This window comes from Falco biarmicus, chromosome 10 (genome assembly GCF_023638135.1).
Source record: "Falco biarmicus isolate bFalBia1 chromosome 10, bFalBia1.pri, whole genome shotgun sequence".
Taxonomy (NCBI): Eukaryota; Metazoa; Chordata; class Aves; order Falconiformes; family Falconidae; genus Falco; species Falco biarmicus.
The window spans coordinates 36499883-36570482 of NC_079297.1; the positions used below are offsets into that span (position 1 = coordinate 36499883).

Here is a 70600-nt window from a genome sequence, read left to right on the forward strand (position 1 = left end):
CCCCTGGCTCCTGCCCTTCGTGCTAAGCCACCTCCGGACGTGACTTGAAGCCACCTCCCTCACTCACATCCCCCCAACCCCAAGCAGTTGCATCAGTGGGAATGAGGTTTAGGCAATCCTCGGTGTCATGTAATCAAGTTTTACAGTCCGTTGGCAGCACAATAAAATCTTTACTACTGTAGATGTCTAGCATTTTCGAACCCTGTCCTGAAAAAATCACAAGCCCACTACAGGGGAACCAGTTAACAATTACAAGTTTGTGCAAGTTTTACTGACAGCACAGGTCAGGTCTGGAGGCGAGTGAGTTCTCGGAGAGCACCGAGGGACCCCAAAATGCCACCCACATCCCCGCCACTGCTCTTCAGCCTCAGAGCCACCGCTGGGGCTGCTCTGCCTGCCCCGACTGAGCATTGCCCCAGAAGCGGAGCAGCGAGCGGTGACCGGTGCCTCCTTTTCCCCACAGGGTGAATTTGGTGCCTTGTGAAACAAACAGCCCCGGAGGAGACGGCGCCTGCCAATGCACCCCTGTGCTGTGCCAGCAGCCTGCCAAAACACAGCCCTGAGGCACCCGTGGGGGTCTGCACCCCCAAGAGCAGCTTTTGGGGGTGGCCCAGCCCTGGGAGGTGCCCCAGTATGGTCACTGGTAGCTGGGGATGTGTAGCTGGGACAATGCATTCAAGCACATGGGCCATTTGAGCTACAGAGTTGTAGCTTTTCGCTCAGGATGGGGAAATGGGGACCCCCGTGGGGCACAGTGGTTGCCACCCCAGGTTTTGCCCCACTCCCCATGTGGGGTGCAGCAGTAGCTGGCGGCATGGCATGAAAAGGGGAAGCCAGCATCCTCAGTGCTCCTTGTTTCCATGTGGTTTCCAGCAGCTGTGCTCCCGTTGGTGTGTCCAAGCACCCGTGGAGCAGCAGCGTGCCACTGCCCCACCAGCGGGCAGGGTGAAGGTGAGCCTGGCACCAAGGATGGTGCTTCGCCATGAGAATGCTTGCAACCAAATCCTGCAATGCTGGCAGAGATGCGTGGCAGGTGGGACAGCCGCCAAGGGCTCAGCGAGGAGAGGGGGCTGCTGTAGCGAAGGGTGAGGCTCTGTGGCTTATCTGGAGCCACACAATGAGAGATGCCCCTGCTTCAAAAGGGGCATTGTGCAAGCAGAGAAGGGGCCACTCACTGGGATACGAGTAATCTCTGGTGCTTCTATAAACTAATCCAGGCAGCCGCCCGGGTGCAGGGCATGTGAGCCATTCCCATCACACTGCTGGCCACCAGGCCCAGGGGAGTCACCTGCAGATTTCACAATTTTCCAGGCTTTTCCAAGCCCAGGACATTATCTTGCCACTTTGAGCACAGTGTTGATTCATAAAATGGAGGGTGTAACCCAAAGCCCAGTGTAACCAGCCAGGTCTGGTCCATAGGTTTCCGCCACCACTGTGTTAGCTGCTAACAGCGGGGAAGGTCGGGAGGATGTCCACACCTCTGGAGATGCAGCTCACTGCTAGAAGATGTTCCAGTGAGCAACTCTGAAGAGCCACTGGCTTTCATCAGAGTACAAGGGAGTTTCCCAGGAGTGCTGTAGCTCTGAGAATGGCCGCCTGCGACCCAAACCCTCTGGCCACCCCTCCTCAGCACATTGTGTCTCTTGATAGGGAAATGCTGACCCTTGGCCAGCCCAGCTCACCAGGGACTGTGGAACCAGCGAAGTGGTTTGGCTGCACCTTACTCAGGCCCCCCTGGCCTCTGCAGGCTCAAGCCTCTACACAAGTACAGCTACCCAAGCAAAATAGACCAAATTTAATGATCTCCAGAGTAAAACTCCCAAAAATCTTTCCCATCCGCCTTGGGAAAAGCATAGCGAGGTTATAAATATAGATGGAAAAAAACAGGTATGCTCCTTTTAACCCCATTAAAATATTACCGGCCACATATTTTTGAGAAGGTAGAGGAGAAAATAGCACCTAAGAGCTGCTAATAGTTCCTAAACACAGCTATTAGCAGATGTAGCCGAACAAATTAGTTTGTTTATCAATGAGCAGAAGATTAAATCTGTGGCTATTAATGGCCCAAAAGTAATCCTTGGCGTAGATAGAGAAACATTAGAAGAGGTGACGACACTCTGCTAGAGGGCAAGCAATGAACAACAAAAGTAACAAATAACTTCCAGAGTGGAGAAGCGCTGGAAAAGCAGCCTGATCAGCACCAATCCAAAAATACACACTGATGCCACATCTGTCCTTCTTCGTGTTGTGGAAGTCCATGAGAACAACCGAAGAGTATCTTGACCTGATCCTCAGCAAACAACCATGAGAGGGGCCATGGAGTCCATCAGGGAGTTTTCTCCGGTGTGCACAACTGTAGGCACTAAAGTTTCATGGTGCCACCACCATGGCTTCCACAGCAGGTGGCATCACAGGCTCCACTTGGAAAGCAAAGGCATGGATGACCTGGAGAAGCCTTCGGTAAAATAGAGAAGAAAACGACCTGGTCCTTGGCGGTGGAAAGCACGGGCAGGCCACCAGAGAGCAGCAGACATAGCAGAAAGTGATGGGTGTAGTAACCAGCCAAGGCAGCAAGGGAGTAGGGAGAGAAACGCCAAAAAATGAATGCATGTTTTTTGCTGGCTCAGACTGGATTTGTCCCCTACTGCAAAGTGGTCTCATGGATTGAAAATAAATGATCATGTCGTCACATGCTCCTGTGCTTTCTGCCACCGCTTATCTCCACAGCTGTGGGCGCACCACGGACATCTACCGTGGTTTCCCTGACGATAAAATTGGGGGCTGCAAGCGATGCTATACAAGGTCATTGAGGACAACTCATCCTTGCACTGCACTTTCTGCTGAGTTTAAATATGAAGCTTTGAGACCCCGTCTTCAAGAATAAACTTTACTTTTAAAGCCCCCGTTTTGCTGTTAGAGTGGTCTTGGAGATTTCGGCTAACGCTGCCCTGATGCCCCACTTTTCTCCAGGACATGTGGCTTGCCACCTGCAGGTGCCACTCGTTCCTTCACCTTCACCGCATGCTCCGGGCTTGAGCACTCCAGCTACCTCCAGACCTGAGACAGGAGCTGTGATTTCTTCCTCCTTTCCCCTCACGCCCACAGCGTCAGCACTGCGGGAACTGGTGTTTCACCGAGTGGCCCAGCTCTGTGCCGAAGGGCCTTTCCTAACGTGGCACGTGGCAGCAATCAAACCCAACCCACCATTGCTCTTGCAAGCAGCAGCTGCTCCCAGACATCCATCTCCCTGGCACGATCGCCGGCTGCCCCTCGCTCCCGGGATAGTCTGCCAGGGCTGGGGGCTGCCACGGACCTGCAGAGGGGTCCTCTGAGCCCTCCCTGCTCGCGGTCTGCCAGCCCCCGCTGCAGAGCGCTCTGATCTCCCCTGCCAGGGCACGTGGCCTCCCGGGTCTGATATCATTAATTATCACTGGGTAAGTGGATTGTTTTGAGCGCTTAGAACTGCTTTAGGGATTTGGATGCACACTGGTAACCGCTCCGTAGGCTTGCCTATGGGTTGCTAGACAAGGAGGTGTAAATCCTACAGATAAGGCTTGTTAGTGTTAGGGGGCTGGGGAGGGGGAGGCAGGGGGGGTTTGGTGCCAGGCACAGGGATCTCTGGGGGCTGGGAGGGGTGAGCCCGCTGCTGCAGCCCCCTCCTCTTGCCAGGGAGCCCCTGGCCGGGGGCAGGCGCTGGGGTGCTGCGGGCAGTCGGGGTCAGGCTGATTTACAGCAGCAGAGGAACCGGGGCTGTTAATTCAAAGTTGCCGCTTATCGGTGTTTAGAAAGCAAGCTCCGATCTGTTGGTTAGCGATTTGGCCTTTGCTGTAAATAGAGGGGCCCCGTGCTTTGCTCTGACATTTTTGTCCTTATTATCTTGTCTCAGCCTCCAAGGGAGGTGGGAGAGTTATTTAAGGCTGACCTCAGTGGAAGGAAAATGAACAACTCCCTTACCCCACCCTGTTTTTCTCTCGGCAGTCCCGGGTAACAACTGTTGCATTGAACTGTCTGTGTGAGATACTTAATCCTTCACCATCCCTAAAAATATTTTGTAGATCAATGCACCCTGCTGTGCCCAGAGAAAATAATTGCTAAGAGACCAAGTAGAACTAATGTCAGGAGTGCAAAAATGGATTTTGCATCATTATCCCTCCAGGAAAATGAGTGAGGATGGGCCTTGACGCCATCAGGCACTGATGCTTACCACCCAGCCTGTCTGGTCTTGCATCGCTGGGACAGTAAATCGAGTCTAATTCAAACCCGTGTTTCAGATAAGTTTCAAAACCAGTTACTCCACCCCAAGCTAAACCTCTGAACATCACATACAGAAAGATGTGGTAATGGCTGCTGGGGCTGGAGGGAGTATTTTGGATTTGGGTTAATTAAGATTGGGACCCATACCCTCTGCAGTACCAGGGGAGAGTATTCGGGGATGCACAAGGAGCCTGGGTAGGTCCCGTCCCTGTTGGGGCATACACGGTTTTGGGAGGCTTGTGGTACAGAAGTCAACATGTGCACGGGCTCCAGCTGCTCCTGCATGATAAACGCTGCGTATGAGATGGCTGAAGTGAATTCATAAACAGAGACATGAAGAGAGCCTCGTTCATTTGAAGCACAGCGCTTGCAAGTCTGAAAAGTGTTTAATCTCCAAACGCTCGCTTCATTCACCTGCCACCGCCAACCCTACCAGCTGCAGAGTGCTGCACGGCTAGGGTAGCGCATCTGGGGTGCAGTCACACAGGCTTTTAAATCCCCTGCCTAATCTTTGCAAACCTCTCTATTGAGTTCAAAAAACAAAACACAACAACAACCACCGCCTCCTGGTCAGTTTTCAAGACAGTTCAGCTACTTTCCACTCTCAGCCATGCCAGAAAATTTTCAAAAAATCGTCTTTTCCCTAGAAAACCCAGTGTTTTCCCAAACACTGGAATGAACAAGTGTAGAAAAACTGAAAACAAATTCCTTGCAGTGGAAAGTGCAGTACCTTTTCTGGTCCCTGGGGAAAAAAACAAGTCTGTTTTGAGCTGGATTAGCAGTACAAATGACAGCTCAGGTCAGCCGCAGCCTTACCCGAATCAATTCCCCTCTCTGGGGGGGTGGCGCATGTGTGTGCACATACCTGCAGCTATAGAATTTGTAAATAATTGAGTTCTTCCGATCCGTACCATCACAGCACAAGAAGAAAGATTTGGTCCTGAGGGGGCTGACAGAGGTTCAAGCCCCAGATCTGCCACTTAGATGCTTCTTCCCAAAGCTGTTTAGGCATGTAATTACTTTTCAGGCTCTGGTCTGAGCCTCTCTGATTCTCTGTCTCCTTTTATCTGTCAGCCTTTTACAGGGACAAGAGTACTCCTCTACCTCCCAAGCGTGTAATGAAGATGAATTCATTACAGCTGTAACACTTTAACGAGCACTGTGAAGATACAGAGTATCGTTACAAGTCCTAAATTAGGAAACTCCCTCTCAGAGAGTGCTGGGGTGCCTGGATGCGTGGTCCAGACCAGTGCTGACAATACGTGAATCCACCTGCATCCATGATTCTGGAAGGGTTTTAACCAGAGTAAAAGCCTGGCTTTCACGTAAAAGCCAAGCGTGCAGCAGGGACTGGAATTAGTATCCTTAAACATAAGGATAACTCTGGAGTAGGAAACACATAGGTTGCCTTGGTCATCTTTCCTGATCTCTGGGGGTGCATTCCAGTTCCTGGGCATCCTGTATCCCATCCACCACTCCCACGTGGATGCAGCAGATGCCTTAGGTCATCTGAAATAGTCCCTACCCTTAAGCAAACAGAATCCACCCCTGATTACTCTTACAAGGGTGTTCAACACATTTAGGTTTGAGGTTGCATAGCCCGGTTACACACAAGCCAGACAGCATTACCAGGCACAGTGCACACGCTGGTGTTCCCACGTGGCCAGCACTACTGGAACTGAACAGAAATAGTGAGAAACACTGGGAGAGAAAGCAGGTAGCACAGGCAAGCCCCCTGGCGTGTTAATATTTAGAAGAGACCTCCGAACTACTGTTCCATGCATAATTGTGCAATTGGCAATATCCTGGCAAAGAAAGGCTTGGATCAGCTCATCTGCAAACAAGGGACCATTTTCCACTTCCAAGTTAACATTTTGCGTGAGCGCAAGTTGTGGCTCTCCTGCCACATCGGGCCCTCGGCTGGATTCTGTGTACTGCCTGCAGGCAAGGCGGCCGGCTTGAATCTGGGTAGTGGAAGGATGCAAGAGCCAGACTCAGGATGCTAGACCAGAAATAGATTGTTTTTATTCTTAATAACATGTCAGCAGCAGCATGATTCCAAAATGAAAAATAATTCTGTTTCGTATTTCTTTATGCAGCAAGACAGACAGACAGATCCACCCACAGCAGCAGCAGCGACAACAGCGAGGGGCTGCTCAGCGAGGCACGGGACACGCAGATACCGGGGGTGCAGTGGGGCCTGGCTCCGAGGAAGGCTCTTCTCCTTTCTTCCTCCCTCACCAGCCCGTGCTCTGTCTACGGGAGCGTTTAACCTGGGCTGACCCATCACCTTGGCTTTCTCCAGGTCACTTTTCATAGAGCTTGCAACTACCTTTGGTGAGGTCTGAAGAAATGGCAGGAGGTTCCCATGACCCACCCAAAGGACATGAGCTCGTGCTTAGCTCTAAGCAGCCACATAATCCTACAGATCTGCTCCATTGTCAGGAAAAGGGAATTTATAACATCTTTTGGTGGAGGGTGTGACCGGGTAGATCCTCAAAGTCTTTTCCTCTGAGCGATCTCATTCAAGGCTACTCCACAAATCTGACCAGCCTTGTGCACAATACTTAAGGGATACTTAAGACAAAATCGAAAGCATGGGAAAAATCTAGGACGACTCAGGAAAAAGCCTAAAAACAGGAATAGTGGAGGGCTACAGGAAATCCCAACAATATCAGAGATTACAGCGGGGGCTGCGGGCGCCTCTCCAGCCCACAGGAAGTCGATGGGTGATAGAGACCAAATGTTCTCCGATACGGGAGAGCGGATGAAGGGAGACTTGAGGATACACTGTCTCTATTAGCGGGACTGGTATGGGAAGCAGCAATAATCCGTGCCAACCGAGCCAAGGCAACACCAGAATATCTGCTGCTTCAATGGGAAAATTGTGTTTTAAACGACTCTATCAAGTGGCTTCAAATAAGTTTGTCTTTAGAAAAGGAATACCATCTAGTGGCCCAAAAAGGCAATAAGGAGGTGCAACAGCAATTAGAGAAACAGATGAATTTAGGAAAATGAGAAGGAAAAACTGCAGAAATAAGGAGAGGAATTAACATATATAGTGCAGTGATTCACCCTGGAGCAAGGGAGAGCTCAAAAGGGACCTGATCATAGTAAATGCAAAGCTAAAATTAGACACTTGCAAAAGCAGATTGGGATGCAAAAATTAAAAATAACTGCTGTAGCTGCTGGAAGTGGTGGAGAGAACTGGATCGGGAGCCATCAGAGGAAGATGATTTCAAGGATGATACAGGCAAATGGGAAAAGAAAGAGAAGTTGAGAATAGCAGCATAATGCACAAAGACTACAAGTGCCGTCCCGGGGCAGACAGGTACAGCGGACCAAGCCACTGTAAGCTGTTAAAATTTTTTAAAAAGTGACCCCAAGGCAGGTAGCTGCAGATATGAAGCACTGAAAGAAAGCACAACAGTAGAGTGGAGCAGAGGACTTAGAGAAGCCGCTTCAAATTTTGAATTAAAGGGGGATTAAGCAGTAAGTTGATTAGAGCTGTGCTCCACCAGCTTTTATTCCTTGCACATTGGGCACCTCCTTGATGAACATTTAATCATGCCGTCACAGGCATTTAATCAAATTGCCCAGCAGAATGGTAAGGCAATGGTGCAACTGGCAGCATTAGCATCAGTCTGTACACTTGGGGAAGATGGAGAGTCTTTAATGAACTAATGAGCTGCTTGAATGTCAGCAGGACACGAATGACACCGTGCACCACCCACACACTCCCAGCAGAGCACAGGTATCTCCATTGCCCCTGGCAGCCACGGGGCTGAGGCAGGCTCCTCGGACAGCAGATGAATTAGGAGAGCTAGCAGCACAGATGCACCCCCACGACTCACAGCAAACTCCCACATGGCAAAATGCAGGGGAAGAAGCAATTTACAGGGCTGCTTTCACATTAAGAGAAAAACAATATACTTTTACGTGCATCCCACAGGGCCGAGCACCTGTCCTGCTGCACATGCTTGCATTAGGAAAGTGCTTGAATGATGGTATCTGGGGGACAAAGAAAAGAAATTGTCTTATGCGGATGATATTTGAGGGACTGCAGCTGCAGAAGAAGGGGTACAAAAGAGAAGTATCTGGGTTTTAAAATTAATAGACCAAGTGGAATTTAAAGGCAATTTGAATACGGCACAATTAACGCAACCCCAGGTTAACTGCTCAGGAATTGGAATTGGTGAAACGAGAAGATGGATAGATGCTAGAAAGGTTAAGCTTTCTGTGAAATAAAGACTCCCACTAATCAGTCCCAACTCTGCAGAGTGCTGGGAGGATTTCTTTTCTTATGGCAGTGTGTCCATAACTGTGCTAGTATCTTATGGCAGCGTATCCATCTTTGCTAGTACTTGCAAAGTGTTATGGAAATGACAGAAAAAGAATTAGGAAGAGAGATGGAGCAAAGAGCAAGACTGTGCTTTATCTAACGTGAAAGAAGCTGCTTGAAAAGCTCCTGCACTAAAATTGCCAGTCAAAGGAAAATTATTCGTTATAAGAATTTCAACACGAGCTGATTCTGTGGGAGCAGTACTGTTACAGAAAAATAATGAAGGAAAATGGGTACCAGCAGCATATGAGCCCTTGCCCCTCCAAGGGCTGGACCAAAATTTCCCTGGCCATGAGAAAGCCTGGTTAGAGGTAGTCTGGGCTGTGGTGGTCTTCAAGGCTTTCCCCTTTAATGGTCCAGTTATACCCCAGTCTACCATACTCTCAAGCACAAAGGGAAGAAATGGATATTAATGTGGAAAGGAAAGGAAACCGGTAATAAACCAAAGGAATTGTGCACTCATGGGGGTGCTAAATTTGAACAAGAAGGAAAAATAAACCAAGATACTGCTGTTAGTGGAATGAGGGGACAAATAGAGGGGAAACTAGAGAAAGGATCATGCCAAGGAGCTTACAGGCTGTCAGTAAAAGAAAACCCTTCTACACAAAATATCTCTATAGATAGCTGCTATGCTGATAATGGAATGGAATACTGGATGCATGATAGAAGGAAAGGCAATGGCAAGCACATAACAGGACACCCATGAAGAAAACAGGAGGCTTATTTTACAAGCTTAGAGGGAGAGTGGAAATAAAATATAAGTAAAGGATGGTAAAGTACATGGGAAGACTGAAAGCAATACTGAGAAACAATTGAGTGAGCAAGTAGATAAACTGACTCTGTTTACTGCAGCCCCACCAGGAATCAGCTAAAAGAGAAGATGGGATGGATACTGTGGCTGGCTGAATGAGAGCAAGTTATCTTAGGTTGTCATAGTAAGTTATGTAAAGGAGTACAGGGTACTCTGAAAAGAGCACACAGAATTTATGTTTAACCCCAAATGAAGCAAGAAATAGATGACATAAATGAAAACTGCACGAGGTGTACAATAATGCAGAAGTGGACTGGTAAAAGAAAGCTGCCAACTCTACTGCCTTGGCTAAACCAAGGACCTTGGCAAATACTGCAAAGGGATCATCCAGATAAACTGTCACAGTCTAAAGAAGGGTATCAGTATCTCTTTGTCACTGTGAATATCTTTCCAGGATGGGCTGAGGCTCTTTCACCTAAACAGAATATAGCTGCTGGAACTGTAAAAATGCTTTTAAAGAAAATTGTGCATAGATACGGAACAGCAGCTGAGATAGGATGAGATGAGGAGCAGGGGGGTTATAAGTGAAGTAACTCGAACCTTAATAAGTAACCTAAGGATTAAGCAAGGGCTGCATGTACCCGGCTGCCTGCAGTCCTCCAAACTGGTAGAAAGAAATGAGTCAGTCTATTAAAAATAGACTGAAGAAAATTGTAGGACAATACCCAAAATGATGGGCTGAAAAGTTAACCTCAATATTAGTAGCTTTAAGAAGCAGTGACAGATTAGGGACTGGTTTATAACCCTACCATATTTTGTTTGGATAAGCCTGTTCCTTGGCCCTCTGTCCAGGACCGTAAAATATTATGGCAGGATAAAGAAGAAAACAAGGCTCAGGTCAAAGAAGCAACATGAGAAAAATAGGTAAAATTACAAAGGAAGAATCCAATTCATATATGGTTTATGAAATAAGGGGCTACGTAATGTATTTGAAATCAGATAAGAAGGAACGAGTCTTAGAGACAAAATGGAAGGGGACCTATTATGTTACTAATAGGATAAATCCTCTGAGCTATTAAATAGATGAGGGCAATGGTAATTAAAAATGGGTTCATGTTTCTCAGATGTCCCCCTAAGGGGCCAAAAAAATTCTGGAATCTGTCATGAATTTGCCAAGAACAGAGACATAGTAAATGGTGCAAAGAGGAACCTCCGGCGCCCGTTCAGCCGGAGCCTCCCGCACTCACCCGTGCCCCTGCACAACTGCAGTGCTCGGAAGCAAGAGGTGCAGCCCGCATGGTGGTTACCTCCCACGTGGCTGCAGTAGATCTGTTTATATGCTTGCCTACTAACGGGGCTGGTTTATGCTTCAGGTTTCGCTTATTTTCTATTTTTGTGGGGCAACAGATTTTACTACGTCTCCTTGAAGAAGCAACAGCTGACAGAGTCACGGAGCAGTGATGCAGACTCTGAGGCAAGGCGGAGGAGCTGAGGGCTCCTGCAGTTGCAAGGATTTTTAACTTGGCTTTTCAGTCCATAATAATGGCTTTGGTTCTTTTTATAAATTGCATTAATTTTAGACACTTAGCAAGGCAGATAATGACTATGAAGTGCTTTGGAGAGCTAGAGGAGACAGCCTTCGGACCTTTACGGGTTTTGAGGCTGGACCAGAAAGCGAACACCTCCACAAGACTCTCTGCTCAGTTCTGATCAGGAGCCTGGCATCACTGCAGGGTTTGCAGCATCCTTCGGCACTCGCAGGCAGCAATCCAGGAGCTGGAGACTACCAAAGGAGAGGGGGAACAGCAACCCACAGGCCAATAATGTGGCCCCGCTATTGCTAACAAGGTCATAAGCTGTGCATTAACTCTACAGGCTTCATTGTAACATCTTGCCTGTTTGGAGCTTTATTTTCTTTATTTTAGTCTGTTTTACTGGAGTCACCAATATGATTTTCATGGCTAGATAGCTATCCTATGACCTAACCTGCCCGAGTCTTGCATAGCTTGCTCCAGCTACTTAATCTAATAGTAATAACTTAAGACTCCAAATTAAAAATTGTTACAGCTCTTAAGAGAGCCTTGAGAGTTGCAGCTCGAGATCTGGATCCACCCAGGTTGGGAAATCATAGCTGAAGCTTTGAAAAAAGTGCTTTAAAATTACAGTAACTGAATGAACTCAGTAGTTCTATTCATTTATGGGACAATCCAAGGAGGAGGAACAACTTGAGGAGAAGCGGCAAGCCCTAGCATTGAACTGCTGATATCAGGGATGGCCTTTTAAGCAGTTGAGGAGGAATTTAGGGGGGGGGGGGGGTCAAATAAGAAAGGAAAGAGAAAGGAAGGACTGAAGCAGGTGGGAAACTAAGTGCTGTCAGTAGCTAAGTAGTTAAAATTTGAACGAGCTGGGGGTTCACGGTATGTATGTCAAGGTCTGAAATGGGATAAAGCAAAATGGATTGTAAACTATTATGACTGAGCCACAGTAGAAGTAACACTGGAGAATGATGGTATATAAGTATTGGAAGATATTTACACCCAATAGCCAAAAATTAACTGCTAAGACTTGCGTTTCTTTGAAGAGGAAATTATAAAACTCATATATAGGGGATAAGGATGGTAAAAGTCTATACAGAAATGTTATAACTGATCATGCAAACAACTATACGTAATTCTCCCCTTCGCTGTCCCCCACAGTTGTTTAGCTGCCTCCACGCATCCCAAGCCCAGGTCTGATACTGCACAGCTGCATAACCTTGGGCCAAAGTTCTGAGCAAACCGCTAAGTTATGAGACAGCCTGCAAGAAGATAAGAAGGGCAAAAGCAGGGGGAGGAAAACTGAGAACTTTGGGTCAGATCAAGCCATTAATATCTGCAGTGAAAGCTGGATGAAACTGGGTTTGAGCATCCTAACCATATGTTACCTTCCTCAGAAATGGCCAGCAATAGCATTAATCACACACCTGAGCTACATCGGGTGACAGTGATATTGGGATATCTAAGAACAAGATGATGCTGTACCTGTGTAGTAGACTGAGAAAGTGAAAGCATGTGAAATCCTCCCAAGGACTGGCAAACTTGGGACACCAGTGGCCCCACCCAGTCTGCAATAACCAATACACTCAATAAAACCAAGAGACCACCAAGGGTGCCCAGGATCACCAGCACACAGGAACATCAATAGCTGTAACTGCAGTTTGCTGTGAAGGGTGACAGCTGGGCTCTTGAGCTGCTGTGGGAGCTTTTTTAAAAGAGGGCCTGAAGGGGGTGCCCAGGCTCATGGTCTGGGGTGGCCAGGGCTTGCTCCCTGGTCCTTGTGCTGGGGAGGGTGCAGGTAGATCAGGGCTGTTCTATGCCTGGCTTAGGCCAATTTAGATGTTCAGGGGTTGTCACCAATGGTTATCGCAGCCTGGCAGGGTGGTGCAGCTCAGGGGTTTGTGCCTAAGCATCCCCTTGCACGAGAAGGTGAAATTTCAGACCTCTTTGGGTTGGTTCAGGCAGCAAAGCTTCTAGGGCAGCTCTGCATTTCTCAAATGTATGAGGCTGCAAAAGCCGGGAGATGGTGGGGACTGAGGGTCCTTCATCAAGTTGCCATAGGAGTTGCTTTGGGGCTAAAAAAGCAGACTAATTTATTCTCTCAAACTGCAAAAAATAGATTCTCTCTCTCTCTTTTTTTTTTTTTTTTTTTTTTAATAAAGAAGCCTTTCTCCTGTTTCTTGCACCCAGGAGCCTAGCACACAGCTCTTGACTTCAACTTTGTAGCTTGGCCACGCTTTTGGTCTGCGTTAAGCCTCTTTCAGCAGTCAATAGAAAAGCTACCCAAAAAGCCAGCAGGCTTTGGGTCCATCCCTCCGCCCCCCTCTGAGCTGGCCCTACGTACGGAAGTGAAAAGCTGTTGGGGTCACATGGTGACAGGCAGCGGTGCAAACGTTTGGAGAAGACAGGTAGGCGTTATCAGCTGGGAACTAGGCAAGGGCAGAGCAGGCAGTTTTGGGGCTGCAAGGGAAGAGGGGAAGGAAAGAGCCCAGTTCTTGTATTAACTGATAACATTGAGCGCATTAATCAGCGAGTGAAGCTCATCCCTTACGCTTTCCAGGGAGTGAGAGATGGTCTGAGGGCTGTCCAGGAGCTCGATGCTGTGGGTGTAGGGCTCATATTTAACCGAGAAGGGCCGCTTGATGTGTGCCGCATAGCTCCTGCAAGGAAAGGGTGTAGAGGGCTTGGTACAAGAGATGGGGCCTGAGCCTCCCTCGTACCCATCACCATTTACCCACATCACAACAGGTTAATACGTCCTTTAGGCAGAGTCTCTAAGCTGGCACAAAAGTTCTGGTTTCACACCTTTCCAGCTCTGCAGGGCCATGGCAGTAGTTGAGGCCCCTCCTGTTCAACAAGAAACACCATGAGTCTGGCTGCAGGTTTCTGTGGGCTGAACACGTGAGCTTGCACCAAACCGGAGGGTACGCTGAACTGGTCACTTCCATGCCAGGCAACCTCTGCTTCAATACCTTTTTTTTTTTTTTCCCCCTCCAAAAATGCCAAGGAGATTTAGAAGCTAATTACAGGGAAAGCCCATGGTACTATAGTATTATATTCTCAAATCCTTTCTGACATTCATTTATTGACTAATCTCTGCTTGGGGAGGGGGGAATTAGCTGCGAGCCGTCTTAAGGGTAGATTTGACAGACAGTGGCTCAGGCCTGGCCAAGAGGATAGGAATAGCATCACCATGAGCTGGAACGAAGCTGCAGTACTGTACCCTAAGCCAGCTGGAGCCTAGACCTCAGCGAGGAGCTGACCTTACCTGATGCCTCCCAAGAAGAAGTCCTTGTTGCTACCTTTCTGATGGAGAAGTGCATGGTCAAGTGACAATGAACAGAGGGTAAGGCTTCCCCAAAGCTGCTCTTGTTCACCTCCAACAGTAAGATTTGTACGCTTGGCAAGGCAGGGTTCTTTGTTTTCTTTAGCGGCGGTGTAAGTGTGGAGCTGGGACTCTACGTTTCGGTATTCAAGGCTACAATCGCATGCTGGGACAGTGAGGGGACAAACAGCACTAGCGACAGACCTGCTCCTCGCCTCCGCTGAGGCTGCACCCTTTCGCTCCTGAATCGCTTGGCTTAGGGTACCCTCTTGTGGCTGCCGCGGGGCTGCCGCTGCATCCAGCGGGAAGCGCATCCCGTTCCCGGGCCGATGCTGCCCTGGCTGGTACCGCCGGCGGCGGGGCAGCCCAGCCCCGAGCCGCCAGGGTCCGGGGGAACCACCAGACACAGCCAAACAGGGGGGTTACCTGCCTGCCGGGACACAAACCCGAGCGCGACCGGGGAGAGGGGGCGGGGGACTGGCTGCACACTCACATGAGCAGCCTCCTAAAGGATGCGGCTTGTCTCAGCTCTGCCCGGTCAGGCCCCCTCACCTCGCTTATTAACACCATCAGCCACAGGGGTGGCTCCCAGCACAGCTGCTAAGGGTTGGAAACTTGCCCTCCAGCACAGGGGTGTTCACTTGACACCTTATTGAGGCAAACAAGTACAACACGGGCGTCTGAGAAGGGCGCTGAGTGGGCATGTTCACCCTGGAAAACTGGTAGGAAGTTTTCTTTCTGGGAGAGAAGCTGTTTTTGAGGGATAACGCTGACAATCAGTTCTGTGGTGGCAGCTGCTAGTAATGCAAAAAATATAGATGTTTTAATGTTTTCTCCTCATAGGGTAACATCTGTGCAGTCTCTGAGCTCTTTAAAGAGCATCATTTATAGCACTCATTGCTGTCAGAATTCTCTAGCCTAATCTTGGCTGTCTATGTGGTGTATTTTTCCTTTTTAAATGCAAGGAAATGAGTCATTAGGCAACAGTGGGGTTTTTTAAAGCAGCCTAGTGTGTGAGAGGATGGGCTCCCCAGGTTCTTGCTTTTGAGCAGTTGGACTCCAGGTTGTATGAACAGGGCAAGTGAGAGTAATAAAAGCAGAAGATGAAATATAGCAGTACGTGCTACGTTATGTACCCAATATACCCCACTTGCAGGAGCTGCAAAGTCATGTATGTTGTGTAATACTTTGCCTCATTCTGTCCCTTTCCTAATCCAAGATGAAATAGTACAGGCAAAGTTTTCCTGTCAGTGTTAAAGGACTGAGCTTTCCTCTTGTGGGCATCTCTGAGCATGACCAAGAAAATACTCTTCTGAAAATAGTCCATGGGTAGAGATGCCCCTCTCCATCCTGTATGCAGTCCCATGGGGTGGGGAAACCCAGTTGCATCAGTGGGATGCTGTCTGGGGTCTGCTAATTCACGTTAACCAGTCTAGGAGGCAAAAGTTGCTTTTTTTCCATGGATAAATCTATCCACGTCAAGCAAATCTTTTTTGTTTGTGTAAAAGCTACTAACAATGCCTCAGGGTTCCTCTGCTGGTTGAATGATAAATGGGTAAGTTGCCCAGCAGCTCTCAGAAAGACAAACATCTTTCTGCATCCTAAATGCAGAGACTGGCACCGTTTTGAGAAGCTCTTCACCCCTCTCCTAAAACTTTCACCCACAGAGCAAACCTTTACGTGATGAAGAAGCTTGTGTTTCAGGACATGAGCTGGTGAGATGCTGCCGTGAAGGACAGCCAGTACCTGACCTGTATCAGTTGGCCCTTTTGCAACAAGGAAGCAGAGGGGGTGCTGGTAGGTGGCTTGGTTCTCCAATTTCTGGACCGCCAGCCCTCTGCTATGTTGCTTGGCTTCCCCTAGGAACTAGTGGGAGACAGTCTGTAACTCCTTCCTGGGAGAACCGGGCAGACAGGCTAGATTTGTCCCTGCTCTCACTCCCGGAGCCTTGGTCCAAGAGTGCCTCCCACCCCAACCCACTCCTCCACACCCACATCACTGAGTTCAGCACATTTGGGGGGGCTCCTAGGCAAATCCAAGGGACCAAATTTGGGCCCTGTAAGAACTGGAGAATCACTTCACTATGAAAGACCTGACAACAGTTTCCAGAATACTTCTGAGACCTTGAACTGAAAGCAGCCACGGTGTCAAGCCCTTTTTCAGTATATTACAGCTTCATTTCCTTCTGTTAGGATCTCTCTCACTGCCCAGTCCTACCTCAGTTTACTTTTGGCATCACTGAAGCTCTCGGACACAAAATATACGGGCTGGTAGTTCTGGTCCTGGTAGGGCTGAACAGCAGCAGCATCAGGGTCGAAGTCCCGGACCTCCGGTTCATCTGACAAGGAGTGCTACGGACACAGCAGAAAAATGCCAGCATGAAATTCAGGGGATCAAAGAGCACATATGTGATAGACAGAGGTGAGAATGAATCGGGTAAGGTCATTGGAGCTGTGCAGAGGAAGAAGGGGTTTTGCTGTGTAGGGTCCAGAGCAGAGAGGCAAGTTGTGCTGAGACTTACTATGAGCTCCCCGTAGGAAGACAGGAGCCCGGCTCCATAGGCTTTGACTATCCCGTTCTGTCTGCAGAGCCCAAACTCCACTGTAAACCAGTAAAGCTGTGAAAGGAGAAAGAAAAATGCATAGAAACACAGCTCTTCATCTTTGTCTCACTGTCACTTCTGAGCCCTTGTGTTGCAGCTGGGGTCTGAGGTTGTTTAAATGAAGGGGCATCTGGCACTTTGTCCCCTCTCCTCACCCTGCACCCATTTGCCAGAGCAAACTGTGAAACTAAGCTGCTGCCACGCCGTGACAGATGGGAACAGTGTCCCTGGGCTGGTGCCCTGCGTGCCCAGCTGCAGTGTGGTGCTGCCCTTCGGTGCCCTTGGAGCAGGACAGGTCACCTTGTCGAGGGAGAGCCAAAGCAAGCAGATGTCATTTAATCCTATCCCAAAGACTCCCAGCAGTGCTGCTGTTAGAAATACGATGCTCGATGATATTCTGGTGCCCAAGAAAACTGGGTTAACGTGCAAGCGAGCTCTGCTCTTTAACTGATCTCTGCTCTGCGTGATCATTGTAAAAGGGCAGGGCTGGGGCAGCTCGGGCAGGGGCTCTGGGGCTGCAGATCTGCGGTGGTCAGGCTGGACCAGTCTCCCTGCTACTGCAGAAGGGCTGCTGGAGGGCTCAGGGCCCCCATCCAGCAAAGAGGAAAACTTACTGTAGCAAGTTTCTCAATTTCTTCATCAGTTGCTCCCAGAGATGCCAGCCCAATGTCCTGGGAAGAGAAGAGGGGCGAGCGTCAGGACAGGTCGGGTCCGAGGCCCGCTGTGCGGGTCGCTCTGCTTTGTTGCCTTGAGACAACAGGCTTTGTTGCCCTGCATTGCCATGCACCTGCTGGGGCTCCACCGTGCTCACACTAAAAATGCTTTGCTGCAGAGTCTGATGTTTTGACTCTGTTTTAGGGTTTTTGTTCCATCACTAGGGCTCCTGAACATTGTGTTTAATACAAATAAATCCTAGAACAAGAAGGGTTTAGGTGGTGACACTGGGGTCGGTTTGGGTTCCCACCTCATGCCCTGCCCTCTCAGGGGCAAGTGCACAGAGAATCCCCTTACCTGAGAGAACTGGGCAAACGTCTTGTCAGCCAGCATCGGGACATGCCCCAGCAGCTCGTGACAGCAATCCCTGCCGAGGCCCAGGGGGAAAGGAGGAAAACACAGTCAGCAGCAGACAGAGTTTGTCCATTAGAGAGAAAAATTAATTGCTGGCCAGGTAGGATGCACGGGCGAGGGAGGCCATGGGGACTGGGTGATACTCACGGCTCAGGGGAGTGCATGGGTGAGGAAGCGTGGCGAATGTACTGCGTGCACTGGAAGACACGGAAGGCCAGGCTGGCGAGGAAGTCCCGTGCCGACAGCAAGCCAGCCACCGGCCGGAGCTGGAAGCCAGTCCTCTCTGAAACAGCACAGACCGTCTCCGCAGGGGTGCATGGCCCACAGGCTGTGCCAGCATCCCATGTTCCCGGCACAGACAGCAAAAGCATCAGTGCTGGAAACTAAAGGGCTTCTGCTGTGCCAAATCAAATCTTTTTGCTCTTTTTGCTATTAGGGAGCAACATCTGCTCTTTTTGCTATTAGGGAGCAACATCTGCTCTTTAGGTGCTGCAGTGGGATCATTGACGGGCTTGACCTTCCATTGCACTGTATTGAGCTGCAGTCCCCCCTGCCTGGGCTCTACCCCTGTCTTTTCTGGGCAGTGCACAAGCCTCCACCAGCTCTCCCCCCAAATCTCAGCTCACACCTTCCTCCTCTGGGTTTGCATTTCCCAGCTGCAGCTGCCACCACAGTGGTGGAGCCCCGGCACGTGCTGGACCTGGATCCCCCAGACTCATACCCACCTTTCAGGAAGCGGGAGACCTCCTCCAGCTGAGGGATGTTGTTCTCATTGTAGCCACAGAATTTCTCCAGTAGATTGAAAGCTTCAAGGTACTCCTTGCAGGCATGGGTGGGGTACAGGCTCTTCAGGGTGCTGTACACCTCTTTCCTTCAGGACAAGAGGTGGCAGACATTCAGTGGCTTGATGTGCCTGGTCCTCTCCTGTCCTCTGGTTACACGCTTTTAAGGACTCACTCCTCTAGGTTTCTTGCCCTTTTGCCTTTCTCCACCGCTAAGTCTGTGTCTATGTGTGCACTGACAGGGGTGTGTAAACATACAGACACATATTCAAATGACCCTGTAAAGTCGGCGGTTGTATCTCCACAGACCTATTTCCAACCTTGAAGGTCAGAAGACTGTGTAAAATGTATTAACTGGAATTAAAATATTCCCTGTAGGTTAGCTCCTGAAGTTGTACTATGGAGACAGTCAATATAACCAGGAGATGCCTTGTCAGGAGCCTGTGTACTCAGCTCCTATGAGCTGGTCTTGTTTCCAGAAACACTCCTCAGTGGCACTCCTGGAAATAACCAGGTCCAAAGGAAGCATTTTCCTAAGTGAGGCTAGTGAGGTACCATGCGGATATTCACCACGGGCCTCATACATCTTTCTGCAGCTATGATAACTGCCTTTTTTTTTGGAGGCTGCTATAAAGCAGGTCCCCTGAGGGAAGCTGAACTCCAGATCATCTGCCTCAATCTCTGGAGAGGCTCCTCTGGAGGAAAATCCTGGGGGCTGAAGCATGAAAGTGCTCTCAGTGCCGCCACAAGAGAGCAGGAGACAGAGCAGCACTGTTTTGGAGGTAGCTTGCTCTCCCAAATGCAGTCCCTACCATAAAACACCATGCAATGAGTTACTGGTTTTTATAACAAGCCGTTAAGTAGGGTGCTTGCATTCCTGGTACACTTTTCAATAGGTCACACTCTAACTGTTCACGTTTTGATTCCCAGCTTCTAGTGGTGAAGCCAGTAAAGGTCACAGACGAAATCAGCGCTCACCAGGTAGCTGTCTCCTCTGCCGTGTACTCCACGTGAGGTATCGGGTCCCCACTGCAAGGCAAACACACTGTTACTGACAGCAGCAGAGCACAAGCCAGGCTCCTCTCCTCTTTGAGAAGGAAGCACTTTGGAGAAGCTCTGCAGGGCGTTGATCAATCCTTAAATCAAAAATCAAACACGGGGGTGACAGGAAAGGCAAAGCCTTAGTACTTGGCCATGTGTACAGGTGCCACAAATAGACGCAGAGGAAAGCATTAGTCTAGCCAGAGCTTATAAATGAACAACGGATGAGCAAAAGCTTAGCAGGCATATTTTCCAGGGGAGGGGGGGGAAATGGTTTTCACTGGAAAAAAAGGAAACTTTGTGTGAAAATAAATTAATTTCATGTGCCTGCACTTCAGGGGGCTGATGGTTCCAAGAATGAATCAGTGGCCGGGAAATAAAAGCAGCTAATAAGGAAAACGAAATGCATTTGAATTGCAGAAAAATATGTTAACAGTAAGATTAAGGACTGCAGGAAAATAAAATCTTAACATTGATTTAAGTAGGAACTAAGGAAGACTGACACTTTTGCCTTTTCTCCATCATAGTTAGCAATTGTATTTCCTAAATCCTTCTGTTCTGTATTTGAACAAATGAGATATTCAGAATTTACAGAAAAAAAACATAGCTCCTTTTCCATTAACAGCCTGAAGGGATGCTACACAGTGGCTCATAAATGCTACCCTGCAGGTGAGGTATGAGAGAAGACATCTTAAATGGGTGCATCATCTCGGGACAGCATTTGTTCCTGTGTCCCTTGGGACTCTCTTGTTGGCACGGTGACTTTCTGTGCATTTAGTATTAGTATAGGATAAAAACATCAATGTCAATATTCTGGGCTTCAAATCAGCAAAGAACATGAAGCCTAACAGGACAGAAAGCCATGCCAGGATCACACTGGTTGCAGGGATAGCTCAAGAAGGTGACCCATGTAATTTCCATAGTCTGCTTCCAGCACACCTCACTACAGAAATCTCCATTTAAAGTCCTCAGAGATGGAGATGCTATGGTAGAAGGCAGTGTTACTGAATAGGGTCTATGGAGTATTTTACAAACCCAGCTGAATATTAGAGCTCTGTTTGATGTTGGAGTGAAGAGGCTGAGTGCTATCACTGCATATATCAGAACAGGAGTATTAAGTAGGACTACAAGAGACAGTCTTAAATCTATATAAGACAATGATGAGACCATTACTGGCATCTATTTAATTTATCAGACAGAGTTAGGAGGTGAACCATTTAGTCTATAAATACCTTCATAGCAAAAAATAATAATCTGATAGCAGAATTCAATCTGGCAGATGAAAGACATGTATGATCCATTGGGTGAAAGCTAAAGCTATCAAAACTCAGTTTAGAAATAAACCCCACATTTTTTCACAGCCAGGATAATGAACCATTGGAACAAGTTTTCTGGGCACATGGTAGCTTTTTCAGTCATTGAAACATCCATGTCAAAACTAGATGTCATTCTAAAAGAGATGTCACATTTCAAAATGAAGTTTGATGTCTGGTGGAATTATACGTGGCTTTTGTTATGCAGGAGGTCTAATCTGGCTTTATCAGTGTATGAATTAATGGTCACAGACATTTTTTAATTGAAAAGAGACTGGAATGCATAGAGAGGAGGGACACAAAAAGAAATGTCAAGGCTGAATGAGGAGACAAAACATAAAAAAAGAGATCTCATACAGGTAGCACAATGACTTCCCAACAAGTTGCATTAACATGTCATTATCCCTGCATGGATGTTATGAAAGAGACTTACTGCTTATAGTGAAAAGCAATTTCTGCTATTGATTTCCTTCTCTGGCGGTATACTTGGTCAGAGTAGCCCTGTGATGACAAATAGGAACAGAGACAGGATTTTTAATCGGTTACCAAAATTTCTTACCCAACAGAATTCATCACTGGCTGGAGAAACCTCTGTCATGGTGCTGCTTGCACTACAGTCCCCTGAGCAGCTGCACTAACAGGTGTTCTCCAGCTCCCTGCTTCCGAGGGAAGGCTCAGGACTCCGGTGTGAGGATGTGCCCCCTCAGACTAACTCACCGGGTGATCCAGATCCAAGTCAGGGTCAAACTTGGTGACCAAATGGTGGCACTTGTCCAATTCGCAGATCCTTCTGGGAAACCAGTGAACTGTGGGGAGAGAGAAAGAGAAAAAACAGCTGTGGAAGTGAAGACAGAGCATCCCCTGCTGAGAAGGGGTTGTGAGGCTGAATAAGATACATCTGACCTGGGGTACCAAATGCACGCACACACCAAACAGGACAGGACACAGCTGTGCCCTCCAGGCAGTAGTCCCACACTCTCAATGCTCTTGTACCATGATCTGCATGTCATGACTTCCCTGCCCATCCATCAGCAGAGTATTTTGTGACAGAAGTAAACAAGAAGCTGAAAATCAGGTTTTACTTGAAGATTCCAGACTTCACATTAAAAACAAATCCAGCGAGCCATCTGGTTGCAGAGCAACCACTGCAGATCTCTAAGGTTATTTTACAATAAGAATCACTCTGTTTTCATAACAGGGTGGCAGAGGGAACGTGTTGTAGTTCAGTGTTGGATCTGTATAGAGTTCTTGACACATAGGTAGGAAACTGCTTTGCATCTATAATATAGCACACTGGAGTGGGAATGGAGAACTCTGTAGGAGAGGTGTGAGAAAAGCATGAAAGTCCATCTCCCATTTCTATTTTTTTTCAATCTGGCACCAGAAGGATGGACTCTGGAGTCTGTTGAGAAATGGACAAGGAGGGAAGTGGCTTTCAGGACCCGGCTGTCCCAGCAGCAGCCTTTTCCGCTTTGCTCAAATTCAGCTGTTCCCCTTTCCTGGGAATAACAATCTCCCCCCTGTTTCTACAACTCAGCCTCTCTGCCATAGCGAAACAGTTTATAAATTCCTTACATTTGTCTTCCTTAGTGGTCCTCACATCTTCTGCGACCCTCTTGATGGAACTAATGAAGGTATTGAGGTCAGAGCTGTGGACTTCACAACGCACGAAGTACTCCAGTTCAGCAGTCCCTTCGCGGGGCTTCCGGCTAAGCCTGGTCTCCAGGTGGTGAATTTTGGCTTCAAATGTCTTTTGGGACACGGAAAAGGAGAACAAAAACATGAAGCAACGCTTGAAACACCTGCTGGTACTTCCCAAAGATGTCCATATGGATACATTTGGGAAAGATTCCCTCTGGTCTTTCTCCCCGCCCCCCCCCCCGCCCCGGGACACACACACTCACCCCTGAGTCCCGCAGTTCCTCCCGGACGGCTGGTGCAGCCAGTCAGGAACTACCCGCAGACTCCACAGGGACAAAGAAGATCGTTTCAGGCGGGGAAACCCTCGTGGCAAAACGCCGCCCCCTCGGACCCCCCTTTCCTTTCACCCCCCCTCCCCCCGAGGCTCCCCGCGGGGCTGCGGGGGAGGGGCGGGGGGGCGGGGCTGCCGGCGCGCGGCGCTGGCCGTGGTGCTGAACCGGCCCCTCAGCGGCGGCCTTGGCGCGGCGCTCCGGGCCGGAGCCGGCACCGTGCGGGCCCACCGCCAGCAGCGACCCCGCTGGGGCTCGTCATCAGAACCGACCCCCCCCCACACACACACCCCCCCAAACGGAGCCTGCAGCCTTCCCAGGGCCCTGCTAGATTTGTGGGTATTTTCTTTAGCCCGGTGAAAACTGGCAGTAACGAGCCCGAGTCCCTGGGCAATGACCCAACCTTTGCAAAGTTTCTTCAAGATCTTTGGTAGAGGAAGAGACATGATTTCTTTTGTTAATCAGAGGCAGAAAGATGAGAAGGAACAGATGTGATGCCACAAGTAAATTAAATTTAGGACCATATGTTTTAATGTACCTACCACCTTCACTATTACATTGTCCCCTCAACAATCAATACCTTTGCATTAATCTGACAGCCGTGATTGCATTACCTATGCTTTGGCTGCATGTAACACATACAGAAGGGTGAAATCAGATTCCCTGAAGCCTGGTTCATGATGAGGCAAATGTCATTATGCCCGTCTGCTTTCATATCTTGTTGTACCTGCATTGCCAGAGGGATCTGGGAAATGAATCTTCCTCTGTTGTGGCTTGACATGCCTGTCTTTTTATTATATTTAAATCTCTATCTGTGCCACGCTCAAAGATCTTTATAACTAGGAAAGCTCTTGATGCAGCAAGTAAATTGCTCCAGGAAGAAACAGACAACATTTGAACATAAGCTGCACCTGTTTCTTGCTTGGTGTTTTAAAAATTGTTTACATTATAGACTTTAGATGCAGCATAACATAAAATCTACCAAGTACAAGAGCCTACACTTCTATATTCCATACCTGCTAAGCAGTGTGTTGTATTTGAAATGTTACACTGATGCATTTTTTCATGCCTTATCTGGCACTGTGTGCTTCTAGGAAGGAGATGCCAATCGTGGCAACACCAAGGTTTTTGTCTGATAAGCTTGTCTTAAGAGATTCTTTCAGTCTTGAGACAAGAACAGAAACATATGTTGCCCAGAAAACAGCTTTTCTTGCAACAGTCCTCTTAAAGGAGATGCAAGATGTTTTGTGATTGCTGAAGATCTTAAACACTTTTCATAAGATTATCAGAGACAGTACTGCATGGGCTGTTAGGTAGTGGGTTTGCTGTATAGTGTTGCTGTTGATCTGGTTTTACCCCAGAAGTGGTTGTATTTCATGGGGAAGAAGATGCTATATAATTGTTATGTGTACTAATACGTGAGCTAGCAGCATGCCCTTGTGATGAGAAAGGCCAACCATGGACGGAATTGTAGTAGCAAGACTGTAGACAACAGGTCAAAGGAAGTGATCTCTATCTGGGATGAGGAGACCACATCTGGAGTACCATGTCCCATAGAAAAAAAATACATTGATGTGCTGTAGCTGGTATAGTGGAAGGCTGCCAAGATGTTTAGGGGACTGGAGCACAATGCTGTATGAATAAAGACTGAGGGAACTGGATTTGTTCCACCTTACGAAGTGAAGGAGCAGAGGAGGTCAGTTCACTGTCTACTAGTACTTGGTGGGAGGATATAAAGAAGACAGAGCTAGACTCATCTGAAAAGTAGACAGTGGGAGGACAAGAGGCATCAGGCATAAGCTGGAAGCAAGGACATTGAAAAGAAAAATAAAAGCGAAAAATCTTTTTACCATGAGGGCAGTCGAACATTGCTCAAGGGGTCCAAGGAGACTGTGGATCTCTGCCTTGGTGATATTCAAAATGTGTCAAGCACAGCCCTGAGCAACCTGCTGTGACTGGACCTGCTCTGAGCAGGCGGTTGGACTAGAGACCTCCGGAGGCCCCTTAAAACCCACATGACTGATTAACAGGAACAAATTGTCCTCTCCTTTCACTGCTGAAGTCAATGAAATTAAACCACTATAGATAAAACATATCTCAGAACCTCAGTTTGCAAAACACTTTTTTAATCATCCTGGATGAAAATGTACTATATAAATGCAAGTTGTCATGTTTTGATTACTGTTTAAACAGGCAGCATTTATCTCAGTTTTTCCATTCATGGCACTGAGATCCTAGATAATGCAACATTATATTGCTGGCTAGGGGGAGAAAGCTCAATTAGTTACCAGTTTTCCTTGGTATTAAATCCATATACAGGGCATGTCTCTGGGGGGAACCAACAGAACCTTTAATATGTGGATTAAATTCATCCCTGAAGCAGGGAGGTAATTTTGAAATCAATATTCCAGTTTTACACCCAGGGTGAAGTTGTTCCTGTAACTCTTTGACCAAAGACCAATGTGGCAATGCCATTCAGAGTCTGCCAAAGCCTTGACCCACAAGTAAGGCAGGTTTGGCCTGTAGCCATGCAGGGTGCACAGATTGCTTTGAACACGGCACTGGAGCCCTGCGCATGAAGTTGGAGGGGACTGTCAAAGTACGCTACAAACCAGAAGGGTGTGGATTGTAGGTGTGAAACTGTGTGGTTGGATCCAGTAGCAAAGCAAAGCTAAGCCCAGAGCTTAACAGCACTACCAGACAGAGGTACAGCTCATTTCTAGTGATGGAAAGTGAGGGCACGCTGGGGCATGAGCAAAGCATGACTGTGGGTACATCAGACAATTAGCTGATAACTTGCAGTAGGCAGACCTGGTCTGAGTTTTCTTCAGTAGACTCGAGTGATATTTCTCACAGAACAGTCATGAAACCTGTAGTGTGTTCCTTGATTCCCATACAACAGGTTAAGTACTCACCTCAAATACCTTAAGTACACGGGACAGTGGTGATGTCTTCGCTCCCTTGAGCATGAAGAAGAGGTTCAACATGGCTCTTCCATCCTTCTCCTCGAACACGATGGTCTCTGTAGACTCTGCCGCATCAGTGGCTGCAGCCGCAGCCTCTCTTTCCTTCCTGGCATCTTCAATAAGGCTTTGACGTCTACCAATGAACCGCGGAGACTGAAGGCAGAACAGAAATAAATATCACTAGTGATAGAGCTGTAGGAGAGATCAGAGGCATCCCTGATAGCTGGATGAGGTTTGACTAATGTGTGTCAGCACAGGAAGAAGGCAAAAGGTTGGACTGACTTGCCTGGCTTTGTAGAGGAAGATCTGGTGATGAGAACTGAGGTTTTAGAACTGAACTTTTGGCAATGTGGAGCTTTAGGAAAAGTCTGTGTAAAATATCCTTGTAGTGTGACTGGAGGAGAGTGGGCTTGCCCTCTCACCTTCCCTAGCAACAGTTTTCAACATCCTTCAAAAAATAAAAATCAGAAACAATCTTATGCATTTTTCAGTGTCTGATGAACTCAAGTGGAGAGGCATTATAAAAAATGAAGTCATCTGAGAAAAGATTCACTATGAGGGACAGCTGAAACCCACAGCTGCCGTCTGGCCAGAAAATGTGAACTGTTTGCAGGTGCATTAACAAGGGCAGCTTAGCTAAACTGCTCCCAGGATCCAACACAAGGCTTCTTTCTGACATTAAGTGGATGTTTGCCCATTGAAGTGTAATTGGAACCACAACCACATAACCCAGAAAATAAATTCCTCCCACTGATCTATAGATTTGTTTTGTCCCAACAAGCTCCTGCAGATTTCTACTTGGAATTGCACCTAAAATGCTGCAACTCAGTGCTGGGGGTCATGTTAGGTCACTCATTTATATTTATAGTGAGCTACAAACTATTTCGCTCACTGCTGTTTCTTGTGTCAGACAAATAGCTCATATACTAACTTGTTTGCTCTTGGTCTTTTTACAGCCAGTTTTCCATTTAGAGGCAGCTCAGGTGATTCTAATTTTCTGTGCTCAATACTCAAACTAGATGACAAACCCTCAGAACCGGTTAAAAGAAACCCTGGGACAAGACGGAAGAAGGAACAGCACATAAAGCCATCCAACACCTGCATATAGAGCAGGACCGGTTGCCGTTTTCTCTCTGATTACATTGAAAATACCTCAGAAAGAGATAGATGCTAACCAAGCAGCGCCTGCTCTACCTTGTGAAAGTTTGGGAAGTGTTTCTTTTTTAAAAAAGCAACCTGCTCAATTACTAAGCCCATTTTCTCCCCTGCTTTTCAAAGCCCCACCGTCAGTTACTAATGTTCCTTGTGAAGATCCTCTTGGGATGCTTTAGCTGTGTAAAGCTGACATTTTAAACACAGCCTGAAAAATGCAGCACTTCCAGGCACCAGCCCACATGCTTCTACCCAGTCCTTTTTTAACAAAGATACCCCTCTGAAATTATATTTGCTGATCCTCAACGCCTTCATTCCTTGTGGCACAGAAAAACACCTTCTAACAAATCAGCACGTATTGCTGCTCGTCTGAATCGATGGTGTTCACGCCCAGGGAGAGAAGACATCTAACAAGTATCCTCAGCCATAACTTTTGAAGTCTTGTGAGCGTGTGCTCAGCTTAAAAGTGTGTTTTGTATCGCTACCGTCTTTGAAGCTAAGTCGGTGTTTACTTGAAGGTGCCTGCAGTGAGCAGGGCAGACAGCCCTGTGCTGGCTGCTGTAACGGGGCTCTGCGGTGGCCCCAAGCCAGGCAGCGCTTTAGCTAAGGGTGGTTTGTCACCCTGCGTCCCAATGCGCAGACCTGCAGCAGGATTTTACTTCGGGGTTGGAGCCCGGGGGAGGAGGGAAATTAGACCCTCATGTTTAGGCTGTAAATAAGGTTAAAACCCACCTGGGAGGAGTTTAAATAATGAGAAGACCTGTGTGACTGGAAAGCTGCACTGGGAGAGGCAGTGTCGACCAGTCAGTCCCATGTGTTGGGACTGGGTGGACCCTGGCAGCAGGAGTGGGGGGATTTGGTCCCTATTGAGGGGTCCTGGAAGCTGCTTAGCTCCATGCTGGCATGTTTTGGGTGGGTAAATTAAAAAATAATTTTAAAAGGAAAAAAAGAAAAAGGCTGAATTTTGCTTGGGAGAGGAGGCTGGCAGGGGTCTGGCTGCTGCCTCCTCTGCTGGGTAGGGGCTGCCTGGCTGCGTGCTCCCCTTCTCATCCTCCTCTCCTCTGCCCTTCACATTTATGCTCATTGGGGTGTTACCTACTTTTGTTGGAAATTAGGGATCTGGCATACAAACTAACCACGCTGACCTCTCACGATAAATACCTTCCTTTCTTCGGAAGGTGCCGTTACATGGTATTTCCAAACTGCCTTGCAGACTAGCTCCCTGAGTGCCTAGCTAGCTACAGTGAAAGCTTTAATTTGATTTTGCAAGCATTTATTTGACTAACTGGGGTCTGAGTCTGATACGGCCATTCACCTCTTACGAAGGGTTAGTTTGCACCTCTTATGAAGGGTTAGTACATCTTTCCGTCTTTGAATTTTGCAACTCAGAGTGCCCAGCCTGAGCAGTGTCATTAAAAATACTGTGTTTGGAGTTAAAGTCCTTTGGCTTTTTTTTCCTGGCTCATTACTTGCAGCAAGCAGGAAGGATTGTAAAGACTGTTTCCTTCACTGCAGTGTGGGGACAATAACATCCCACCCCTGCTTCCCTGGGTGCTTCTTCCTGCTGGTTTGCTTCCAGCTTCTGTCTCCTGCCTGGCTCTGCTTGTGTGCTCTGTAACCAAATCCTGCTCCAGCCACAGTCCCAGGGCACCTTGTAAAAACCATTAGCAGCAGAAAAAACTAAATACATAACAAAAGATTTTTTTTGCCGTGGGAGTTTGATGTTTGGCTGGCCCAGCCAATATGTAAAATACCTGCCAGTGTAGATGAGTTCTGGGATTGCAAAGGTCTTTTTTCTTTCCCCCTAGTTTGCACAGCTGCAACTTCCCTTGCAGCAGGGTGCTGGTCCCTGGCAAGGGAACACTTCAAACCTGCTGGAGCTGGTGTGGTGGTGGGCAGGGGCTGGGTGGCTGTTCGGCCATGCTCATGCCAGGGAGGGCCAGGGGCACATGATGTCTCATACAAATGCAGAGTCATGCCTCTTACCTGGTATAAGCCAGCAAACTAAGTGACAGGGATGTGGAGATCTCCTGTACTAAGTGAGAGAAAAGATTTTCAGGCAGCCCACTTTCAAAGGGATCCTCACAGGACTAAGTTGTAATTGTTTTTTTATTTTTCTGAGAATTTCCATTCAAAGAAGGGATGCAAAGGCGCCCGTCTGCTTCCGGCTGGAAGAGCCACTCACCCAAGCAGGCTGCCGCGCTCCTGACAGCACACCTGGTGAGCCCGAATTCCTCTGGCCCCTTTGTTCCGTGGCCCCATTCCCATCCAACAGAAGCAGCACCCCAGAGTGTTTAATAACCAAACACTCTCCCCTTCTCCAGACAGCAATGAGTATCTCAAATATGATGAGCAGCCTGGAAAATACCAGGTTTTCAAGAACCACTTAAGTGTTCATTATTTTGCCAAAATGAAAATGGTTGTGTGAGAGGGAAGCCTTCCCTGATTTCCATTCATTAGAGAAAGCAAGCTTACCTCCTTGTTTTCTAAGTGTTTCCCTTCCTTTCCAGCACACTCCACTCTTCAAAACACCTCTTGCTGTCGATGTAGTGGCTGATTTTATCGAGTCAGAGCATCACACAGGGTTAAGAGGTGAGTGGGTGAAAAAGGCAATGGGCAAAGGGGAGGGAAATGGGGAGCTCTGCAGCTGACCTGCTGGAGTCACCCTGCAGTTGTCTGCCAAACACATCTGCTCCCTAACCCAGCCTGATTGCTGTGTTTCCTCCTGCTGAGCACCCCGAGGGGGTCCTCTCCCGGTGTACCCGCTGCCACCGGCTGCTCTGGCTCCTCCAGGGTCACCCACAGCCTGGCCGCATCTCTGACCTACAGGACTGTCCTGTGCTGGGAGTCTCTGGGCTCCTCTTGCCTGCCCTGGCATTTGGGTTAGGAGGTGAAGTGTCCCTGTCCCTACAGCTAGTCCAAGGGGTTGGCCAGACTTGGCTTTCTAAAGGCACTTGGCAGCTCAGCAGGACTTTTTCCTCTCCTTTCGCCGACACCTACAAATCCGGTGTGTGCAGAAGCAATCCCTGGGCTGAACCCAGGGCTGAGACCACATCAGGGAGGGCTGGGAACAGAATTGGGGAAGGATGTGCTGGGAGAGAGCAAAACTGCAGACACAGCAGCAGCGAACAAACTGATTAAATTGCCTGTGCCTCGTGTGTTGTCTGAAATAACAGCCACACTTTTTCATTATGCTAGAACAGGTGAAATCTCTGCAGTTTATTGCTTTGAAACCAAGGGAGCATTAAGATCTTCGAATTGGCTTTCATGCTGGGGATTCCTTGTTCTTCCTGCCTGAGATCTCTGGGTTATTTACCTTGCTTTTGGTTGGGGCGGTTGCATTACTTGGAGTGTTCATCCCCCTAAATGTTTGAATTTCACATGTACCAGTGAAGAGTACTGTCCAGGTATTGCCCTTTGCCAGCCGGGAGCCCCCGGGTGCCCATGTGGGGGAACTCCCACGGAGGCAGTGTTGGTCCATCTATCCCTGCCTGCTTCTGCCTATAGCTATGGAAGAGGCTGTGGTTTTCAGAGGGGGAGGGAAAGAAGTGGGGTAGGGTTGTCTTACCATGATGGCCTCGGCTTGCTTGGAGTCCAGCTCCGACACCGCCCTGCGGAAGCCTTTGGCTGCAGAGGTGGAGATGTTCGGGGTTGGCATCTTTGCTCTTCCACAAGCTCTGCTCTCCGCTTTCCAGCTCCTTGCCAGCTTTTTATAGGGCAGGGCTGACGTCAAAGACTCTTTCAAATCTTCCTCTCCCCGCCACCTCCCCGTCACCACCTCCCTCCTTTCTCCCCCTCAGGCTGAGAGGAGGAGGGGATGTGAATGACAGAAACGTTTCTGTCCCATTAAATCTAATCGCTACAAAGATTGCAGACGCCCTGCCTTCGCAGACCAGACGCTTCCCCCACCTGTTTGCCTGTGCCCAAAAGATTGCTACTCTTGTTTTTTTCTCCCCTTTCTTCTTGATGAAGTTTATTCTCATGCCGTGTTTCAGTCCAACACATTTGCTTTCCCAGCTTGGTAGTTACATGAAAGGATTTTGATCTACGAGAGGATGAAATAAAAGGAAGAGATTCACCCCTCTCTGGCCCGTTTTTCCCCTTGTTCGCCTTGTCATCAAGGCAGTAAAGGAATAGGAAAATAACACTGATTCCCCCAAGGCAGCCGTGCGAGTGGATGCTGTTCTCACGTGTGCACCTCCCAATGCTCCTGCAAGCGCTGTGCATTTCTTCGCTCTCCCACCACCTCATGGCTTGGCTTGGCCGTGTAATGCTGACAGCGGAATGGCAGAATCAGACCCCTTGAGTCCTCAGAGATGAAAGGGGCTTTAGAGAAAATAACCTGGAAAACCCCTTTGCCTTCCAAAAGGCTTTGCTCCTCCTGCAGTAATTCCTAAGAGACCAAACACCCCAGGACAGCTGAGGCTGTGGCAGCAGGTAGCAGCTCAGGATCTGTCCAGGACTCTGTTTTGCTGTGAGTGAAAGTGAGCTTTTCCTCCTGGGGGATTTGCAGCAGCTCTGCCACCCCAAACAAGTGCTGCGGGAAGGCACAGGGCTGCTGCATGTGAGCCACCACCATGCCAGGGCTGGCACAAATCCCTGCGGCAGGGCAGCCGGTGGCGTTTCACTGGGTGGCTGCCAGAAAGCTCGCCTGCACCCCTGCCCACCACAGCGCTGCTTTGGAAGACGTCTGCTGGACACCTGGTTAGGGTTGGTGGCTCATCCTTCCCGTGGCGGGGCAGCTGAGTTCATGACAGTGTGCTGATGATTTTTGCAGTGCCTGAAGCCCTGGAGGATCAACATCCCATTGACCTCCTCGAGGCTGCAAAGCTCCCCATGTTTGCCATCTCCTGCAAACACCAGGGAGCAGACAGCACAATCAGCGCTGCCAGCCCCACCAAGGCAGCTCGGGAAGCCCTAGCTGGCTGGAGACTGGTCGAAGTTGAAGCTGAAGTAAGCAGTTGGCAGCAGCTAAAGATTTGGTCCAGTAGTAAGCTAAAATTAATTTTAAGTCAGGTAGAGCATCTTCTCATCGCAGGTGCCGCAGACACGCTGCTCTTCAGTACAGTGGAAACCAGAAGGAGTTAAGCGGCCACCAGGGCTCCTCTGTCCCCAGCCTCTGCGTCCTCAGGTGTGGTATCACCTCACATGCTGAGAGCAGCCCTTGCTTTTGCTTTAATTTCATCTCTAATCCCCTCTGAGTCTCCTAAACCTTCTGTTTGCCCTGTGCTAAACCCTGGATGCTCAAAACAAAAGATAAAACCCCACGAAACTGATGGAGGGTAATGCTGCCTGGTGTTGCAGAAGCTTCTCAGAAAACATTTTGGGAGCAGGTCCCAAGTCACCCCTGCTGCCCAGCGGCTGGGCAAGGAGCAGCGTTTCAGGCTGAGTCACCTCCTAGCTACTGGGGTGGCCTTGGGGACCCCCTCACTGGGGCATACAAATTAGCACAACCCTACGGTTGATTTTTTTGTGCCACTGGCTGAGGTGGACAATGGCAGCCGGACAAGCTGGGGTGTGGGGAACACTGCTCATACCGGAGCTCACCCCCACGCTGCTGCCTTATCGCGGCGTCCCGGCTCAGCCCATTTTTTCCAGCAGGTGCGCAGGACAGAAGATCTTCAGCATTGCTTTGTGCTGCCACCCAGACCGCTGCCACCTAAGGAGTGATGGGCTGCCTTCAGTGGCCAGGCTTGCTGACCTGCTCCGGAATGGATTGCCTCCTGGCTAAGGGAACAAAGGGGTTTGGGGATGACTGTGGGGCAGCACTGATTTGAAAGACAGCCCAGCTCCTGCTTAAGTCAAGCTTTCCATGAAACTTAAGAAGATTAGGATCTCATGCAGATTGCCACCCATACTGTCTCATGTTTCTACATTCTGTCCTGAATTTCTGAAGCAAGGTTTTTCTTGAAGGATCTCGCAAACAGGACTTTCAAGCAATTTGATGCTCATTCCCCTGCTGGAACATTTCTGTCTTACTCCACTCACAGCCACAGAGTGTGAAGAGGGATGCTCATCCCAGGTAATCCAGCAGAAGTCAATCAATCACAGCAATTCATCCTGATTTTTACCCTGCAAGGGATCTGTTCCTCTCCAGAGAACAAGGGAGGAAATTCCTGGATTTTTGTGGGGTTTTAAGTTTATTTTCAGTACCCTTTCTGATATAGGGGGAATTAAAGGCAAGTAGCAAGTCAGTAGACTGTCAGAAACAGCTCCTTCAAACAAGCAGGAGTCTGTCCCAGGTTGCACCCTTGTCTTCTCTTAGGAAGCTTGAATCCACTCTGCTGTTAGTGCTTCCTAGTATAAGAAAGTAGATCTCATACCGAAATACGTGAGTTAAAAGCAAACTATCGGTAATCTGAAGACAGTCTATGAAGACTGGTGGGAAAATGAAACAACTCCAAAAGAGGACACAAAAATAAAACTTACACATCATTCATGTTATACATAATGAAGAGCCTTCACTGAGGATTCTGTAACTCTATTAATGCCAGTAAAGGAAACATAAGGAAAGCAAAGAAGGTCCCTCTTGCAGCCATTGCCTGTTTGCTTTGCTGAAGTTGTCTCGTGCAGCCGTGCAGCCACGCAAGGCTATTTCATGCAACGGTGATGTTAGTCTACAGAGAAGCTGCAAAGGCGTTAAGAAAGCCATACTTGGGCTGAGTACTCAAGAAACAAGAGATGTTTAACTAAAACTATTCAGAGACTTTGCTAGTGTGACACTGTTACAATGTGTCAGTGGAAGGCCTTGCTGAGGCTGGGCCAGCTCCACCAGGATTTCATTGGAGAAGGTAAAAGGGACTTGGGTAGGAGAAGAGTTAAAAGAATTGCATTGGAATATTTTTATCAAAGAAACTTCTAATTCTGGATGAACTCTTCTGGATTGTACTACCTTTAAAACAGTATGCAGAATATGGAATTTCAGCATTTTTTTTTTGAGATTTTCAGTTCAATTTTAGTACAAAGACAAATTTCAAATTATTTAACAAATTTAATCTCTTTTCCTTCACACTGGTTCCTTACCTTAAAATCAGAAAGAGAAACCATTTTGCTAGACCTTTGATTTTTGGTAACCGACTCTAGTTTAAAGGTCTTTCTACAATGGCATTTGCCAGGGACGATAAACCTGGAATCAGCCATCAAAGCAAGTTCCAGTTATTCAAATTTGTAATCAATTTGCTGAAAGGGTAGCCTTAAAATGTCAGTTCATGTCAAGAATTGTGAAAATTGGTAAAGTACTTTAATAAATACAGGAACAGAACAAGTTGCTCAGCCTTCCTGCAGGCTGTAACATATTCAGAGATCACGTATGAAGGCTCCGCTGGCACACAGTAGCTTTAAAAGGTGTCGATAACATAAGACAAGTTTTCAGAACTGTTGCACGAATAGACGGAATTTCTTTGAATATATTTTCTGTTTCTTTTTGTCTCATTACATATTGTACCCCTCCTTGTGAAATCCAGTACTTTATTTAAAGCTCATCAGCTCTTCTGCTTAGTTAACTCATCCCAAAGCTCTTGATTGTTAATCCCTCTTCTTTATACGGATGACAAATTAGGCATACAACTCTTTTCTTCTTTAAGCCCTGCTAATCCATCGCACCCCCATCCCTGTCTGGTGCCGAGAGTCCTGCATGTTATGGAAGTGCTCTCCACCCACGTAGCCGAAGTGAAGGCCTGCTTTCCGTGCAACCGAGGGCAAAACTTCCAGATTGCCACAAGTGATGTTTAGACTTTCTCCCTCTGGTAAGAGTGAAGAAATCAGGTTGGTTCTCCCATCCTGGAGGAGCTGACAGAAGAGGTGAGCTTGGAGAACCCATGTGGCAGCAGGTTCTCCTTTGGGGCAGGAGAGGACAGGCTGGTCCAGTGTAAAGCTCCTTGACACATTTTCCAGCTCCTTCCCAGGCAAAGTCCCACCTTTTTGGAGACCACCCACAGCTTGGACATTTCCATCTCTTCGTCTGTCTACATCTCTATAAACCGCCTGTTTGGCTCCATGCTTAAGTCCTGCTGCTATCAGACAGGACTTCTGGAGGGTGTGAGCCTGTTCAGTTAAACCCAGCCGGGCTTGTCTCAGCTTTTGTCATGTTTGACTATCAGATCTGCTAATGAGGAAGAGGAGCCTTTAGGAAGCTTTATGAAGGAAATACAAAAGATGGATGGGTCTTCATCACTGCTTTGTTTCTCACACTCCAGCCACAGAACCACCCTTGGATGTGTGTGGGTGCCATGTGTATCCAGCTGTGTGTTTTAAGGCATTAATCTGACATAAAGCAGAAACAACAAACAGTGTTGGATGATGCTTTGCTGCAGTAGTCCTCAGACAGAAAAGCCCATAAACTGGGCAGCTCTGACTGTGCCTCCCTCAGGGGCAGACCCCAAAAGAATCCAGAAATTGCACTAACGTGCAGTGCTGCTGGTCCTCAGGAGGCTCATGTCACCTGCCAGTGGATGCAGGATGGGCGGTGCAGCAAGAAGAATAAGATATTGTCTTCTTTGGCTGGATCCATGTGGTCATTTTGTGCATCCTCGAGCACTGGTTGCAATAATCACCATTACTGAGCACTTCAGGTATGGGGACCAAGAGGAAAGCCCCATGTACCAAACCACTGTCCTTCAGCGTGGGAGTTGGAAAGATCCGCATACAACAGCCTGTGGTCTTGATACAAGTCCCAGGGTGAATCAGGAACAAAGGCACTCAGAGCCCAGCCTGGCGAGGGTGAGGGTCTCTCTGGTGGCCCGGGGAACTGCAGGGACAGGGTTTGCACGTGAGAGTGCCCCACCAAGGGCCACAGGAAAGGATGGTGTACACTGATGTGAGGGTGAGCTGCCATCCCCTATCACCACCAAGGCAACTCTGATGGCCGTGTGCGGTGTCCAGGTCCCCTTGTTGCTCTTTGTCCCACCCACCCACTCTGCCTCCCTCTTCCCGTCCACAGCGTGAATAATTACAGTCTGCCACATGCAGCAATTGCAGGGGGGTTGCCAGCTCCATCAAGAGATGGGTTATTTCGCTTCTCCCTTCACGGTTCCTTTCAACATCCCCGAGTGCCACAAAGGAGTTTAATAACCCATAATGACACCTCAGGTCTACACGTCATTGCAGCCTCCCTGCTACTAGGGCAGTGGCAGGAGGGGATAAAAAAAAAAAAAAAAAAAAGAGAATTAAAATCCTCATCTCTCTCTTAACTTTGCAGCCTCCTATTATCTAGAAAACACTGACTTTCACACTCACGCTCTCTCTCAACTGACCAGCCTGGGGGAAGGGGGGCTGCAAGACGTGCTGCTAGCAGAGATGGGCAGCGAGATGCTTTCTGCCACCCTGGGAGAAAAGCTCTGCCAGATCAGGCGGTCCTGGCCCTCCATTTCCCCCACTGCAGAGGCAGCCACTGGGACATGAAGAGCCCTGGTGCAGGGGTTGTTCTTCCAGCCAGTAGGTAAATTCAAAGGCAAAATCAAAAAAGCCAATATGGAAAAGAAAAGAAAAGAAAAGAAAAAGAAAAGAAAAGAAAAGAAAAAGAAAGGAAAAGAAAAGAAAAGAAAAGAAAAGAAAAGAAAAGAAAAGAAAAGAAAAGAAAAGAAAAGAAAAGAAAAGAAAAGAAAAGAAAAGAAAAGAAAAGAAAAGAAAAGAAAAGAAAAGAAAAGAAAAGAAAAGAAAAGAAAAGAAAAGAAAAGAAAAGAAAAGAAAAGAAAAGAAAAGAAAAGAAAAGAAAAGAAAAGAAAAGAAAAGGCAGAAGATACACTTTCCTAGAGAAGATGGAGTTGGGCTGTGCAACCCCCTCCACTGCCTTTTGGCTTGGTATGTGCCAGTGTGTTTTCACAGGGTAGTGTACAGGATAGATCTGTTCCAAGGATGCAAACCAATGACTTAAGGGTCAAGGCCAATACCCTCAGCAGCTAAATGCAAACCTCTGTGTCCACAATTTCACATTTCAGAAGGCCAGATTACTCTTTACTTAAATCTGAGAATATTCCTATTAACTCCCAAAAATGCCCTCCCATCCCCAGTTTTGAAGCATGGGGTCAAGTGGTCTCACAACTGTGTTTTCATCTCTGCATTCAGATACAAAATTTTGTATTCATGCTGCTCAAATTTTGCCTCAAAATCCATTGAATCTCCTCTTGTTGGTCAGCAATGAAAATAAAATTCTGGGAAGTTTTTACAGCAATCAAATTTTCAAAGGAAAATAACCTGTTTTCCGGCAAAATAGCGAATGGTTTGTGGAAAGGATTTTCAGAAGGAAGGGAGGAAAAAGCTCAGCATCTCCCCAGGAACTGAGAATTTAGCCCTGAGGTTTCAGAAGCAAAACGAGCAGCAAGCCCTCTCTCCTTCAGGAAATGGACCTGGAACAGGCAAGTGAAAATGCAGAGATATTGTATTGATGATTAACCTGCTGCTGCAGAATCCAAAATAACCATCTTGTCTTGGATCAATGGGGAAGCACTTACAAGCAATTTTCTGTTTGGAAGTGTGGGCAGCAAGCAGACAGTCAGGAGCGGGTGGCGGAATAAAATGCACCATCTCTTGGAGCACGGTATCCTGCAGGGTTGTAATATTCATTGCTGACACCTCTGGCCCACTGTATTTCAACTTGTAGACATCTTTAAGAAAGTCATAAGGGAATGTCACCTTTATGCAAAAAGTAGCCTACATGTATTGTAACAAGCCTCCTCCTCCTCCTCACTACCAGTCCTTGTGATTTAGATTTATGTCTGTGATACCCAATATTTTACTCTCAGCTCCTGGAGTCAGCTTTCTTTAAAAAATTGTATGAATTAAATGCAGCCCTCTTGAGAAGGGAGAAAAGACTGAAGAGGAGTCTAGAAACTCCCAGAGAGGTGGAGAAACCCTGCAGAAACAATAATTATCATATGGAGGTCTGGCACAGTATTTTTGAACGTTGAGTTCAACAGTGAATTTGCTTTTCTGGGGGGGAAAAAAAAAAAAAAAAAGAGTTACGCTGCCTGAAAACATCAGAAACATTATGACAAGAAAAATCAAATGTCTGGCACTAATCCTATTGACAACAACCAGCACAGAAAACACAGGGCTGCTTTTCTGACTGCTCACCGCATGGCCGTGGGCAAGTTGTTTCATCCACTGTCTTTGTTTCCTGCCTTCTGTCTCAAGGCTGGTAATTGCTGTAACCTTTAGCTCAAAACCCCAATTAATAGTGGGAAATAGATGCAAAAATTGATGGAAATATTTGACTCTTGCATCCTTTCAGTCCTCCTGCCTGTAGTCTGATTGCCCATCAGGCCTCTGCATTGCTGAATACATGTGGAAAAGGGACTCGTGCTACTGTTTATTTTTTCTCCAGACCCTTGGAAGTCCCAGCTGTAAGAGGTTTGCAGTGACCTGGATCTTCCAATTCTTTCTCTAGATGTAAAAAGAAAGTTGAGGGCATGTCCGTGTTTTATTGCCAAGTTCATTAAGTCCCAGTCCTACTGTATAAAGTCATTCCTGAAAGTGGGCTTTGGGGCACTTAGTCTCTTCACTGCTAGTGACCATGGTGTCTGGCCTAATGTGTTTAACCCTCTTGCTCGTCCACCCATGCCATGGAGTGAGCCATAATTTATCTAACTCACAGTGGCATCAGGACAGAGAAAGACAAGCCGTGGTGAGGGACGAAAAGCAAGTTCCCATGACCCTTTCAGTAAGACTGGAAACGCTTCACTGTGCGTTGGTGTGGTCTTAGCATGGCCAAAGCTTATGGCATGGGACCAGAAGGGACTCTGACCAGTCCCCTGTGACTGTTAGGACCTGCACTGCAAGGCTGCACGGTGTGACTAGGACAGGTCTGGACCCCACAGCTGCTCTTGGGTCATTCCCCTGCGTGTTGTTTTCTCCTCAGTTTCCCGGCCACCCTCCCCTCACTGCTCTAGCCACGGAAGCAAATGACACTAGAAGCAGCCAAGGATTTTCCATCAGTGCTTTGCCAGTGTTTGCCCACCACTCTCCTCTTTCATGAACATGTCACTTCTGTGACATAGATACATCTGTTTCCTCCTTATTTTACCTGCTTTGTCACCTTCCACAACAGCAGCTGCAGGTCAGCAAGGTGGACCAGCGAAACGCAGCTCAGTGTTGCTTCTGTGTGAACAGAAAATCACCAACTTCTCACCCACTCGGTTCCTCCTCTCCTCAGGCACTGGAAGATAAAAAACATCCACCTGTCAAACAAAAGGTCTGATGTGATTTTAGCATTAGGAGTCACACAAAGGGTCTCAGACCTATGAAAATGTCACCATATTGACTTCATACAAATGTTTATTCATCATTCTGTTTACAGGCAGAAAGGTGTTTTGCATTCAGCATCGAATGCATGAGATCTATTATGGAGACAGAACCAATTCTGGACTGGAAATTGACATCAGCATTTCATAGTGAAGTCAATGCTTTCTTACTGATTCACATCGGCTCAGGATCTCATCTGTTATTCCTAACAGGTAGTCATCAAGTAAATACATGGGAAAGAGCATGAGAAAATATTTTCCTCTCCTTTTTAGAGGATGAATGTAAATGTATCACCCATGGCAAGGTTCATTCCACCCAGCAGGCTTAAGAGGATGACTCATCAAAGCCCTGTGCTTCTCTTCTGGATCTTCAAGGTGTATCAACAACGTTTTATTGATCCACAGTCATGGAAAGAAAAGCAAGAAAAGAACCTGAGTTCTACACTGGTACGATATGCAGAACTCCAGTAATCCTGACATTAAGCTACTGGGATGACGTGATGGAATAGCAGGGTCTACGTGGTTGCACTTCCTGTCCTCCCAGTCATAGGACTTGCCTCTACACATACAGGTCCTTCAGTCTAGTGGAGAGAGAACAGAAAGATCAGTAGCTGAAAGTTAGGCAAAGAAGAAATGTTCGAGTCAGCAGTAGGACATACTTTTTTAGTAGTGACGGTGAGCAAGCCCAACGGGCACTGGAAACCACATTCCCCTTTGCTTCAAGTGTCCTAACAGGAACAGGTGCCTCACTGAGCGATTGTGTCCATCGGACACAGACACTGGACAGGGTAAGGCCAATGGGGATGGCCCAGCCCATGTGCTGTGCAGGCGGAGATATGGCTGTAGTAACCCATTACCACAAAGCACAAAGCTGGAGCAGGGACACCGACTGTCCCCAGCCAGGGAGGCAGCGTAGACCCCTACCAACTCCCGGCAGCACAGCGTGGCTGAAGTCCTTCTACCTCACACCCAGCCAAGATCGGTTTGGAAACCTCACACGGTTAATGAGGCAAGACAAGTAAGAGAAAACATCCCTGCAGAGGAAGCCTTTAGCCTTCCCATGTGTACCAGCTGGGAAAATGTGTGTCTTTGCATCATTTAGGGTGGTGAAATTGTATGTTTTGAGTGCTCACCCTTCCCCCTTCCCCTGCTGGTGCAGGCAGTGCCTGCCTCAGGAGAGTTAATAGTACTTTCACTTATTTAATTTAAACAGGGACGTGCTAGACGGCAACAAGGCCTGCTGGTACTGGAGGAAAAGCACCACAGAGAAGAGGCTAAAAGCTCCCCAGATCTTCAGTGTTCTATCTCCCTTCTCACTCCTACCCCCAAAACATCGCCAGAAGCAAATAAATGCTGCTTTTTTTTTTTTTTTTTTTTTTTTTTCGGGGGGGGAGGGGGGAGCCAGTACGTGATTTTCTCCAGCAATCTCTTCTTTCTCATATTGCTCCTCTGCCTCTCCCGTGGGTTTGCCTTCCCCCAGCTCCCCATCCCTTTCCTCCCCACCTACGTCTGAGCACAGCAAGGCAGCAGGAGCCTGGCCGTAGCCTGAAGGGATTTGCCTTGTGCCTTTAGTGGGATGGCGTTCTTTTCCCTTATCTGTCCCCAGTAGGGCCATGTGTTTTGTCTCCACTCCCCCTCCCTGCAGATGTGTGGTTGAGGGCAACGAGAGACAAGGGGTCCTTGTAAGTGCCTTATGATAATTGCAGAGCAGCAACTGCTCTGAAAATCTAAATTCCTCCCTGACATTTCCAGTCTAAAGCTCCCACTGACTCAGCTGCTGCTTGTGATATTTAAACAAGGATTATCTCCTTTTTTATTCTTTTCTTTTTGATAATGGGATGGCAGAAGGTTAGTTTAACACTTTCCTATGGTTTGTTTGGCTGTTACAGATCCAGCGCTCTTCAGGACTGTAACCAAATCTTCACTTCCCAAGTCACTTGTTTGGCATGACTAGGGTGAACAAAGGCTCCCATGATAAAAAACAGAAGGATCTTTCCCTGGATTGTCATCTTTTCCAAATTTTTCTTCAGCACAAGCTTTAGCATACTGGAAAATTTACTGCTTTGGGTGTAAAAGGACTTACTCCATTTGCTTCAGCCCAACTGCACCTGACTTATCCCTCCAGGTCCTTAAGTATTCCATCTCACAGTAGTTTTCCGTATACTAAAATAGGTTTCATTTTGTAGGGATGCTGAGAAGTATTTCCAAAAAGGAACTTTAAAGAAAGATCAGGACATTTTTTCATTCCCGAGAGACAGAAGTGCAGAGCGCTAGGGGAGAACATGCACTAATCAAAGCTCTCCATCAGTTCAGAAACTACCTGGCAGGTGAGGGACAGCATGGCAACAAATACCCCACCAGACCCCCCAGTGCAGTGCTTCAAAAGGGCGTCCAAACTGCAGAAAGTCAGCTCGTGACAACACAAAAGAGACATCCAGCCCCCAGTCTTGGGTCATCCCCAGCGAGCCCTCCGTGCCCCGAAGGATGCCTCAGGGCATTCCTGGGGCACACAGGCTCTGGGAGGCTGCCATGGGGCTCGGTCTCTGGGGGCTGCAGGATGCTGTAGCCTCCTCATCAGCACTCAGAAATGGGAGCGGGATCAGTGTGCCTGATAACCTGTCATTACAGCGTGCGCTGAGCCAGATCAGCCCTTCCAGTGCCCTGCCACTAGCCAGCCGCTTATTCCTGAAATTGGCCAAGAAATTGCTGAGGATGGGGTGAGGGGGAGCCAAGGTGGGGAGCTGGGGGGGCTGAGGCTGGGATGCAATACTTGCACCTTGTGCAGGACCGGCTTCTCACCCTGGTGCTGGGATTTTGCAAACTGAGCAAAATCTGAGCACTTCTCTCCGTTATTCAAAGAGATGGAAAGGTTAGGAGGTGGTAAGGGGGCTTTCCCATGTCCGGTGGTGGAGATTAAGGTGGGATGGGCTGCACAAATTTAAGCAGTGCAGACACATTTGAAAGCATGGAGAAGATGGACACATGGACATGGGCTGGACTTGGTGAAGGTTTGGAACGGGAGCAAGGGTCTGCCTGTGCTCACAGGCATCCGTAGCACTGACATTGGCAGCGGAGGATGGCGGGGGCCCCCATGGCTTGCCACAGGCCCTATCGCACTGCCGCAGTCAGGCAAAGCAAACACATCCCTAAATGGAGATGCTCCCGCTGCCCTGCCGATAAGAGCACAGGGCAGGTGCAGAGGCAGCTGCCTGTTGTTCCCCACGCCTTGTGACGCAGGGCTGCTTTTCAGCCCCAGCAGTGCCTGGAGAAGGTCTCCGTTAAGCCCCTGTTTAATCAGAGCCAGCACTGTTTGGACTTGCATCCCTGCTAGGGCAGGCCAACACCTCTGGATACCTTAAATGAGCAAATGATGCAGAGCTGGTGTGGCCCTGCTGTGTGTTTAGGGTCACCATCCCACCCCCATCATCCCCCCTCCCAGTACCAGACCTTCCTCATGTGGCAGCCCATGGTCTCAGGGACATCGTCCAGGGCAGGGGCAATACAGGTCACACCAGACCTCAGATGGGTAGAAAACCTGGTCTCCATCTCCATCTCGCAGTGACCTCTCAGTGATGGGAAGCCCTGCCCCTGTAGAAGAACAATCCCATGCACAGTACATACTGGAGGCCAACTGGCCGAAAAGTAGCTTTGCAATGGAAGCCCCTGGGGTCCCGGTGGACTCAGCCCCATGCAGCTGCTCTGCCTGAGCCACCTGAAACACCTCCAAAATGAAAAAAAAAAAAAGAAAAAGAAAAAGAAAAAGAAAAAGAAAAAGAAAAAGAAAAAGAAAAAGAAAAAGAAAAAGAAAAAGAAAAAGAAAAAGAAAAAGAAAAAGAAAAAGAAAAAGAAAAAGAAAAAGAAAAAGAAAAAGAAAAAGAAAAAGAAAAAGAAAAAGAAAAAGAAAAAGAAAAAGAAAAAGAAAAAGAAAAATAAAAGAGTGTCTCTTTCCAGCTGTTAACTGATCAGTTTGCTGGGAAAATTTTTACGTAAGGACCACTTTATGCCTTCTCCTAATCGCCATGACACATTGGAGTTGCCACAGATAAACTGCAGGGCTCCTTCCCCGGTGCCACCAGGTCCCTGCTGCCTGCGGGCAGCCATGAGCTGGAGGGTCAGAGTGATGGTGGGGCCAAGTGAGCACAGGAACAGGCAACCGGCTGCTGCTTGTGACATGCCTGATGGCCTGTCATCTCTGCTGGCAGTGGCACAGAGTGACTCAGTGCTCCAGGCTGGGTCCCACGCTGAGTCATGGCCTGGGAGCCGCCCTCCTTCATCCTCCAGCCACTGCTGGCACAGGCAGACCAGGAGAAACGGTGGCTCGTGTGGCTGATGCTGTCTCTGGAGAAGACTCCCCTTCTCCTTCCAGAGCCTCTCCAGATGATGGCTGATATTTGTCCATCTCTGCAAGGTGCTTTGGAGGTCCTACAGCAGAAGATGCTGCATTTCTGTTCAATAGTAACATGAAAGGTGATATTTATGTCTTTTCTAAGGCTCTTCCGTAACTCTGACACCACATGCTGCTCCCTTCCCTGTCGCCCGTAACGGTTACCCCATCAAACCTCTCATACACCATAAGCAAAACAGGTTGTGTTTCCTGCCGGTGCCTTTCTCTGTTATTCTCCCATCTCACTGTAGGTGGTAGGATTGACCATGGGTAGGTCAGCCTCTGGGCTTCTATTCTTGCAAGCAAAACCTGAAAAGCAGATCCCCTTCTCCCAGACCCCACAGCTGTGCAGGACACTAGAAATGTTTCATTTCTGCTCACATCCCTGCATCCATGGCTGAAAGGAGCTCCATTCTTGTGTCTTCTTGAGTAGTGGAGGCCTGGAGATGTCTGCAAGATGGTTCTGAACCTGAAACCTCCTTCTGAGGGCCAACTCACCTTAAAATAGGAGCTAGAGCTGGTCTAGAAACCTCCTGTGCCTATTTTGTATGCAAAGCAGATATAAAGCCCCATAGCCATCTCCATCCTGCCTTTTGGTCAGTGATATCAAAACCCTGCTAGGTCTCAAAGAATTATAACCAGCGCCACGGCTGGGAAGAAGAGAAATCTAAACCATCCTTTCAGCTCCCTTCTCCACTGTGACTCAATGTCCACCAAATGAATTCATCATCAATGTGCCTGGTGTTGCAAGTCTCTCCATAGCCGCCTTCTGAAGCCTTGCCCCAGTGTGGGTTGCTGGTGGTCAGCCAGGAGTTGAACTGGGAGGCAGAAAACCGGAGCTGCTCCCATGGATCCTCATGCCAGGCAAGCTCTTCCTGGTGGGAGGACATGTCGAAGGAGGATTGCAAAACCTCAGCAGCTCTCAGGTCTGCTCCTCAACTCCTCTCCACCGACAGCCTCTTCTACTGGGAGATGTCTGCAAGGAAGAAGTGGTTTCCTGAAACAAGAGGGGCTTGGAACATCTCTCCTCCTTTCAGTAAACACTCATTTATTTAATGGGTGGAGATGGGCACGAGGGAGCCTGAGATCTTACTCCGCTGCTGAATTTCCAGGAAGCCAAGCATGCCGACTCCAGCTGGACATGCAGCTCCAGCCCACAGAAGCCTCCTGCCCCTTGTCTGCTCATGACAGCGTGTTTGCTCAGCCTCTTTCTCCCTTGTTTTTACCCTTTCATTTGAATCCTGCTTCCCTTCAGGGTGACTGCGGGTAAAGTCTGTGGATGGGTGTCTGCCTCTCCCTCCCCATCAGCCCCACTTGCAGCCCCGGGTTGTGTTATGGCAGCAGACAGGGAACAGCTCCAAAGCCAAGAGTGCCCCATGCCAGGAAAGGGCTTGCAGCCCCTCCGCTCCCTTTCTCCATGGTCAAAATCCAGGCCACCCAAAAAGGCTTCAGCTACGACATCTATACTGAAGTGACTGAGCTGGGGATGATTTTTGGAAAAGCTGAACACTTAGGTAACTTCCGAAAAATTATCTGTCTGCTGTGAAAAATGGGGTCACAGACATCACCCGTAACTGTTTCTAAAAGGTCTTAACCCTCCTTTTCCTCTTAATGTATTTTTTAAAACCTGCTTTTTCCCTCCTTCCTTCCCTGTTGTCCCTATTTTCCTTTTAGCTGGAGGCATGGGGCAGTCCCCCCTCACCGCATTTCTTTTCAGCATTAAACAGTGACTGCCTGAAGTGGCTCAGGGATGTGCTGGCATTTTGCAGCCTTTTATTAGGCAGCAATCCACTTCCAGATGCTGGAGAGGGCTTAACCACTGCGGCTGTCAGGAGGCGAGGGAAGGTAATTGAGGGTTTAGACAGCGCCTCACTCCGCGAGACACCTGCCATCAAACCCAGGCAGGTCTATCGATCTAGCTCAAGTGGTCTGCCTCTGCGATCAGCCCGCGGCTGGGCCATGCGCGGGGTGTTGAAGCAGTATGGATCGGTGGCTGCACTTCGCAGTGACACGGGAGGCAGCTGGAATGGGGAGGCGCAGGAAAATGGGAAGGCATGATCCCTCTGTGGCAAAAAGACAGGGCTGCCACCCCAGTGCAAGGGCAGGTTTCCATGGGACCACCGCCTTGTGGGGGGCGGTGCAGCCGAGCTGGTCTGGGACAGTCCCACAGCAAATCCCTTTCAGGTAACGTCCTCTTCATTCAAGGAACCCAAATGACAGCCTGAAAGCTTTTCTCTTTAGGGAGATGAGGAGTTAAAATGCAAAGAGGAGGTAGCTTTGCCATACACTAGCCATGGAGAACTAGCCCAAAGCAAAGCACACTTGGTAAAAGAGAGGTCGGCATCCTCTCTGGCCGATGCTGTTTGATATCTTAACCAGTGGTCTGAAAGAAAATGATGATGGCTGGTAAACTTTGCAGACAGGGAATGAATGGGTGGTGCAGTGAATACCGAGAGATCTGTAGTTTTCTGCGCAGTGTGGTTTAAGATGGAAAACAGATTAAATGGATGACCCTTGCAAGATAGGGGTGATCTCTGTGTGCCTGAGGCTATCAGGAGGACTTTGGCCATGATGAACGAGGTACACCCTGAGGCACTGTGAGGTGCAGGGGAAGGAGCCGGTTTTTGAAGGTGCCATCCCAGCAGTGAGATCTTAGCTAAAATCCTGCTGCTCGTGTGGGCTACTTGCCTTGGCCGGCATCCCCAGCCTGTTGCAAGGCCAAGGCTGCTGTGCGAGCGATCTGTGCGCTGCTTCAGGGCAATGCTGCCAGCACTGGGGCCTCACATGCTTTGTCCAGGTGGAGATGGACAAAGGCAGAGGAATGTTTGTGCCAGGCAGGGCACGGGCAGGAGGGATGTGCTGGGGCACAAAGGGGAGAGGTCATCATCTTGTGGCCTCCACAAGGCACTGGACATTAGGATGACTCAGTGCCACCCCTCAGGGCTGCTGAGCTGTGTCCTGTGTGCCTCAGTACCACACAATCACAGAAACATTTAGGTTGGAAAAGACGTTTAAGATCGAGTCCAACCATTAACCCAGCATTGCCAAACCTGCACTGAATCATGTCCCTGAGCATCGTATCTACACATTTTTTAAATGCTTCCAGGGATGGTGATTCCACCCCCTCTCTGGGCAGCCTGTCCCAGTGCTTGACCACCTTTTCCATGAAGAAATTTTTCTAATATTCAATCTGGCATTGGATTAGAAATTAGAAATCTCCCCTGGCACAACTTGCTTTCTTCTCATCCTATTGCTTGTTGCTTGGGAGAAGACACTGAACCCACCTCACTACAACCTGTTTTTGGGCAGTTGTAGAGAGCGAGAAGGTCCCCCTGAGCCTCCTCCAGGATGAACACCCCCAGCTCCCCCCACTGCTCACCCATCAGGCTGGTGCTCCAGCGCCTTCCCCAGCTCCATCGCCCATCTCTGGACACGCTCCAGCACCTCAATGTCCCCCTTGCAGTGAGGGGCCAAACCTGAAGGCAGGACTCGAGGTGCAAATGGAATCCCCGTGGCAGGGAGGACCCTGTGAAGCCGGAGGGGACCAGAGTTACAGGAAGTGTGGTCCCAGGGGGCACCCACCCGGCGGGGCCTGCTGGGGCCGAGCTGGGCAGAGCGGACGCAGCACGGGTGCAGTACGGCTGCAGCACGCTGTATGGGTGCAGTACAGGCACAGCATGCCGTTCGGGTGCAGCACCAGCACAGTTCGGGTGCTGCACCACTGCTGCACTGGCGCAGCACGGGCACAATTCAGGTGCAGCAGTGGTGCAGCTCGGGCACAGCATGGGCGCAGCACCGGTGCAGTTCAGGCACAGCACCAGCACAGTTTGGGTGCAGCACCGGTGCAGTTCAGGCACAGCACCAGCACAGCAGTGGCGCAGCATGGGTGCAGTTCAGGTGCAGCGCCAGTGCAGAACCGGTGCAGTTTGGACACAGCACTGGCACAGCATGGGCGCAGATCAGGTGCAGCACCACTACAACAGTGGCACAGTTCGGACACAGCACTGGTACAGCAGTGGTGCGGCATGAGCACAGCACTGGCACAGTTCGGATGCAGCATGGGTGCAGTTCAGATGCAGCACGGGTGCAGCATAAGCAGAGCACTGGCACAGTTCAGGCACAGTTCGGGTGCAGCAGTGGCGCAGTTCAGGCGCAGCACCAATGCAGTTTGGGTACAGCATGGGCGCAGTTCGGACACAGCACGGGCGCAGTTCAGGCACAGCACTGGCACAGCACCGGTGCAGCGCGGGCGCAGTTTGGGTGCAGCACTAGCACAGCACCGGCGCAGTTCGGACGCAGCACGGGCGCAGTTTGGGTGCATCACTGGTGCAGTTCGGGTGCAGCACTGGCACAGCACCAGCGCAGTTCTGGCGCAGCACGGGCGCAGTTTGGGCGCAGCACGGGCGCAGTTCGGGCACGGCGCAGCGGGCGGCGCTGCGGCCCCGCTGGCGGCCCCGGCCCCTCCCCCGCGCTCCAGGCCGCTGCGGGTCGCTGCGGGGGGGGCGGTAGCGGCGGCCGGGCACTGCCGAGCCGTGCCCCCGCACCCAGCCTCGCTAATGACTTGCTAATGACAGAGGAGGAGCCTCTGCAGAGAGCAGCGCCCCGTGCCGGAGCTGGGGACAGGCGCGGGTGACACCACCTGGGTGCCGCTGTCTGGGGGCTGCAGCTGCCGTCGCTGCGGTGAGGACAAGCCCCCCTCCAGGCCCACACCGCAGCACCTCACGGTTTACTCCCAGACGGAAAGACGGTGCTTTTCCCCTTTGAATTCACATGCTGTGGACGCCCCAGGGCGCAGCGCAGGATGCTTTTCCCAGGGAAAACCACCCCAGGACGGAGTTTCTCACTTGAAGAGTGACAGACTTCTGAAATATAATACAAGGTATCGGTAATCCTGTGGCAGTCCCCTGAGGTTGACAGTGATCTCCAGTTTGTGATAACCTGCCTTAATGTCTCTGAGGAATTTGATCTGAATTCAGTTTAACCAAAATTCCTGCAAAATTCCGCCTGCTCCTTCCGCTCTTCCCGCTCCCCAGGCACCCCATGCCGTTGCTGGGCTCCCATTCTGTCTGGTGACTAGGGACTTGTGGAGAGATGGGTGGCACACAGGTGACGAGTTGTTCAAGAAGGTGATGATTTATAGCAGTCCCTCCCCTGGATGCCAGGTGACACCTCCGTTAGCCCTGAAAGGGAAGGTGGGTGTTTTGGCACCGAATGGCTCCATCACAACAGCCTGGCTCCCTGCCCTCCCTTGGGGCAGGTGGCTTTGAGGGACTGGGCCATGACAGCCAGTTCAGGCTTTTAGGAGATGGGCACCCATGTCTATGTCTCACGCCCCCCTTGGTCCCTTCCTGTTGGCTGTCACAGCGGAGTCCCCCGTGTAAGGCTGTCACTGGTGTTTCAACACTGGTCTAGCACTGCCCCGATGAGGCCAGCTGCCAGCTGCAGGAGAGCAGTCCCAGCCTGGGCACAACCCCAAAGGACACTTCAGGGACAGCCAAGAGCCATGCCTGGTGCTAACTGTCCTCTCTCGATGCTCCTGGCCCTTTGCACCCCACTCTTCTACCCTCTGAACCCCAAGAAAAAGCAGCCTGTGCCTGGAACATGAATATTGCCGGTTTCTGCTCTCTTTGGGGCTATGTAGCTGCAGCAGCTCCCTCTGCCAGCACAGTGGGACGGGCCAGTGCTTTGGAAATGCGTTGGGCAGATGCATCCACCTGGCAGGGTACATTTTCCTGCCAGGATGCTGGCAGAGGTGCCAGGGCTGCTATTGGCTTCAAAGTTCTGGGGTTTTTAAAGACGCTTCAAAGTTTTCAAGGCTGTTTTAAGGGTTTGGATTTCAACCCAGCAGCCAGGTCTAACCATGCACCCAGTCTGTCCCATGCTGCTGTTACCACTGCAGGATTCGAGCACTTCTTACTCACTGATGCATTTCTCAGCCCCTGCTATTGCGCCACGTACCCCTGTCCCTCACTGGCTGCAGCATCGTCCAGTCTCAGCCCAAGGGCTTGGAGGGTTGTAGGAAACCCCACCATCACCATTGCTTCTGGCAGACAGACAGATTCGCAGGGCTGTGGCAGATGCAGGCTGCTTCCTTTGCATCTCTATATTTCTTCTGCTGGAGCTATGGGGGGAGCACAGCCCGTTCCATGAGATGCAACTTGCAGGGAGGCCAGGGAGGAGGGGAGGAGGGGAATCAGGAAAGGAAAAACTATGTCAAGTTTGCTGCAAATGCGATGGTGTCACGGTCTTTTCTGCTGAGCAGAGGACTTGCTGGGGAGCATGCAGGTCCCTTGTCAGACACCCAGGAGAGGGGACAAACAGTCACCCCATAGCATCAACTCCAGCTGATGAATGTGCATCTCCTCGGGGAGCGGTGGATGGGGGTCCCCGCCGCATCGTCACCCCGGATTCCCCTGCCCCCAGCACATGCTTCTTTGTTTTACCTTCTCTAGGGGAGAGCAGAGAGCTCAGGCACTGGAAAGGAAAAGGCTGCGGTCCAAATATAGCCGTTGCTCTCGCTCTGCTCCTGCTTTACGTATTTGCATATAGAGTGTCTCCATCCCAGCAGCACTTTCTTTGGATGGCCAGAACAAGACCAGAGTAAACAGGCTTGGAAACTCTCAGGCAAGCATTGACAAGGTCTTATCTGTGACTCACTCAAGGAAGTGGGAAACAGAATGCAAAAGGAGGAACGTGTTCATAAAGTTGCGTTCAACAACTGTGTTTTACCAAATCGGCACCTGCAATCAATCAGGAGTGGGACCAGCACATTTCCAAGTCAAGGAAGATGTGCACCACTGGCTATCAAGTCTGCAGGGCAGAGCCTGTCCTGTCCTGTGTGTTTAGCCATCATCTCCCCTAATATATCCCTCGAAGGCAGATTCTAGGTAGCCCTGTAATAAAAGTAATAGCATTAATTATTATAATGAAGAGTAAACAGGACCTGTTCTCTTTAGAGTCAGAGGGGCAGGCAAAGTTTTCAGGTTCACAGAGAAGAACGTGGGGCACAACTAAAAGAAGTGGGAAGGCAGCAGGGGCTGCAGCGATGCTGCACGGTGGGGGAGCTTGTGCAGGTTTGGGGGTCCAGGCATGTGTCCCAGCCCTGCTGCTGCTCCAAGCAAGGGTGCAATCCTGCTACATTTTGGGTAGCCAGACGCATATTCATCTTGCAGAGCTAAAGGCTGGGATCTGCCATGGGGCAAATTCCTGTCCTGTGAGGGAGAACATTATTAATCTACCTACCAACCCTGCAAACTCATCCTGGATCTCACAGGGGTTTTTTACAGGTAATTGCCTGCAGCAGGTCTCCCGCGGCACTGGTACACCACCTTTCTCATCACCTTCTGCCACTGTTTATACCAGAGGAAGCATCCTCACCATCTGCCCCTGCTGATGGTAATATAAACCCACTGGCTGATCCATGCAAAGGGTTGAAACCCAAAGGTGTTCCCTTTGCAGGGCTGGGGAGCATTAAATATCTCTGCTGCTTCAGCCAGTGGATGGGACTTCGGCAGCAGACACAGAAGACCTCTTGTTTCAGAGGCACCCCTTCACAGAGACCTCTCTGCAGAGATGAGCTGTAGCTGAACAAAGGGGAGGGTGAGAGCAGGGTAAAGGTGAGGGAGGTACAAATCCCACCAAATCCTTCCTAGGCCCTGTAGCAGCTCCCTTGAAGTCCCTGGGAGCCCCTTTTCTGCAGCATATAAACGGGTTAAGCATGGGCATCACTGGTGTGGGTTGTTCTGCTTCCCATCTTTAGCTTTAGGTGTGCTTCCCCTGCTTCCATCCAGCAACAAGGATCCCTGTGGATATACAAAGTGTGTGCGTGGAGGGTGTCCTCTGCTGCCCTGCCAGCTGCTTCCTTGCACAAGAGGCTAGGGCAGCGGGGCCACCTCCTTACCTGCTTTCCATCTTCTTCCAGCATTTAAAAATACCTCTTTGGTAGGATTTCCCTGGCCCTGGCAAATTTGCCAGGGCAGCTGAGCGCCACTTCTGGAGGTTGCTCAAGCAGATGCTGTGCATAAAAGCATCCTGTAGGTTAAAATAGGACTCTGTCTCCTTGCCCCTAGGTTTGTTGGGAAGGGCTCTTGCTTCCAGGTGATCTGGAAGACCTTTGGGCTTCAAGAATTTCTGCTGGTAATGTACAGCTTGCACCAGAGCAAACCCAGCTGAAGGAGCACGGGGATGCCAGGAGCTGGGTCCCTGTTCTCGGGGCTTCTGGTAGCTGCTACCTGCCAAACAAAAAAATGCATGTTACTGAACCCATTTTAGCTTTCTGCTACACCACCATTTCACCCCTTTGTCCCCCTTGGGAGAGCTGCTGAGAACAGCAAAGATTTGAGACTATTTGGGTTTTACTTCCCTTGGACCTGGATCTGAGCTAAACCAGGAGTTGCAAGGGGGTTTCCTTGAGGACTGCCTTTGTTTTCTTCTCCAAGTTCTCTCCCTGCTCCTGCACAGGGATCTTGCCGCAAATAAACTGCAACTGCAGCACCAGCTCCAGCAGCCTCTGAAAGGGAGGTGAAAGGGGGGAAGGATCCACCCTCCAGCCAGGAGAAAAACACAGCAGCATGTCTTTCAGGCTGTAAATGGTTAAGTGTTGAGAGAGCTTGGAAGCAGCTTGCAGACTTGCCTAGAGAGCAGCACAGGCACAAAATACGATTAAAAGAGCAAAATGACAGCTTAGCACTGGAGGGCTTCAGAAGCTAGAAGAAATAATTTTTTTTAAATGTAAATATATAGATCCACTAGGAAGTTCCCACAATGGCTGGGAGTGAAAGCCTGATCCACTTGCAGGTGTGGGGGTTCCCAGGCACTGTCATCTCCACCCCACCCCCCTGCTCTGCCCTCGTTTCTCTCCCTCCCTCCCGCTGGGCAGTGGCTGTGGCAGGTGCCTTCTGAAGCACTGTGGGGGACAGGGAGCTTGGTGGTTCCTTGGCTGTGCTGAAAAGTGACACTTGGAGACTGAAGGAGAAGGGAAAATGTCAGGATGTTATCCTCCCGGGGTCTGGGGACCCATCCGCCAGGGGGGCATGGGCAGCCGGGGGAGCTGGAGCAGGGGGGCAGCTTTCTCTCTGCTTGCCCTTTCCACCACTGTGGTCCAAGAGCAGCTGGGGCCACTGGGGATGCTCAGCTGGTACGTGCACAGCATCCTGCACCCAGGGGTGGCCGAGCTGAGCTAAGGGATGCCCGCACACAGCACTTCCCTCCCCACCACACCGTCTCTTGTCTAAGAAATGCTGTTTTGCCACCGAGCATAGGAGGGGACCTCCTGAAGTTGTGTCTGAGCTGGGAGGGAGTTCAGATCCATGGCCAGCCACTGGGGCTCCCATTAGCAGTCCCTGAGGGTTTCCCACTCTACACCCTGTGCCCTGAGCACCAAACAGCCCTGGGACCAGGCACACCAGTTACTTTCCCGATGCCATGCATCTTAGCACTGTCAACCAGTGGAAAGATAGTGTTCTCTTGTAAAATTGTATATTAAATCCCACGGGAAGGCTCCTAGCAGTTTTAAGGAAACAATGTACAGTGCAGATGCTGCTAGAGTATGACAAGTAGTTCTTGCAGCCTGCAAAATGCATATGCTTAGTGGTTACTCTTGTCCCAAAATGCTGCTTTTTCCCCTCTCCCTCACTTGCAGGCAGCACCGGCAGTTCCCGAGCTGCTGGCCGTGCGCTAACACCAGCTGGATGCTTGGATACTGCTGTTCCTGGGGCGTCTCTTAGAGGGTGTTTTGGACCCCAGAGGCCCTTCCCATTACAGCAACTTTTAGGTATGTTGCCCAATCTGTGGTTCAGTTAACATCTCGCAAGCAACTTTTCAAGTTCTCCAAGGCTTTCCTCATCTTTTAGCAAGAATGTGCTGCTTTTGCAGATTGCTCCAGGTTGCCAGAGCAGGCACAGCGATGCTCTGTACTGCGGTGGTGGGTGCTGCCCTGGGGCCATGGGGGCAGCCTGTATTTCGGGGTGCCCCTCCTGTGCGCCAGCCCCCATGCAAGGAGGCAAGAGCACAAGCTGAGGGGTTTCCCAGGCCATGGGGCAGCCAAAAAGCAGTTTTCCTTCCTCTCACCCTCCATAAACTGCTGGTCGTGCAAGGAAGTTGAGGCATGCCAGGGAAGAGATCTTTCGCCCAGGGGCCAGAGCTTTCCTCCCTGCTTCCCAGGGCACATGCTCTCCTCTGGAGCCCATCAAAACCCCTCATCTCACAGCGCCGTGGGTTGCCCACAGCCCTCCAACACCAATACACCAGCTGGAGCAATAAAACCAAGACCTGCTTGTGCCCGTTAGCTACCAGCATCGCTTCCACCGTAGCGGTGGGAATGGCACAGAGGCCCGACCCGCAGCATCTCTGCAGGCTCCGGGTTTCAGGCTGCCCATCTCTGGGTATGGCCGGGCTGTTTTGGATGATGCTTAGGGAGGGGAGCGCAGTTTTCCCTGGCAGCTGGATGCTCAAGCGTTCCCCAGCCGGGTGCATGAAGCCTGGCCCCGGGCTGGAGGCGGCTGCCCCAGCCGCCAGGGCTGTTCGGATCAGGGTGAGATACCGTCTTGCCCAGGGCGATGCATTTTCGAGCCTCCACCTGCCGAGGTACCGCGCTTCACAGAGCTGCCAGAGGAGAGAGGCGGGTAGGGAGAGCAGTTTGGTTTCCTTCTGAGCCAGCTCTGATTTTGGAAAAGTTGTGTCTGCATTTCAAACCTGAAAGCATCCCCTCCCCTTCTCCAGGGGCGTGGAGTGCCCCTGTGTTAACCTCTCCCGTGTAAGGAACCCCCCCAGGTTTTGAAACTTTAATGTCATAACCTGTTTGTCCTGTTTAAAGCGCAGGGTAGGGCTGGGGAGCTGACAGATCCTGAGCAAGCTATGCCTCCAGCTACCCCGCGTCCTCCTGGCTCAACAAGGGAGACAGAGGGGGGAAAACAGCCCTTAGAGCTCCACATTTTTCTGTCTCAGAGTTTAGGGGTTTTTCCCCTCTTCAAAAACAGCAGTGAGCTGGCGTTTGGATGCAGGTCTCGGCTCGAGGGCAACACAGTGATGTGTTCAGCAGCGTGTTCACCTGGAGGGTTTGCTCCCAGACCTGAGCTCATGTGTGAAAGCTGTCCACAGCAATCCCTGAGATGAAAAGCCTCCCTCCCTATCTCCAAAATCAGGCTGGCATCTCTCATCCTGACTCGTGTTGGCAACTTCTGCAGGCAAAGCCATGGGGTTGCAAGGGTACCTGCAGCCCAGCTGCTCTGCACCAGCATACCTGCCTCGACAGAGACATGGGCCAGCGGTTAGGGCTGGGTCCCGAAAATCCCCTCCTTGCTTCATTGTCTGGCTTTGCATGTCCCTGCCACGCTCATCCTCAGGCAGACCCCACTAAAGAGCTTAAAGGGCATGAGGGTTTGTGTTCATGCAGACTAAGATGCCCTTGGTGGTGACACACCAGGCGCATACCCATGCTGTGTTGCTTTGCTAGAGGATGCTGAGCTTTGCTGCTCAGCAAACAACATGTGCTGTTTCTGTACAGCGCGTATCTACACTTATTTAATGAGGGAGATGGGCAGTGCTGTTGTGGTGCTGTTGATATCCACAAGATAAACAGTCAAAAGAGAGATAAATTAAATTTTTCATGGCACCAGTGTTGTGTCTGGCACATGTCTTCTCTGGGATTGCTGTCACTCCAGATCTCTGAGACGTTTGATGCAACTTACCATTCAGAAAAGGATGTGGCTTCAAAACTTCCCCCCCCAAAAAAAAAGATTTTGTCTGTTTAAGGCATGACAAAATTGGTCAAGATTACTTTCAGCTACTCGAGGTCCTACATAGTTGTAATGTATTTGTAGAAATTAGGGATTTATGTTTTGTTCTGTTCTTTAACAATGACAATAATGCCAGCATATCAGTTTGTGCCTGGATGTGATAAAGCTTGTGTCAGGCTCAAAGACAGATGCTGCCGGGAGTGGGCCAGCCCTGAACCCCAGGATGGTGCCCGGGCTGCCAGGCTGCAGGACATGGTGAGCTCACAGGTGAGGTCAGGTGTAGTCCTCTGCCCATTTGCTGCTCAGGACCTGTCCTGAACCTGGTATGAGTAAGATGTCTGAGCAGCTGGCCAGAAAACATCTAAAAATCCCACTTGAAGTGGCAGCGGGCAATTATATGTTACCACACCTTTTTTTCTTCTGCGAGTCCCTATGACTCCTTTCTGAAACATGGTTTTAGCCTGAGTACAGACACAAAGTCTCTGCGCACATGCAGGCACGTAGAGGGGTGAAGCCGTAGGACTTGGCACCTCCTAGGTCGATGGCATACAAGGCTCGGTGGCTCAACACGTGCCCGAAACGGTGCCAAGCACCTTCGCCTTTCGGTAGTGGCAAACAGAAAGCTGCGCACCCCAGCCACCCAGCAGGAAACATCTGCAATCAGTGAATCATAAAGCAAGCCGGTCGTGTTTTATCCCTTTTAATTTTTTTTTTTTTTATGACAAAAATAAAATGATAAGTTCACTTTGAAAGTTGTTACTTTAGCGCCTAAGAACTTAAAACAAACTGGTTTATGGTCCCCCCCTCTGATATTCCTGCTTGCAGGTGGCAGAGGCAGGCTCAGCCTGATAAGATTACTGATACGGGGCAAGGTGGTACTGAGCAAATGTGCTCATTAAGCAGGAATCTTAAGAAGCTGGGGCTATTTGCCTAATGCCCTCCTCCTCCCCATGGTCTCAGGCGGTGGCACAGGGAAGGGGAGCAGGGGGCCGGGGCAGAGCCAGGCTGCCCGGGCTCAGCCAAAGCTCCAGCAGGTACCAGGGGAGTGGGATGCAGCAGGTCCCTTGGCAGCGGGATTGCAGCCGGGGCTGGATGCAGGTCCCAAAAGGTCTTCAGGGCCGTTGGGGGAGGCTCAGCTAAGCAGCTCCAGCGGGTGCTGCTGAGGAGCGCTGCAGGGCACCTCCAGGCCAGGGCATCGCTGCTCATGGCCAGCAGTCACTTGCTCTGGGGTTAGCGGTGATAAACGGCTTAGTCATCAGGAGCAAAGATAGGGGACCCGGCCTGCAACAAGCACGGCTCTGTTCCACCTTTATTTGAAGACCAGCTGTTAAGCAACTGATTTTTGTTGGCCTTTTTAGTGGTTGCACCAAGCATGTTTTGCTCTTGCCCTTTTCTCTTCAGGAGGGGATAGATAAAACTGTCACCGTGAAAGGAAATCAGTTCCTCGAACTCATTTCTCTCTGTTTTCTGCTTTTTGGCCAAGCATTTTCATATGCCTGGATCCAGAACTTCCTTCTTATTTATTGTTAATTAAAATAATAGCAACTGCTGGCTGCCGGGGGAAAATAAGGGGGGGGGTGGTGGTGGAGGAAACTATGTCCCATCAGAGCAGGGGGTCCTCTCCCTCCTTGCTCTGCTCCTCTCCCTGATGGAGCCGGTGAGACAGCTGGGTACCCCAGGGCTCAGGGTGGCTCCACCTTCCTCAGTTTGAGGTTGGAGTTTTACATGTCATTGGCGAGGTATAACCCCGAAGAGCGTAAACGTGGAGGCTTTCAGCTGAGCTAAAAGGATCACAGGGAGAACAGCTCCAGGTGAGAGACCAAGCAGATTTGGGAATCTCAAAGCCCTTCATGAAAGAGGATTTCTGGTGACCACAGTTTATCTGCTACCCAGCAGCAGTAATACTACCAAGAGAGAAGTACTGGGAAATTTAAAGTGGTATTGCTATACTTCGGTATATTTATAACATGGTTTGATTATATTTCTCAGCTTGGCTCCAAATTTCCTTTGGAAACTTACCAAAGGGTAAGGATAGGTCCCAATCTCCATGGCTGCACCCCTCCCCTCACAGTGTGTCCTCTCTCTGGGGCAGCCTCCTCTCCCCACGTCTCATCTGTCAGGTCCATTGCAACTGCTTAGGGTAAAAGATAACGTGAAACATGGTGTTAGTCGTCAAAGCACCCTGCAATATCAGCTCATGCAACCACTGTATAACAAAGCACAAAGACCACAGATTATGGCCTGTGCCACCAGGCATTGCCCAGCCCCGTGGCTTGCCTTGGGAAGCAATACCAGATGTAAACACAAAGGCAGCACCATCTCTTTTGCATGCTGGCCAAGCAGCCAGGGCAATCATGGACATGGGCACACGGGCTCGGCTTCAGTGAGCTCCTAACTAGCTCCCGCAGCCCGTACTGGGAGATGTTTCACCCCTGTGTCCTCCAGACCTGGGAGGCTTATCCTTATACTAGATCAGGTACTTCACCCACACAATCAAAACTGCCAAGGTTTTCCCCATCACCCATCCCTCAGTGCCATGCATTGTTCGGTTCTCTGCAAAACTCACATCTGCATGGCTCGAGGGGATGGGGGGCAGATCTTCACAGAGCTCTTGCCAAAAAACAGGTGGCACCTCTTTGTATGCCATGCTGAGGGTTGCACAACTGAGTTGCAAGGTGACAAGGCAAAGCGTCGTCTAACGATAAAGCACAACCCAGCAAAGACATGAAGCAAAGAGGGAAGGAGGCATGGAAATAGAGAGCGCAAGCAAGGGATAAGAAGAGGGGGTGGTGTGGCCTGGAGGGACGGAGGACCGTGGTAGTTGAGGGGGGCAGGGGAGCACAGGGCAGGCAGGATAGGAAGTACAGGGAGGAATGAATGGTGCAGACCCACTCCTTCCCTTGCTAGACCCTCGATCGCTGCTTCTGCATACATGGGCTGGTGAGGGAAGTGCTGCACCTCCTGCAGCAGCGGAGATGTGGCAGAGAGCACTGCAGAATCAGACCCCTCAAAAAAGCACAGTGTGCTAGCCATAAACTGGGTATCACTTGGGCCCTTCTAGAAAACAAACAAAAAACCACCCCAAGTGAAACTCTCTGACATTCCAGAAATAACAAATCTGCATCCCTCAGTGTCTAAATCACACAGGCAGGAGCTCAAGCTGGAACACGCTGGATGGTTTCTGCCCTGCGCTGCGTTTTAGCCAGCTCTCCAAAGCAAACTGAAAGCTCCAGCTCCTCCTCCCAGGGAGCTGAACAGCCAGCAATAAAGAAAGACGCCCTAAATTACTGCGAGCAGAAGAAGTCTTGCTCAAGGCTGTGCGGTGCCTCGGCGGGGATCCATGTAAGGCAGCCGGCGTGAGAGGACGTGACACAACCTGCTGCAGGAATTGTACTGAAACTCGGAGCGTGTCAGAGCAGGAGAGCATCAGGGCAATGACTGATGAAGATTAGCCTAGATAGCAAGGAGGAATGGTATGTCAAAGAAGGAGGGGGGAAGTGATATGGCTACAGGGAAGGGAAGGCAGGGTGGAGCCATCGATTCGGGCTGGTGCCCTGCCAAGGTACATATGTTAATTGAGCAATCCTGTTCCTCCGCTTCCCTGGCAGGTAACAAAAGGCATGCACGCCTCTGTGGAAAGGGTGGATGAAGAATGCTCCACCGGCAGGGTGGAGCTGGTCCCTGGCAAAGTCCTCACCAGATGGGACCCCCTAGCCCTGGAATGGACCAGGGTTCACTTCAGATGCTGCCAAACCATAGGGGGAGCTGCCTGGAATACGATAAAATAATAAACCAAAAAAGGCCAGTAATCCAATAGCAGGTGTATATGAGAAGGGCTCGCAGCCGCTCGTGGAGGGATGAAGGTGGAAGGGTCTGCGGGGGCTTCTGGGTTGCTGAGGATGAGGAAGCTGGCCAAGCACTCATGCTGCAGCAAGGAGAGGCTGGCTGCTGCCTTGGCATGAGCCACCACTTCACCCAGACACCTTTACATCCATGGAGGCAGAGCTGTGTTGCCACTGTCCCCATCACTGTTGCACAGCAGGACCCTGCCTTCCTCTTCCCTGGTGGCCTTCAGCCTCAGAGCTGCTGCCTCCATGTAGTAGCTTTGGCTCTCCAGTCCAACATCTGCACCGAGCAATGAGTGTGAGTGTGATCTTGCAGCACAGAAGAGGAACTCAGGAACGTTCCGTCTCTGAATAGAAGCCATGCTCTGCAGCACCAGCGGGCTTGATGCTGCGCTCTGGCATGAGGAGTATTACCCCTTCATCGCAGCTTGCTTCACCAGGCTGCAACCTCCCGTCTTACATCTTTCTCTGTAGGTTGGCTGCAGGTATGTCAGAGTAAAGCAAAGCTGCTTGAGTATCCCTAATAAGCAAGACAAAGAAAAGGAAAGGAAAGCCTTGGCAAGGCTAGAGATTCATGATCTAAAGCCAGTGTTTTATCTAGACCAGCAGAGGCCATTGCATCATGGATCTTACCCCCACAAACCATCCGGACAGCCAACCCAGACTCATAAGCTAGCTCACAAAAGATAGTTAGGGAACCCTTTCTTGCCTTCATACCTTCTGTGTCTTCCCACATACTCAAATATTATTTTTAAAGCCCTTCTTCCCAATCATCATGGCTTGAGCAGGTCTTCACATGGCCCCTCAACGTGCCAAGTGCCTGGCAAGAGGGTCCCAGAGCAGCCCAACCCCTCTCTATCACACAGCTGCGGTGCTGGTACCCTTTGGGACCCAGGCCATCCTCCCAGGAGGAGGACCACGTATGTCCCCAGGGGTGGCTGAGGTCTAGGGGTGTCTTTGAAGGGCTCTCACAGCCTGCTATGGCACATGAATCATGTTGTCAGTTCTCCCTTAGGCATGCACTGGGTCTTGTTGCTGTTGGTATTGTTAGGTCTGTTTTCTTACAGCAAACCCTGATGGCACCACTAGGATGCTAGGAAACACTCACCCCTCCAAGCCAGTGAAGAGAAGGGTATTAATTAGCTGTGTTGCCCCTGCAGCCCACACATCACAGCTGATCCCTTCTGATGGAAACCCAGGACTGGGGGCCATGGAGCCACCAAGGGCAGGTCCTTCTGCCGGGCAGCAGCCCTGCCTGCAGGAGGAGTGTGGCTGGGCTCAGCCACCGGGTGAAGGAGCGCAGGATGGATCCCCAGGGCTGCTGCTGCTCCGGCAGGGAAACATGCCACAGAGCACGAATTAATCCCAGGAAGCAGGGGTTTGGGTGGTGGCTCCTTTTCCATCCTCCCAGGGATTTCTGCTGCTCTAATAAGCCCTGAAGAGCACTTACCAGACAGGAAGCACTTGCACCTCTCCACACAAGTATATATTCCTGACGAGAGGTGTGCAGGGCTCTGGGAGCCTCACTGCCTTCCCGTGCTGCCGGAAAGCACTGGAATGGCTTTCAAGGAGACAGGCTGCACCAGGCTCAGCCTCCGCTTTGTTGTTTGCTCTTGCCTAAGGAGGGAGAAAATACAAATAGGGTGCCCAGAAATAAGGCGTCTGCAGGTTCGCACTGCTCCGTTCTTAGAAACAGTGTAAATCCCTGCTTTGTCGGTGCCTGGCATGGGGAGGGTGAAATGTGTAATGCATTGCAGCAGCGATGCCCTAGATCAAGGGGAATCCTAGGCTGGCAGCCCTCTGAGTGCAGTGAGAGACCAGTGTGTGCCCTAGTCCCATCTCTCACCCTGTGTGAGTGCAGGCTGGCAGCTCGCTTGCACCCACAGGCTGCCAAAAATGTATCTCCTGGGGGAACAGGGAGATGAAAGCAGCATTGTGAGCTGCATTGTGAATAAGACATGACCAAGCTGTATGTTAGATTACTGGGTGTCAAGCCCAGGCTGCATGGCTGCTGGCATCTTCTCAGCTAGCCCAGGTCCACCCAGAGTGATGTCAGCCATGGCTGACCTCCAGGGCTGCACGCAGGATTCCCACTGTCCTTGCCTCAAAGCGCTCTCATCTGGGACATCCAAGCAATGCAAAGTGCACCTCTTGCACATGCCTTGCGATTCTTGGGGTTGCTAGTGGGTCATCCATAGGTTATAACATACAGGTGTGGCTGCACGTTTCAGCAAACGGCACTTGTCCTATGAGCCAGCCACCATTAGACATAGCTGACGCCCAGCATTTGCATGGATTTGACTATGTGGCAGAGCAGACTCGAGCCTTTCTGTTGAGGAGCCATTGAGAGAACATCTCATTTGCCTTCTCCTTCCGTTTACTTCCTGCCTTTGTGCAAAGTAAGGGTTGTCTGGTGGTGCAACGCAAGATCCCTTTGGCAAAGCACAGCCCAGAAGGAGTGCAGACCAGGGGAAATCACAGGTTTACCATCCAGGCCATTTCTGCATCGCCGTGTGTTGTACTCAGACTCCTCGGAGGGGTGTGCAAGGCAGCTGGCAGCCCAGGTTCGCAGGGTCTCTGCCCAGCCACCAGCATTTGGGCAGACTCAAAATCTCCTGACTCAAAAGTAAAATGGTAGCGATGACTTGCCAAGAAATAGTTGCATACATTTTGATGAGCCCAGCTTTCTTTCCATTCTCGCACTATATGAATCTTGGGGAAAAGGCATAAATGAGGATCCCTCAGATAGTTCTGTCATGCTGATGGATCTATTTTGCCATTTGAATGCAGAAGAGGACTGATGCTTTCACCTTAATGGGGTGAAATATGCTCTGTTCCTTGAAGACTGATGCGAGAGCAGAGCCCCTGAGCTTTCTGCTTTCAACAGCTACACAATACCAAGACAAAGTGGAACTGACCCTCGATGAAAATGGTGCAATGCTGGTAAAACAGAAACACTTCCACGAGAATGGTTTTAGCTATAAGCAGGAAAGAGGCTTCTTGGCTGGGTGGAAAACATGAATATGAGAAATAGGGTGCAGTGCTTGAGCACCATGGCTCTGCTTAGGTCCTGCTTTGGCTTGACACCAGCTCTGCTCTCGCTGCCTAAACCTCTGATTTCCCACGCACACATCTTTTATCTCTGTTTTGTTTTCAGCTGAGATGAAAAACAACAAATGGTCATAAACCAGCAAGAAAGGAAGGAAGAAGAAGAGAGGACATACACACTCGTGGGTTGTGAACCAGTATTAGCATGAAGGAAGGTACAAAAGGCACCACTTCAGACCTGGTGGAGGGAAATCACATGCTGGGACCTGTTTAGGCTCAGAGAGTTGTCTTTAGCATCCGTGCCATTATTAGACCCCCGTGTCCCGTAAACAGAGAGACAGCGTGGAGCAGGATGTTAGCAGGGCACCACTGCGGGGGGGGGAAATGCAGCAGGACACGATGATCATCCTCATCTAGGGACCCAAACACACAGCAAGTGCCACAGAGACACAGAAGCAGTGACAGTGCCATTGGATGGCTTATTGAAGTAACATGCAGCCAAACTGTATGAAGCTGGACTTCGAGGGGTGACTTCAAGTGGCACCAGACCTCGGGCAGTTGAAACCTGGACTGTTTGGGCAACGTGGGTAGTGTGTGCACAGGGCCCAGGGCCTGCTGCACAGCTCTCTTTTGGGATGTGCATACTTTGTGCCGGCATTTGGGGCACCTGTTTTTGAAAACGTAGCCCCAGGGCTTTATTTTATAGCTGCCTTCAGTGATAAACACTACCTCCAACCAGCCGAAGAATGCAGCTACAAGCGTGGCCAGCTGCGAGCGGAGCGATAGCTCATGAAGTCTTTCATACTTTGCAAACAGAGATCAACCCCAGCATCTCTGTTGATATAAAAAAAAGCCAAGGCAGGGGAAGGTGAGGTGAAATCCCAGAGGTCATGCAGTAAATCTGTGTGCAGTGTGGCACCTTGACTGCAGACCTTTGGTACGCCGGCGACCCGTGCACCAAAGCGGTCTCAGGAGCCAGGCGTTAGGGCTGGGGTTTTCACTGGGTACCTGGTGTGGTTTAACCTTAGCTGGCAACTGCACTCTGCACAGCCACCTGCGCACTCCCCCTACCAGCAGGACTGTGGGGGGAGAGAATTAGAAGGACGAAAGTGAGAAAATTCATGGGTTGAGATAAGAATATTCTAATAATGGAAATAAAATAATAATAGTTGTAATGAAAATTACAAAGAGAGAGAAATAAAACACAATAAAGACAAATCATGCAAATGAAAATAATTGCTCACAACTGCCTGACCGATGCCCAGCTGGTCCCCAAGCAGTGGCCCCCCTGCCGACCTTCCCCCTAGTATCCCTATAGTATGGGATATCCATTGGGTCAGCTGTCCCGGCTGCACCCCAGCTCCTCGTGCCCCACAGCCTGCTCACTGGTGGGGTGGGATGAGCAGCAGAAAAGCCCTTGGCTCTGTGTAAGCGCTACTCAGCAATAACCAAAACATCCCTGTACCATCAACGCTGTCTCCAGCCCAAATCCCAGGCACAGCCCCATACTAGCTACTGTGAAGAAACTCTACCCCAGCCAAAACCAGTGCAGCACCAGAGCAAGTACAGGGATCTTTCTGAAACTCTCCCACTGGGAGGGCTTGAGCAGGGTTCTAACCAGCTCCTCCCCGTCCCTGCAGCCCAGGTTTCACCCACCGAAGGGCACCAGCCCCACCAAGCTGCTGAGCCCTTTCCTCAGGTGCCTCAGGTCCCTGCAGGGAAGGAGCGGGACTGGAGCTGCGCCCAGGCAGGATGCCCCCGCCTCTCTGAGCCCAGCAGGATGCATGTGCAATGGGAAATTGCCTGGGCTGGGGGGTTAATTGGAGGGAGATTGTTTTAAAGGACTTCTTAAAATTATAAAACTGAGTCATATAAGAAACTTTATACATATGCACACACACCCCCCAAAGCTTCTAGAAGCCTATGGAGCATTCAAAAGAGGTTTAAGGGCTGAAGTGTTGATTTGGGTGCCTAAAGACGCAGACAAGTCAATACCTACAGATGTAGATTATAATCCAGTAGGCTTCTGAAAAGCTCTGTAGCTGCTCAGCTGCTGTGTGGCCTGAATGAGGTAGTTACCCCAGCCCTTGGTCAGCATTGCTAATATGGATTTAGCCAATATAACATGCCTGAAGAAACATTTCCATCCATGTTACACTCAGTAAAATGTTACAGCATCAGTATAGCTCCTTTGAATAGATCCTTTAAGGACACAGGTAACATGGGAAGCAGAAAACGTATCTGTTAATACAGGAAAGGTTATGCCTTGACAATGAGCTGCAGCTGGGGTGACAAATTTCTCTTCTCTGAGTCATTCCTGGGCCACGTTTGCTGAGATCTCAAATCCGAGAAGCAGAAGCTCAGCCTATGGTGAAGTTTCTCCTGTTTCTTCAATTCACTTGGCTCACACAGCTTTCCACGACCCAAACTTCAGCTGCTGCTCAGCAATGCTCTGACGAGCTGGCCTGCGAGAGCTGCATGCTCTGCTTTGAAGTGCTTCTCATGAGTAAGCTTTATCCACTTTGGCAACAGGGATGAAAAGCATGCTTGTTCTGGGCTCGGTGTACTCTAAACTGAATAATAATTTCACAGAGCAGCTATTATGGTAGACTTGTAAATGCAGTGGAAGGAGGTGTTTTGAATGAGTGGCTTACAGTGTTCGTGTTGTCAGTAGGGCTTTCCCCTTGTTTCCAAAGAAATCTTGCAAGGTAGGTAGGTTAAGGTCCGGGCATTTTGGGGGTTCAGGCATTTTGGGGGTTCAGCCTTCATCCCTTCTCACAGAGGCTGGCACCAGGATTGCAACAAGCCACATTGCACAGGTGAAGCGAATGAAAAGACATCTTTGCTGAGGATTGATGGGACCGTGGTGGTCCAGTATCACCCTGGCAGGGCACAGCTGAAGGAAGGAAGACCACTGGGATGGGGTTTAGCCCTCCCACTACAGAATGGAGTCCGTCACATGGCTCAGGGGTGACAAGTGGCATGCCCCCAAGGGAAAGCTTAAGCTACCATGCAGCAACATTGCAACCCACCCTCCTCCCACCCGTGATGGAGGGGACCTATGAAGCCTGGAGACACCTGCCATCTCGGGGATGTGCTGAGGGATGTGGGGCCACCAAAGGCCATGTCCCCCTTGCCTGGGCCAGGGAGGACGAGTGGTCAGGAGGGCCAGCCAAATAAGTTAAAACCCCACACGATCTCCCAGGTCTGACTCGGGTTTCCTGGAAGAAGTTTTATTGCCACTGAAATGCTTCATGCTCTGTGAAGCCTTTGCCAGCTGGAATCGTCTCTTTGCACCTGTCTTTTTGTTTACACAAATCCCTTCTCTAATAGAGCTAATCACTCCGCTTTGATAAATCTGCCAGGCCCCCCGATACGAGCTCCCTCGGTGCTAAACAAACAGACCATTGTCTCGGCGGGGCCAGCCAGCCTGTTAATGGTTAAACTGGGAGCGGGCAGGATGGGGGAAAGAAGCATTGGCCACAGGCAGCCTTTTTTTTTTTTTTCCCTCCCGCAGATCTGCAGGTTTCCCTAACTTTCATGGATCCCGCTGTTGGTCTGGGCCCCAAGAGTGGTTTGTGACTGCTTGGGGATGTGCAAGTCTTTGGGGAGCTTCTAGTGAAAGAGGAGCGATTGCACAGGGGGAGGTGCTTTTAGGATGTGCAGAGGACATTAGGCAGGAGGCGAAAAAGTCCAGGCAGACCGAGGAGCAGGCCGAGAAAGTGAGGTCTGAGTGTCCCAAGTAAGGATGGGTGACTATCAGGAGGAGAAAGTTGGAGGTAGAAAACCAAAAGTTTGGGCATAAAATAACAAAACCTTCTTTTGAAGCAAAGGACAGGAGACATTTGACTTCAGCAGTGCTTTCATGCAGCTTTGGAGACCTCATCAATGCCAAAACCTCGGACTAAGGCAACACCAGCAGAGCACTGCGCTGTTCCCTGCCCTCTGCTGCACCCACATAACCCTAGCTGAAGGTGGGTGATGCCACCATGAATAAATTTTGCTGCAGATTTCCCTCCACTGAGGAAGCACTACAAGGACTGCTCCGCACCACAGGGCCTTGGCTGGTCAGTTTTCAGCTTGTGTTGCCAAACCAGACTTTTTGGACAGTTAGCCACCTCCAGCAACAGCGGCCACCCAGACTTCTACATTGCATAAGGCGAGCAAATGCAGTGGCTGTGATGTGCTGTTTCGTGGCAATTGAGCAATGCCCACAACATTTGGTCATGCAGTCCAGCTCCAAGGTAGAGCAGCAAACAAGAGTTAGCAGCCAGCCCTTCACTGGTATTAGCTGCATCTGTAGGAAGATCTTTGAATATAACAGCCAGGAAAGCTCTTTAGCAAGCTGTAATGAGCCCCACAGTGTTCAGATGAAACCAGTATAGCCTTTACACCAGCTAACAAATCCATCAGCACCAGCGGATGATTTCTTGATTGCTTTGCTTGGGCCTGCTGTGTGCCTCAGGCAAGAGCTATTTGTTTAAGCAGGGAGACAGGAGGTGCCCCGGAGGCGGCTCTGGCAGCCTTGGTTACACTGCAAGTACCAGTGGAGGATTCAGCCTCATGTTCCATCTGCATTTGCATGGTGCCCAGCCTACCCTCATCCCTGCTGCTGTCACATAACCCTGTGTGCCTTGACATCCCTCACGGCTAAAAAGGAAGATGCAGCTCCTGGGTTATTGTTGCTTGGAGATGCTGTGCGTAACTGGTGCCCTTAGGGTCTCAAACTAAAACGTGTGCACTGGTGTGTCGATGCTTTGTGTCCTTGAGGCCACACTCACGAGAGGCAGGGAGCTCTTTGGCTGAGGTTGGCACAGATGCCAGGCTGGAAAGCAGGGAGGGGAGTGGCACCAGACCTGCCACAGCATCATCTGCCCCTGAGCCCCTGCAAGCACTGGTGCTGCTCACCAGAGCTGCCATGCACTTGAGATGCGAAGAGCAGCTCTGCGCCAGGAGGGGTGAGGTGGCTTGCCAGGAGGCTGCCAAACCATATGATTAGGGACTTGTTCATGCACAGTCTAATCCTTTTCCACGGCTTGTGTGGGTGCAGGAGCCTTCCAGCTCCTTTATACCCAGCCCCAGAACAGGACAAAACTTGCGCCTGAGGAACTCGGCGATGCAGGAGAACCGCAAGGTCAGGAGCCTGGCAGCACCCAGCAAGGGATTACACATGGTACACGAGAGAAAACAATAGCAGGAACCAAGAGTGATACAAGACACTAAGAGGTTTAAACCGCCAAGAGCTTTAGAAAGCATGCAGGTCCTCATGCGTCACCCAGGAACGAAGCGGTAGAAGGAAGGCAGAGCGGACACGGGGCTGGCACCCGGCAGGTTGGGGTGCAAGGGCTGGCTTTGCCGCAGCACCCTGGCCTGGCTCGCACAAGCGCATCCCCTCCTGCCCCGACTGCCGGGGCACAGGCACACAGCCGCACACGCGGCCAGAGGGATTTTTCTTTTTTCTTCTCCTTCCCCAAACAATTAATGTCAATGCGGAGAGGCAGGTGCTCCTGGCGCAATGCCCTCTGTTTTGTTTACAGTACACTCCTTGAAGATTATTTGTGTTGAAATCTTTCGGCTTTTCTCTCCCTCTTTTTCTTCCCCTCCCGTTTCCCTCCCCCTGTCTTGTTAGCATTCTTCCAGCCCGTTTTCGTGCCCCGCAGGCCCTGGGCAACAAGCCCAGCTCCAGCCTGCGGAGCGGTGGGCAGCCCTGCTGGGGCTTGGCCCCTTGGCCTACCCCAGCCCAGGGCAGAGCAGAGAGGGGCTCCGCCAGCAGCATCCCCCTGGTTCTTTGTGGCCGTGGGGAGCGAAGCCAAAGGGGCCATTGTCCAAGGGCTGCTGCTGACCCCACCATTTCCATCTGAAAAGGTGCTTTCATGTGAAAGGGGCAGCCCCCTAGCCCTGCCAAGACCCCCTCCTCGCCCGCTGGACCCCCTCCTTGCCCTTCTCCTCTCCCTCTCTCTGCATTCAGGCTGCCTGCCTGCTCCTCATCCCTCTGCCCTCCCTCCTCTCCCCTTCCTCCTCCAGCTCGGGGAGCATCAGTGCAGGTTGTCCTGGGTGAAAGAGGGGGGAAGGAGATGAGAACAAGGGGGGCAGCTCCAAGCAAAGCTCTTGGTGGGGATGCGAGGTGCTCATCTCTCCCTGGAGCATGAAAAATCCCAGCTATGGCTCTGCATAGCCCTGTGCTTGCCTTTGTTACCCACCTTGGCCACAGAAATCTTTCAGCAGTGTTTATAAAGAGGTAGCACGGGGTCAATGGAATAAGCACAGCCTCTTTTCTTCAAACTCTCTTAAAAGCATGTCTTTTAATGGTAAAATGCATGAAAAGTTAGCTAACTGTGTCACCTTCCTGAGAGGTATGTATAGCAAAACCAGGGATTAAAAAAATAAAATAAAATTAAAAAAAAGTATCACCCAAGTCCATGCATTAAAATCCTTTATTACCTTTCAAATCCTCTCACTCGGATTCACATTTCTACCCATGGTCCCACCAGGTGCCAGGCAGATAGGGTGAGGTTTTGGGAGCACCCCTCCTGGCCCTCGCTCTGAGCCCCTCGGGGACGTCGCGGGCCCGTGGCATTTCGGAGTGAGTCACTCAGGTGAGACAGACAGATTATAGGGAGCTTTATGGTTGTCTTCTCGCCATTTCAAAACAGAAAGCAGCCGAAACAGGTTTGAGGCGGCATTTGAAGGTTGCAAAAGATTGAGACAAAAGGCAACAGTGCATTTACTTTTTAAAAAAAAAAAAAGAAAAGGAAAGAAGTTGTTGGCGGCACTGAAATCTGTTGTAAAAATTCCCATTGACTTCATCCCCACCAAATTTTTACCTGACATGCTGGCTATGACTCTGCTCAGCAGCAGCCCGTGCTCCTCCCTACAGTGCAGAGGGGGGCTCCCAGCAGCTCCCAGTCTGAGGGAGTCTGTCGCAAAATGCTGAGCAAGCATCCCTAACACCCCCTCAGAGGGAGAAGGTGACCTTGAACAGCATATGCATCCACTCAGCTCCTCCTTTGGGCTCCGAAGCAGCCATCACCGGGCTGAACTCTGGTTCCACTCAGTCGCTGAGTCCTGGTAAAAAAAAGAAGGATGCTCTGGATAAACTGCTGCAGCAGTATAGCTCAGCTAAGTATGTCTCTGCCTGTAAAATAAGTAAACAACCATTTGGGTTGATGGGTAGGAAAAAATGGCACATCACAGAATAAAATCCCAAGGCATTAAGAAACCATGGGGAGAAACTGGCCAGCACAAAATGAGACACGCAAGCTTTTATGCTTTGCAACGTATAGCCCTCACGTGAGCAGAATAGCTGGGTGTAGCGGCAGTGAAGAAGAGATTTACACAGACTGGTATAGTATTTCCAGCCAGGTCTTTAGCAAGAGAGATGTTTAAATCTTCACCTGGAAATGACAGGCCCAGTGACTTTCTGTCACTTTGTTATGGTCACGTTGTTGTCGCTGCTGCTGTTGGTCCTGGCCCAGCAGCTGACGTGAAAATAGGTCTAGCCGTGTTGATTTTGGTAGTGTTTTGTCCCATTTACCCGGCTGAACTGGGTTCAACATCTCTGGCAGGTTTATCATGGCAGAAATATTCCAACCAGCCAGGCCATGAGGGCAAACGCCCACGAGCCCCTGGGCAGCCGGCCAGCAGGTAAGGCAGGCGGCAGAGCCCCGGCAAGCTGCGAGAGGCTGCTCCGCTCGGCCGAGGCGCTGGCTGGGCTTGCAGGCAGGGAAGGGGCTCCCCGGCCACCAGCAGCTCCCTGGAGCCGCCGTTCCGCCTGCCAACACCGGGCAGCGCCTGGACGTGCAATTTCATGGGTCGGACTGTTTTTATTTTTAGCTCTGAGTTCCATTTCGTACTCGTCCCAAAGCACCGCGGGCTGTGCCTTTCTGGGGAATTACCGCCCGGCTCAGATGCTCAGTCACCCGCTTCAGCCCGGTGCCTCTGAACACCCCATGGCAGAGCGGAGCCCCTGGCAGCAGCGTGCTGCTTGTCAGGTCGCATTGCTCCCGCAAAGCACACGGTGCTTCCCCCGCTACCACCAGATCGCCCCCAGTGAGAGCAGCACGGCTCCAGCACACTGCGTGCAGCCACAGCATCCCTCCTCGCGCCAGAGCTAGCGGTGCCTGCCCGTCATTTATGTAGCCTTACTCCTGCAATCCTCGCCCTCTTTTTGCAGAGAGCTGAGCTTCGAAACAGGCCAGTTGCAATGCAGAAATATTTTCTGCTCAGCAGATAGGTTCATTTTCAGACCAAG

General features: G+C 50.0%; 1 protein-coding gene across 1 annotated transcript; it reads right to left on the reverse strand.

Annotated features, from left to right (window-relative positions):
• Window positions 1–13096: 13096 nt before the first annotated feature.
• On the reverse strand, window positions 13097–30759 carry TH (tyrosine hydroxylase). Its single transcript, XM_056354372.1, has 13 exons — window positions 30670–30759; window positions 25899–26102; window positions 22589–22763; window positions 21731–21819; window positions 21447–21514; window positions 19638–19688; window positions 18603–18748; window positions 18025–18160; window positions 17821–17890; window positions 17424–17480; window positions 16729–16824; window positions 16425–16558; window positions 13097–13542 (listed from the first exon to the last, which is right to left on the reverse strand). Exons 1-13 carry the CDS (start codon window positions 30757–30759, stop codon window positions 13383–13385), a joined length of 1476 nt encoding a protein of 491 aa, XP_056210347.1. The 3' UTR covers window positions 13097–13382.
• Between the last annotated feature and the right edge of the window lie 39841 nt (window positions 30760–70600).

Excerpts from the sequence above, each read along its gene's own strand:
- TH (XM_056354372.1), bottom strand. The coding sequence starts at position 30,759 with ATGCCAACCCCGAACATCTCCACCTCTGCAGCCAAAGGCTTCCGCAGG. Across the intron at positions 22,764-25,898 it reads GTGTACTTAAGGTATTTGAG|ACATTTGAAGCCAAAATTCA; the intron begins GTGAGTACTTAA and ends GTGTCCCAAAAG. Across the intron at positions 19,689-21,446 it reads ATTGCTTTTCACTATAAGCA|TGGGGACCCGATACCTCACG; the intron begins GTAAGTCTCTTT and ends TTTGCCTTGCAG.